A 60064-nucleotide genomic window follows, 5' to 3' on the forward strand; every position below is an offset into this window, starting at 1 on the left:
GACGGAACGCCGAACGAACTGAACGCAACGCAACGCATCGCATCGCATCTATCGGCATCGGAAGGCATCGGCCGGGCACCGCAGTTGGCATACGGCTTTTGGACGTCTTTTGAGTAGAACATTGCTTTTTTATATTCTCTGCTCGACGCACCGCACCGAGCAAAAGAAGTAACGCCAACGCCGCGTAACGATAGCTGCCGCTCCAGCGAGGAGCCGCAGAGTTGGTCCAAGTCGTCGACGGTTCGGTTCAGTTTCGGACTTGCTTATTTTCTAAAAAATCCAGCAACTAGCACACACACACGCCGTGGAGTGGAGTGAGGCCGCATTATTATATATAAAATATATATATTGCATATATATATATACGGTATAGAATATAGATATATATAAATGGGTGCAAAGTGCGCGCGCGTTTGCCGCCCCCAAGTCAAACGCCCATGCCTCCCAACCCGCTGAGGGGCTGAGGCTTCAGTTGCAGTTCGAGTGCCGTCAAATACTATTTATATACAATAAATGAAATAAAATATATACAAATATATATATATATATGTCTAAAAATATATATATCCGGTCGCGAGTGTCCTTTCGTGTGCGTTCGTGTGTGTGTGTGTGTGTGTGTGCGTCAGCGGGTGTTTGTTACAATAACAGCTTCGATTAAAAGCAAACAACGAAATTCTAATGCAATCATCTGATTTTTTTGACATATTCAATTGATTATTAAGCCCCCATAAAGACAAAAATTTAAAACGCTCCATTAAATCAAAAGGATTTGCCGACATCTTTAACCCAAAGATCCAGCCTCGATTGCAACAGTCCAGTCAACGGCGTCCACCCGTCTGCGTCGTCGTCTGCTGGCATCTAACTTCTAATTCGTTTGCCCCAAAATGATGCTAATCTTAAGAAAACTGAATCCTCCGATAAGCAAGATGCTATTGAACCATTAAGATTTTGAACGGGAAACCCGAAAAAGTCCACTGACTGACCTCTCATGTTTGCACACACTCTGATCCTGGTGCAATCCAACAGATACTTCAAGGCACTGCAACCGATTGAAAAGCCGCCAGACTTCCACTGCGATCCTCTGGAGCGGCTGTCCCAGCTTTTCCGGCTGGACTGCTCGCACCGTTCCGCGTTCCCGGCGACGGCGACGCAGACAACGATGCTAGAGTGGCCAACGAACTGCCTCACAGGACTCACCAGGATCCTTGGGATCAGCCAGGCCATAGCCGTGGACACGAGAGAAAATCTGAACACCGCCATGGATAAATAACATCAGTAAATTGTCCTGTACGTGATCAAAAATCGCACATGTCCCATGCTCAAAACCACCAATGCACTTGTCCATCATAATATAATAATATATTGCATAAATGGGATATGAACTTATATTTTCAATTAGGAGTTGAGTATTCTCAACATTTACGAAGTTTATTTTATGAAATTGATTAGGTAGGATGATAATGCATTTTATGTCATACTCATTGATGGTCAAAACATAGGACACTTGTTAAGCTTAAAATAAATTTGTTTTGCGTGAGCCTATTTAATTGAAATTAAAAAGAAATGGTACATTTTTCTTATCTTACAAATAAATATTCATATTCATTCCCTATCCATCACTAAAATTTTTATTTACTCGCCGGTTCTTTACCGCTCTGTTTTCAAAGGCTAAACTACTTGTTAGCTTCCTTTGAGTGCCTCTCAAGCTTTAGCACGTGCTTGCTCGCTAAAACATAAAAAGTCTATATGAAAATGGGGCAAATGTGTTGCAACTCGAGGTATTAAATGACACAAGCTTAGAGTCCTCTCCCCAGCGAAAGTACCGACGGCAACTCTGAGTGGTTTCTTGTCAGCAATCTCAAAGTAGGGTTCCGATTTTGGAGTATCTTGTGGAATGCATTTTGAACATTGGGGAGTCTTCAGTAGAGGAGAATGTTCTGAGAAAGTCTTTTTAACCGTGGGGGATGCTCTTTTAGTCTTTCTCCCCTAACTAACACTTCCCTAACCAGGCTCACACACACACACATACAGACACACAATATCCCATGCCCATTCTCCATTTTGTTAAGCTGCCCCAACTGGCAGCGACGTCGACGCCAGCAGCGCTGCTTCCCCTCCATGAACGAGTATTTGAAATGCGCACTAGCTCTAGCTCAAAGAGCTTATGTGTCTGTGTGGGCTCCCCTCCGATGTGGCGGTGTGTGCGTGTGGGAGAGTATCCGGTTTCGGTTGGGTGGGCGGCTCAGGAAGTCCTGGCTGCGCTGCCGCTGATTTTATTTGCAAAGCCCCACTGTGTGTGCTTTTGCCGTTGCCTTTGGCTTTGCAGTGCCTCCCTGTGAAATATCCTCCTCCCCCCGGACATTCGCGTATTTTTTCGCGGCTGCGGCGGGCAAACATTTTTTGCTGCCAATACACATACCAGCGCACTCACACCCATACACACACACACACACTGGCTGGGGCAGAGAGCCGCGGCAACGACAACGACAACGCAACGACAACGACACCGTCAGCGGTCGTCCTCGGCCTATTCGCGGCGAAATAATTTTTCGCATTTTTAGTACAAAGCTTCACATCAACGTCGTCGTACAAACAAATTTTTATTTTCGGATTTTTCAATTACGTTTTCATTTATTTTTAAGTATTAAGTTTGCGTGCACTCAAAAAAAAAACCAAAAACAAAAAGCAACTAAATCAGCAACTAAAACTCGAACAAAATCATAAGGAAATTCATACCCAGAAAACAGTTGATAGATCGTGTGTCCAAACATCGAAATCAAAAAAAAAAAAAAAAAAAACTCATTCAGACCAAAAAGAATCGAATCACATTTACCGGCTTCCAAAGAACGATTCTCAAGTGTTTTTTCGCAGTATCTCCAAAAGTCTCGACTAAACTCTCAACCGGCAGGAACTCTCGACGATTCTCAGTTTGTTATATGTTTGAACTTGTTTGCCCTCCCACAACACAATATCATCAGTCCATTTTAGTTATTTAAAATATCAAAAAAACGAATAGCAAATGATATTTGAAAAACAAAGATTACGAAAAAGTCGCGAAGAAATTGAATAAAAAACACTAGAAGAACAAAGACACAAGTTACAAAATTCAAATGTAAAATCAAAAGTACAAAGCAAAAAAGATTGTTGGCAACATTTTTATAAGTATATATACGTATTATTATGATTTGTATATATTTTTTATACGAACTCAAAAGTACAGAGTCCAAAACTCAATTTTGATACGCAGAATTGCTCATGTGATGCTCCGAATCCTCCGACGGGTAAGCAAAAAGTGTGTGTTATCTTCTACTGATTAGAAGACGCTGGCAGAGCGAAAGAGAAGGGGCGAAAGAGAGAGAGGGAGAGAGTGAGAGAGAAGAGAATGGGGTCCTGTTCTCGGACTTCTCCTTTTGAAAGTGTTTGAACCGGCATTACGAAGACTGCCAGCCGCAGGCTTCGGGTCTTCGTGCCTTCGTGCCTGATTTTCGGCTGCTTCGTGTCCTGCTGCTTTCTAATTGCGTCCTCTCTCTGCCGGCGTCTGTGTGCGTATGTCTGTGTGTGTGTGTGAGTGTGTGCGACTGTGAGTGCATTACATTATCCTGAGGCAGCGGCTACACCTACACCTACGCAGCAGCTTCGGCATCCGACTTCCGATTCCGAATCCGCTCCGATTCCGACTCGGCAAGGACCTCAGCTTGCTGCGGCCGCTGCCTGCCTGCTTCTTCTCTTCTAGTCCTTCTTAAGCTACACGCGCGTACGGTCGTACCGCCCGCCCGCCCGCCGCTCATCCCGCTCGTCCCGCTCGTGGCCGCTCGTTTTGGCCATCGGCTCCTCCTTGGAGCGCTTCTTCGTGCAGGTATGCGTGCGGTTGTGTGTGTGAGCAGGCGCACACTTACTTGCACTTACTGCGTGTAGGAAATTATCTGCTCCCTCTGTCGCTGCCGGCGTCGCCTAATACATATATAAATAATATATATTATTATATGGGATATACATATATTTAAAAGCGACGACGCTCGTGTATATAGAAAAGGCAGCTCGTTATCGCAGATGCCTGGATAAGGGATGCCAGGGAGTAGGGAGAAGGACCGTCTGCTTGCAAGAAAGTGTAGCACACTTATGTGGGCAGGCGTTGACTGAAGCAGCAGCAATAGCAGCGGCGGCAGCTGAGACGGAAACGGAAACGGAGTCCGAATCCTCGACTTCGACTTCGACTGAGGCAGCGCCTTGGTCTTCTGGCACTTTACTTTCGCAGTCTAGAATACGAAATTCAGTACGTTTCCAGTCACGCGAGCTGGCAGAAGTTTTGCTTGCGTATGTCTTCTATCGACGACGTCGACGAACGCCGCCTCGACTTGTGTAAAAATTCCAATCACTCCACATAAATTATTAAAATAAAATAATAATAAAATATTAACAAAACAAAAAAAAATAATAATAAAAAAACAAAAAAAAATGGTGTAGCGTGCATTAGCTGTGTGTCTGAGTTGAAGCCTCAATTCAAATCAGTTTCAAATCAATCAAATCTAAGAAAATATAATTATTTTAAATAAAATAAATAATAAATAATAAATTTAAATTAAATAAATAAATAAATTTCATTATCACATAAACTAGAAATAACTATTTAAAGCCTAGTTCAGCCAGTTCAATCGTCTCGCCCATCGAACCCAGTCACAGATCCTCCTCAATTAGCTCAGGTGTCGCTGTCTTGTGGTACGTGCAACTTGCGGCGCGTTTATTCGCTGCCTTCTTTCGCGATTAGCCAACCAAAGGGCCACACACACTCTCCAACAAAATCTATAAAAAATCGCAAAAAATACTAACCAAAAAAAACATAAAACACACCAACACACACGCAATCGGGCGCCACTTGCTGCTAGTGCTGCGGCATTGGTGGCTACATTGCGCATACGACACGTTAGCCCGCAATTATCCTGCCTGCGCATTGGCAGGCGTCGCGTCTTGGCTTCGATGGGGAAAAACTTGGCAGGAAATTATCTAGAGCGCCCAAGGCAGCCAGAGCCTCAGATTCGCCGCAGCCCCGCTCAACTTAGTCAGCAACTTTTCACAGACACTCGCACTCACATTCACACTCACGCACACACACCAGCAGCAGGCCATACTTATACTTATATAGTTGAGATACAGAGGGTCGTATCTAATTTTATATAAATACTCTCACACAGACCATGGCACAATCGGAGCCGAATATGAAAGCTTTGGGGCTTCGTTTCTTGAAAGACATTTGATCGTCTTGGCTGGCAGCGACTGCAGCGCAGCAGCAGCGGTCAGTTAGGAGGTTTATCCTTAGTCGGTTGGTCACTCAGCTAGGGTACAACAACAGCGCAGTCAGCATTAGTCAGTAATCAGTAATCAGATACCGGTTCAAGTCCACACTTCGATGATGGTACGTGCCAGGTTTGGGAATGATGAGAGAATCTCAGAAGGATGTTTTAAATAAATAACTTGCTGAAGCTGTGACAAAGTGAGCCCAACTTACGTTTGTGAAAAAACAACAAAAATTTACCAACTCAGAAAATAAATGTTGTGAAAACAGTGCTACAAATAATAAAATAAAACACTAAATACAAAATAAATATAAAAAAATTTGCTTTATAATTAAATAGTAATTTGTGTTATCTTTATATTCAGTTCCAAGTTGTTACTAGTAATAACAAAGAAAAATGTTTATTTCGTTACTATTACATTTAATTAAGTCTGTATGACTTTTAATATTTTAAACCTAACATTATTAATTGGGTAAAGAAATAGATGTTTCTACTCAAAATTTCTAAGAAAATTGTATATCAATTATGTTTTTTTCTCATCTTCGAACTTACATTTAAACAATTATATTATTTCTCTTCACAAACAGAATATCGAAATCTAGCTAAAAATAAAAACAAAGCCATAAAACAAACAAACGAAAAATAAGTCTTGCAAAATAAATAAGAAAGCAAACATGCTCGAAATTCTAAATTAAACTTGTAAAATCGAAAGCGCTGCGGCAACAAACCTTTGGAAAACCCTTTCGAAAGAAAATAACTAATAAATACAAAAAATAACTAAATCCATTAAACCGGAAATGCTCTGAAACAGTGAAAAGTGTGGCATAGTTTTCGGTGTGCGACGACATGAAGTGACAACAAATGTAGCAAGCCGTGCGGCGGTGCGTTAAAAATAAATGAATCCGTTAGCAACTAAAGCAAAGTTACCATAATTAGTGCCCCTGATGATCCCACTCCCGGCCCCCGTTGACCGCAGCGCTACAGTGAATTGTGTTCACCCCCCAAAGCCCCAAACCAAAAAATTGCCCCTGAAAGTAAAAAGTCTGTGCACAGCGACTCGGCCAGAGAAATGAGCCGCCGTCATCCGAATTCCAAAATGCATCACCAGCGACCGGAGCGGTCAGCGGTCCACTCCCGCCCGCTCCTGCTCCTGGCAGCGGTACAGTCCCGCTCCTTGGGAGCGACTGCCACTGCCGCCGCTCCTGCCGCCAGCTGCCAACGCTGAACACACGGCCGCCATGAAGCGGGGCGATCCTCTGAAGCGGCTCGATTCGCACTCGCCACTGGCATTGTAACTTAAATTAAGGGTAAAATATCGCAAATGGTATTGGTGCAAAAAACAAAAAGCAAAAAACCAAGCAAACAAACAATGAAAACAAACCAAAAATCTATGAACATTTCATCCCAACTCGAACTGAAAATTCAAGAAAAAATTATATGTTGTGTTAATGCAAATTTATAAAATAGGCTTAGGCAGTTGAGGGCGCAGATAAAATATAGAGAAGCTGCAAGTTTTTACATATTCTAAGTTAATTATTCATTTATTATTCTGGATAGAAACTGAAACTAAAAGAATAATGAAATCGACCAGTATAAAAATTATGTCTAATGATGTAAATTATTTGTAATATTTTTAGAGCTGAAAGTGAAATATATATTTTATTATTTTTGGATCCACAGAAATTATTTATTAATGTAGCTTCGTAGATTTCATTTAGTTATACTTATCACAAACGTTATCAGTTCTTTTCGCAATAACGAATTTATTTTATTTTCGCTTGCAGCTTGTGACTTGTAAACTCATCCAATTACTGATAAATATTAAACCTATAAAACCGCCAAATAGCTCGCACTTAAAACAATCCAGTTGAGTTAGCATTTCGATAGAAAGAGAGACAGATTCCTTAAGACATAGGCCTTGTGAACTCCCCCCATTGAATTCTCCACAACATTTTCAGCCTACCATCTGAACCAATTGACCAGATTACTAATCTCACATTTACGTTGCGCCCTGTGCCATCGTCTGCTTTTTACTTACAGGTTACACCATATCGAGAAGTTATCCAATGAGAAAGCCGCTTAAATTTTGGTAAGTCAACTCCAGTTCATCCTCCTACTTTAAGTCTGGGTCCAGTCTTGGTCTAATGAAACGCCTTTGTGCTCGAGTGGACTTCATTTTTTAATTAGAAAGTCAACACACACACACATACACAAACTCACACACTCACGGGAGTGAGGCGAAGTATCCTTAATCGAAAAGTGCTGCCATATGGAGAGGCGCCTTTGTGAGCTGCAGGACTCTGCAATCCCCGCTCCCTTGTTTGCCTTTGTTTATTTGTGTGCTACTTAAGATGAAATGGCAAAGAAAACTGACAGAGATGGTTGTTGGGCTACTAGGACTACTAGGTGGAGGGTCGGGGAAACTGAATCCTGCATCTGCCCTGTGTCCGTTTCAATTTCTCGTACCAAGTCAGCTCTTCACGCAGACATTTTCTTTGACTTTCCACCCGCCAGAGCTGCTGGGAGAAAATAAAAAGCAAAACAAACAGAGGCGTCTGGGCTAGAAGAAGAAGAAGACGGCGAGTGTAGGGAGCAGTGTGCAGTGCAACAGCGGAAACGGAAATTGCTGAAGTTGCATGTGTGTGCCGTGTCCTTACCCTCCTTCCTCTCACGTGTATATCTCTCTCCCTGTGTGTGTGTGTGTGTGTGTGTGTAATGAGGCACCGTGTTATCCTTTTGCTGACAGCAGACGCCGCTAGTTGCTGCGTTGTTGGATTTACAAGCAGGCTGCAATTATTTTCAGCTTAAGCGACAAAATAGAAGGAAGCAAGTCTTAAGCATTTACCATTTCCCAGTCTCGTTATTATCCAGCTCGATGCCGTGTAAATGAGTTTGCTGCAGTTTTTACTTGTTATTGCCAACTTCAGTGCTGCCTGCTCTGCTTTTATTTTTCTCGTTTAAATCCACTCGGAGTAGGAAGTTAGGCCCTACGGCTTGAGTTGCTCATGTGCAGCCATCGCAACCCCTTCCATCTGACTGCCTGTCTTCTTTCTTTCCAGTGCATAAGTAAGTGCACCCAAGGCTACTGGATTCCTACTCTGGCAGTCAAAGAGATCGGTTGTGTCGCGCGCATGCAAAAGTGATTTATTTTTTGCTTATCGGTGCATTCCCTTTTGTGCTCAAAATAGCACAAATCATTTATTTGGGCGCTGCTTTGAGCGGTGTCGGCAGTTTGACAAAAACAAAAAGTGCATCAGGTGAAGTGCATTCAAACGGTGCTTTCTGCCCTTCGGGCAAGTCATCTACCTCACCCCGCGCAGAACTGCACAAGAGGTAAACAAACTTTGCTTATCAGTAAAACCGAACTGTTTATGCTCTGTTCCGGACATTTGGGCCCGCAAATTATTTGCTGAATATTAAGACAATATAAAAACAATGAATGAAAACAGTTTCGATGACTCTCAGCTTATAAAGAAGCAGATTGATCATGAAAAAATGTTCTCAATAGCTGGAAAATTACCTAGTAAGATTAGAGACGAGTGCCGATCAGAAATTCAACGCATTACATGCAATAAGTCTCAAAGCAGTCCCACCACAACAACAGTGACATTTTCTAGTGCCAGTAGCAGCACCATATACACAATGGCAAATCCCACAATGAGCAGCATCTGTTCTGGTTCAAGTGTAGCAAACCAAGAATGTTCCCAATTGACCAGCCCCGACATTGCAGCAAAAAATCTAAGCGGTGCTGCCAGAAGATTACTGGATGATCAAAATCGGAAAGCAGGCAAGAGAAAAAATGCAAAGCCACTGTCCCCCATCCTTAAACCGAAAAGAGTGAGCAGTACCCAGGGCCCGCACTTGGTCCCCACAATTAACCAGAAGGCAAGCTCTAGTAACAGGTTTGCTATTCTCGACACGGACATCATTACTAATGAAGAAAACGGGGAAGACATGATGTCTGAGGATGCCGATGATGCTAGTGCCCGCATGGACGAATTTCAATCTGCAGAAAACAATACTGCCAATAAATCCCAGGAAACATCTAACGCCAACAATCAACTCAAAGATTTTAAAAAACCACCCCAAATTGTTGTTAATATTAGCAACTTAAATGACCTATTTGAGCTCATACAAGAAAAGGCAAGTCTAGATAACGTCGTAGTCAAAGCTAACCAAGGGGAAACAGTCAGAATATTTCCCAAAGACAGTGACACTTACAGAAAAATTGTTAGCTATATGGATGAAATTGGTATGCAGTTTCACACTTACCAAATGCTGACAGAAAAAGCACACAGAATTGTAGTAAGGGACTTACATCACAGCACACAAAACAAAGATATAACGGCCGATCTGAAATGTTTAGGCTATGAAGTACTTCACATTCACAACCCTAGTTCAAGGGTTAATAAAGATGAAAAACTCAATATTTTTTTCATTAACATTAAGCCCTGCCCTAATATTAATGAAATTTATCACGTGAAGACCCTTTGCCGACAGAAAATACGGATCGAAAGGATGCGAAAGTCTAGTGAAATTGCACAATGTCGACGTTGCCAGGAGTATGGCCATACAGCTAAATACTGCCGCAGACATCCAAATTGTGCCAGGTGTGGTGAAAATCACCAAACCACACAATGTACACGTCCTGTAGATGCTCTGCCCACATGCTATCACTGTTCTCACGATCACATGGCTAGTTATAAAGGTTGCCATAAGTACCAGGAGCTTCTCCGCAGATCTATGGGGCCTGCGAAGAAGGCGAATCACTTAAATAGGCAGAATCATGGGTTCAACCATAGAGATCAGCAACAGTTTCCTTCCGTGCAGATTAATCGCCGTAAGAGTACTAACCAGTCAACTGAAGATCAGCAACCAACACAACAACACCAAAATATGGTACAGCATCAACCATCTATAGGCCCTGGGGTAAATACAAAAGTATCCTATGCCACAGTAGCAAAAGAATACTCTAATACAACTCCCTCCAAGGATGGACCAGCTCAGCGACGTTTATATAACTTACAAACGCAACAGTTATCGCAGCAACAACGACTGAACACTCAGCAAAATAATTCACTTGACGTCCAAGCATTGTTACAACAGCAACAACAACAGTTCCAAGAATGGCAGCAGCAAATGCAACAACAACAACAACATCAGTTTCTTATGTGGTTGCAACAGCAGCAACAAGATCAGCAACATCACAGAAATCAAACCAATCAACGACTTGAAAAGCTCGAAAGAATGGTATTTGAAATAACCACCATGTTAAAGCAAGGAGCTGGGAATGAACATACCTACCAGCTTTCTAACAACGCTCCACACCCACAATGAATCCACTAAAGATTCTTATTTGGAATGCCAACGGCATTTCAAGAAAAGCTAAAGATATTGAGCTTTACGCGCACAATAATAGCGTGGACATTCTTCTTGTGACGGAACTTAGAATTAAAAGAGGGGATACTGTTAAGATATATGGTTATGCTTTCTATCCAGCATTTAGGCCATCGCAAAATAATAATAGCGTTGGTGGAGCAGCCGTGTTCGTTAGGACAACTCTTCGCCATTTCCCGCAAAGGGTCATAGAGACACGCAGCATACAAATGTCTACAGTAAAAGTAGCTACAGGACTGGGTGACGTGCAGTTCGGCGCCATTTACTGTCCTCCCAGTGTTAGTATCGACGAAAGACAATTTACTGACACAATACGCTCTTGCGGCCAACGGTATATGATTGGTGGCGACTGGAACGCCCGACACTGGCTTTGGGGCGACACCTACAATTCACCCCGGGGGCGTGAGCTAGCGGAAGCCATCTCTATCACTGGAGCTAAGATACTTGCAACTGGTTCGCCAACCAGGTATCCTTATGTACCCAGTCATACGCCTTCCTGCATTGACTTCGCGGTGCATCATGGTATACCAGATTCCCTAACAAGTATAACACAAAGTTGGGATCTGGACTCCGATCACTTGCCTTTGATCATCAGTATTGTGACAGATAGTACCCATGTGAATCCAAGTCCACGATTAGTCAACAAGCACACTGACCCGCTCGCTTTTAGTCAACAACTGGAGAGCATGATCCCGTTGAACATCACGCTAAATTCTGGTGAAGAAATTGAAATGGCTGTTGATCACCTTACGCAAAGTATTCACAGGGCTGCGACTGCATCTACGCCTTCTGTTCCTCGGACAGGCACCCCCTATGGAATATCCCTAACAAGAGAGGCTAGAGAGCTCCTGACACAGAAAAGGAGACTCAGAAGGCGAGCAATCCGATCTCAAGATCCCTGGGACCGCATCTTATGGAACCGTGCTGCAAAACAACTACGAAATGTGGTAAGAGACCTTCGAAGTATCTTTTTTGAGCAGAAGCTGGCTTCTATGGACTATACGGTGGATGCTGGGTATTCACTCTGGAAGTCCACCAAATCCCTCAAAAGACAACCGTTCAGACAGGTACCCATTAGATGCCCGGGAGGTGAACTTGCTAAAAACGAGGAGGAACAGGCCAATTCCTTTGCAAATCATTTGGAGACTAGGTTCACCCATTACCAATTCGCTACAATGGAGCAGAATCGAGAGACGCTTGACAGCCTAGAGATACCCCTACAAATGTCGCTACCAATTAAACCAATCAGGGTTGAGGAAATTGCCGAAGTCATTAAATCAATGCCAATAAAGAAGACTCCTGGCATCGACAATGTCTGTAATGCCACGTTAAAAGCGCTACCTCTCCGAGCCATCCTATACATGGCGAAAATATTTAATGCTATATTTAGGGTGCAGTCCTTCCCAAAGCAGTGGAAAATGGCAGCAATTCTCATGATACATAAGCCTGGGAAACCTGAAGAGGATCCGGAATCGTATCGGCCCATAAGTCTGCTGTCTTCGCTATCCAAGATATGGGAAAGGCTGATTGCCAACAGACTAGGTGACTTTATTAAGGAGCGCCGTATCCTCCCAGATCACCAGTTTGGATTTCGACAGGGACACAGCACTGTGGAGCAGGTTCACAGACTGGTTAAGCACATTATTCAGGCGTTTGACGACTTGGAATACTGCAATGCTGTATTTATTGACATGCAGCAAGCATTTGACAGAGTCTGGCATATCGGCCTACTCTGCAAAATAAAAAAGCTGCTTCCAGCACCATACTATGGAGTCCTGAAATCTTACCTGGAAGATAGGAAGTTCATGGTCAGGGTCAGAAGCACCTACTCAACCCCTTGCTACATGAGAGCTGGAGTTCCGCAGGGCAGCGTCCTCGGCCCGCTGCTCTACTCAATATTTACCGCGGATTTGCCTTGCCCAAATATGCACCATATGGAAGCTCCCAGGAAGGCCCTACTCGCCACTTACGCTGACGATATCGCACTGTTATACAGCTCCAGTTCTTGCACTGAGGCAGCACGTGGCCTCCAAGAGTATCTCAATACTTTGGCTGCATGGTGCAAAAGATGGAACTTAAAGGTAAATCCACATAAGACCATCAATCCTTGTTTCACCTTGAAGACTCTCATTAGGCGCACACCACCCATACAATTTGATGGCGTAACCCTAGAACAACCTCTGCAGGCTAAATACCTTGGGATCACCCTTGACAAACGGTTGACCTTTGGCCCACACTTAAAAGCTGCGGCACGGAGATGCGGTCAGAGAATGCAACAACTGCGATGGTTGATCAACAGAAGAAGCACCATGACACTTAGAGCCAAAAGGGCAGTATACGCCCACTGTATAGCCCCGATCTGGCTATATGGAGTGCAGATCTGGGGTATTGCTGCAAAATCGAACTATAAACGCATTGAGGTCTTGCAAAATCGTGCAATGCGTGCCATCACCAACTGCCCATACTATGTACGTAGCTCAACCCTTCATCGGGACCTTAATCTGCATACAGTGGAAGAACAGATCTCAAGGCACACAAGCAGATACAGTGATAGGCTTAAAAGACACCACAGCATGCTAGCAAGACGCCTACTCCCTGCCAGGCCTCTAAGAAGGCTTAAAAGAAAGGGCTTTGCCAAAACAATTGGACAGCTTTAAAGACCCCCTCGACGTTTGAGACTCTGTTGTTAGTCTTCCCACGATAAGTGAGAAGTTTGGTTATATTATTTATATGTTTAATTGCAATGTTATGGTACTAGTACTGCATGTACGGATTCGTCGCTTTATAATAATAAACATTTAAAAAACCCAAGGCTACTTATGAAAAATGCGAAATTAAAGTTGACTTTTAGGCGCACAATGCATACCACCAACCCATGCCCCTTATATGTATTTAGCTACCCAAGACCCGGCCAAGTTGCTTGTTTCACTTGTTTTATTCGCTGCAAAGAAAGTTTCACGGCGACCTACACAAAATGTTTAGTACATTGTACGAAGCTCGGAAACTTTGGCCAGCATCCAGGTGGAAATGTCATGTAGAAAGTTTCGGGCCTTCGAAACTTCGAAACCTTTCGCCATGCACGGCCAACTCTTCTGATGGTCGGCCGGAAATCGTTTTAAGAACGGAAGTGAAAATTTCTACCATGCAGCTGAGCGCAACCATCTAAATATACATCTATACATGGCCCTCGAATAATCTCTTATTGAGACCGAACAATATGAAAAAAAAAACACGTTGTATGTGGGGCGGGAATAGAAGGGGGCGGCATGAAACGCAAATTCATTCAATTGCGAAAAGAAAATTACCCTAAAACGCGCCACAGAATCCGAAAGAGACAGAGACAGAGCGCCGCAACAAGTCGCGATGATTATCTGGAATTAAATAAAGCACACATTCGCGGCATATAGTATAGACCGATTCCGATTCCGATTCCTATCCCGAGTCCGAGCAAAGTATCCAACTTGCGCCGGCCAATGGCAGCGTTCACTTGAGCGGCGACCAAGTTGCACGCCTCGCTGAGCAAATGTCGCGGCCCTCGCCGAAATGACCCCACAACCCGCTCCTCAAAACAACCACCTATCCACCCAACCACCCAGCCACCCACTGACCACCCCCCGCCCAGTGGCAACTACGACTACAGCAGTCTGCTCGGTTCCGTTCTATTCCGTTTCCAGCGCTGGAAATTAAGTCAGCAAATGACTTGTAGAATATCAACCCATGTCCAGGGTCCGTCCGTGCGGCTTTCTGTTAGTCTGCGATACTCTACGAAATGGTACATTGAATTCACTAAAAGGATGGTATATTAGGGAGGAAACAAAATAATTATTGAGAAATCTTGTCCTTAACTCCTGGTAGATTAGACAACTGCAGTGGCATGGAAAGTGTAGTAGACCATAAATAACATTTACATTTAATTAATCATAACTAAACAGTAGATAAGATAGGATGATAAAAGCAATTAGTGTATTATATCTGTGTGCTAGATAGCTGACGTTGGTTAGATAACATATTGAAATTCCAGATTAATAATGCAAATAGTAGTAGGTGATCAAGAATGGCCAAGCTATTTCGCTTACCCATGTAGTTTGTAATGGAGAAGATGTGAAATCAGTTTGCATATTAAAGCCGAGGGCATTCAAATAACGCATTGCTGGATAGAATAGATCTTTCTTGTTTTTGTTCGCCTATTTCGGACATGGACAAACTATTGCAACAGATCAGCGGTCGAGCAGCAGCCAGGCGAGCAACAAGATAATCAAGTGTAATTTATTTCGTATTTGCTGCGCGCCATGCATGAGTTCGAGCACCACGACAAGTGCGAGTACGAGCATCTGTGCGATGTCATCTAGTTCGAGTACCTAGTATTTAATATCTAGAGAGGAGCCCACACACACACACACACACACACACGTACATAGACTTATATAGACTTGTATAAACTAGCAGGCGAATCAAGCCTCAGCCCAACCCCCAAAACTAGACCGGATGCACGAGCACTTGGCGTGAGGCGATCTGAGTCGATTTGGATTGGTGTCACGTCTCATATGGCGAAATCATTCAAGCATCCCATCCAGTGCACTGTGCTCTGGTCAGATCTAGCTTTATTCGGCGCTATCTCGATCGCTCGAATGCAGTGCACTGGTCATGCCAAGGCTCTGAGCTACACTTGAAATATTGGGTAAATAGAAAACAATGCAATTAAATTACCATTATCATTACCGCGTGGGATATTTGCTGTATTTAGTTCATATATCTATAAATATTTACAATTCGTCAACAATTTACATTTCAAATACAACTTCTGACTACCATATTATGATTTTTGTTTTCTCCTTAAGTTAGTTTAAGTAAACTTGTTTACTGTTAATCATTTGTTGTATAATTGCCAAGCAAACATGCCACCCATTGTCCGAAATTAATAACGATATTGTCAAGTGTAAGTCCAGGCGGAAGCCCAATGCTTTCCACTTTCCCACGTGCTCCGGTCCACAACAAGTGGTCGAGACACACCCTCTGTCCACTAACCCATCCCCTTTTCCCGACCACACCACACCGCACCACTCCATTTCCACTGCGGCATCCACTACCCATTTCCCCCGCCATGCAGCACGCACCAAAGTGGCTGAAAGCAGGGGAGAGCCAGCACAAATACGTATTAAAACGTTAATAATATGCGAGGGCCAGCAACTCATGACAGCTCCAGCTTCAGCTTCAGAGCCTCAGCCCGCGAAAGTTGCCGGTTGCGATGAAAAGCCGCAGACAGCGGAGCAGCCAGCCGGCCAGGTGAAGGTGCCTGCCTGTCCAACGCAAATCTTTCAAGAGTAGTTCCGCTTTTTTGTTGTGCCCACAGTCACGGCGACACTTCCGCTGCTGGGTCATTTTAAAGGTGGTGTGGCTGTGGGTGTGTAGTTGAACGTGGATGTGGAGGTGGAGGTGGAGGTGCTGGGGCATGTGTCATCAAGAACTGGGCACCTGAGCTGCAGTCTCTCCCCTGCCACGCACTGTTTTCGGCTCTCTGATTATCTTCATATTGTTTACAATTAAAACAATGACGGGTTTCCCAAAAGGGGCGGAGGCGTGAAATGTGCGGCACAGACCAAGTTGAAGCCTCACTGGGCTCCCAACTTCCAACTACCGACTCCCGACTCCCGACTTTTGGTAATTACTTTCGGGCCGGGCGGAAGTGCTCACCATTTTGTTTGTTGTTTCCTCGACTTTATTTCTTACTGCGTATTGGCCAGTAATAATAATGCCCAAAGTTTCTGTGGGCTGGGTCCAAAGTTTCGTTCTGCCAGTTGAGCAGACTGAATGTTAGTTTGGATTGGTATAGCATGGTATGGTACGATTGTTTCGTACGAGTGGTCGGGGTAGTGTATCGGTGGGAGTATTTCTTTGCGCTTCCGTAAGCAGCAAAACGGTATTTTTCCATATTCTCCAGCCGGAGGGAGGCGGAGAATTGATTTCGCCGCGCTTCGCATTTGTTGACTTGACTCTGGACTACTTGATTTATGTAGGGGAAGAAGAGTGCCTCTATTGTATCTTATGAAAAAAGATAGACGGACGCCTATTGGTTGTCTTTTTGGGGAGAGGAAGACAGAAGAGTAACCTCTGCCAGCTAAGGGAAAGCCGGAAAGTTGAGCGGGACGTCTGCGACCACAGAAAGTTTGACCAGGCCGAGCTCTAATCAATAAATCACTTCAAGGTTTTCTTAATTAAAACTTTTCCCTTGCACCCGACCACAAAAAGACTTGTCGAAGCATACTTGTAGACCAAACTTTTTACACAATCCATGGGAAAAAAGGACATAAAAATTGATTAACTACCGGGCGACCACAAAAAACAAGGACGAGAGCAAGCAAAGTTTCGAACCCTTTCCAATAAGAAAAAGTTTCGACTTGAGCAAGAAAAGTGCAAGCCAAAGAAGACACACCAGTAAGGATCGGAGCAGGGATGCAAAACTATGGCCCATAAAAACTGAAAACTATTAAGCGCTTAAGTCAGCCGGAAAATGAGACAAAATAGTTGGCCAACTAAGCTCTGGCTGAGCACAAAGTTGAGGAATAAGCGAGCCATTAATTAAGGGTTGCGGCATAAGAAACAAAATCATTTTGGCCTGAGAACGTTCGAAATCGCATAGGACTAATTGGCAAGCGCGAAAAGAACAATGGTAAAGAAAAACCCGAGCAAAAAGTAAAAGATGAAAAGCCTGGAAAATGTTTCTTAAGCGACCGCAAAAGGCCGGCGAAAGGAAAAATGTGAAAAATCAAAGGAAGCGACGGCCCCACTTGACATTTCAGCAGGTTAAGCCCCATAGCCCGGGTCTCGGTTACAGTTTCTTGTGGCACTTCTTGGGCCGTAAAATATTTACCCAGGGTAAACAATACAAGCCGCTCTGGGGGGGAATGGAAATGGGCGAACCTTTTGTCACTACCAAATCTCGGCTGGCCCTGAAAACTTGGCTATTGACATAATTGTGGGTGGCAGTGGCCCAGGACTCAGTACTCAGGACTAAGAACTCAGTACTCCGTACCAAAGTCACACTCAAGGCGTTGCCGCCAGACACTTAAAGGCGGTGCTGCCCTTCTTCCCCCGAAGAAACGAAGACGAATCCACCCTCAATTAGATGTGAAGAGGCTTGGCTTACACTTGGCCAATTTGGCACCCAGTCCACTGGATAACTTAACTTGGGTTTAACTTGCAGTTACAGTTAAACTTCCACTTACACGCTCGTTACGAGTTGTTGCCGCAAATTAGCCAGGCTCTTTGTTCTGCGAGACGTTGCTGATTAGTCCTAGATGGCTTTCTTATTGGCACTTCCGGGCGAAACTTTTGCTGCATACTTTGCGGGGCATTACAATGGGTACTGGGCCAGAAGGATGAGAATGGAGTGCTTGGATAGTCTGTGGAGTGGCTATCTTATCGGATTCAGTCCTTGATAAACCTCAACTGTCGCCGTCTATATCTAATCGATGGCGCGCGCTTTTAGTTAAATTATTGACTCGACCTGTTTGCATAGGCACTTTTATTTGCTTCAAGTACTATTTCGATTTATCAGCACCATCTATATGCATATATCTCTATCCATATCTATAAATGCGAGTGCGGTTTACCCTTAAAGCAAACAATCGAAGCTCTGCTCCGTTCTAGTCCCATGCAAATAGACCGCGAGTAGTTTTGTTTGCATTTCGGTTTCGAGCCCAATCTTATCAGTCGGAAGGATTGCGATTGGAAGGGGGCTAATTGCTGGGCTGGCATTGTGGGAGAAGTTTTCCAGGAGTGGGCATGCACATTAATGCACTAGCTAGCTGTCTAATTTATGTGCGACCTGTTACTTCTTCTTCCGCCAGTTAACGAATTAAACGCTCTGCTTCCGCTTTCAATGGGTCCAATCAGTCGAAAACCACCCTTTTGGCCAGGTAACCCACCCCTACCGCCATTCTTTTTCCAACTCGGTTCCCACCAAAAACACATATTCGTCGGCCCTTCTGCGGAATTTCCCGTTTATTGGTTTCTTTCCGGATATTGTTATGTTCGGCTGTGAACGCCTTTTCCTTCCGCTGCTCGACGCCTTTAAATTACCACCCCCAAACCCCTTTAACTAACCTGTAGTAGCGGGTCCTACGTATTTTCTGTTCTTGCCTCGAAAAGTGCAAAATGATTGCGGTTTCGTGTTGCCCAGGGGGAACTCCCCTCCTCAAATATTTTCACTTGCAACCCCCATCCAAAACTCTCCCACCGCTCCATTTAATGTCGAAGCAACACGCAAGTTGGAATTGTTGCTGCTGCTTTGTGTGTGTGGCCCTTTTAATGTTCCAGACTGTTTCTTTCTTTCAGGTGATCATACCAAAACAATTAGAAATCATGAGTAAACCGTTTTTATTTTTAAGAGGTTCTTATACTAAAAACTAGCGAATAGAAAACAGTACCAAACTTTTTACATATGAACTAATTTAAAATGCATTTATTATATATCTATATGGTAAAATGTAAATATTAAAAAGATAAAGCGATCGTTGTAATGTATTTTAATGGCTTTGACAGTCCAGTTTCAAGATCAGTTCAGAACGATCACCTTAGCGCAAACACATGTCCATCAACATTTATTTGTAATACTAAATTTAAGTCGTTTTAATTAAAATACCATTTAGACATTAGGCCGATCGTTCATTCGGGCAGGGCTGCTATCATATCACTTGCGATTATCTATGCAGGAAGAATCCTTTTGGAATGCGCTGAACCCCTGTCTATTTAGTGAGGTTCCTGCGCTGCTCATCGATGTCCTTTTCGTCGTTGTGGACTGACTTCCGAACAAAGCGTGCGGACAGCTTTGAGAAGAAGCCCACTCGCGAGGAGCGTTTTGTGTCGTTGGTGGATGGTGGAGTCTGGAAGTTGGATGGCAATTTAATCACCTTCAGGGGAGTGCTTGTCGAGTCCACCTTTTCGAAATTAGGCGGGGCTCTTCTGGTGGATGGTGGAGCTAGACTTGGGGTCTGCGGACCGGGATTCCGAATGTGGTGTGCGGTGCTGGCCAACTTTTGGTTGACGACCAACTTTCGTTGAGCACTCAGTAGAGTTGGCTTCACATCCACTACTTTCTTGAGCAATGCTGGTTGTGGGAAACTGGACGGCTCGGAACGTCTTGGATTGGCGGCCTTGTTGGCAGTGCGGCAGATGAATTTTGAAGGCGGCGGAGTGAAGGCATTTGCCAAACGTGGAGCCATGGGACGATTGGAAGCGGCGACCGGTTTGTTCGGTGTATTCTTGTCCGGTGCAAAGGTTAGTTGGCTTATAGTTACATTGGGAGAAGTTTCAGGAACACGAATGCGACTGCTGGCTGGGGCTAGTGTGGGAGGATCCCTGAAAGCAGCCGATTTCCCGGGAACGTCCAGGAGCATATAGGTGCAGTAGATGTCGTCGAACTGCTGGCTCTTCAGCGACTGCTCTACATCACGAAGGTTGTGACCCATATTGGACAGCAAATCCAATCGATAAATATCCTGCAGATCCATAGGTTTCTCCTGAAACGGCGTCAATCCATTAGCTTCCTCGTAACCCATGTTAATCCACTGATCCGCCATCACTGCCGATAAGGTAATACGTTTCGTGGGATTCAGAACAAGGAACTTCCTAATAAGACTCTCGCACTCAATGGAGATGTAGTAGGGCACGCGGTACTTGGCACGCAGAACTCGGTCGCGTAGCTCCCTCAGATTAATGCCATCGAAGGGTAGGGAACCAGTCACCAAGGTGTAAAGCACCACTCCCAGGGACCATGAGTCCACCTCCGGTCCAGAGTATTTCTTTCCTCTGAAGAGTTCCGGAGCGGCATACGGTGGACTTCCGCAGAACGTCTTCAGTTGGGCCTTTGGCTCAAAGGTGGTGCTGAAGCCAAAATCAGCGATCTTCATTTTCATGTGCTGGTCCAACAACAAGTTCTCCGCCTTAAGATCTCGGTGCACAATGGACTTCCTATGACAGTATTCAATAGCAGACACCAACTGGCGGAAGAGCACCCTGGCATCATACTCCCGCATCCTACCGTTTTTCACCAGATGATCGAAGAGCTCTCCTCCGCTGACATACTCCATCACCAGGTAGAGGGTCCTTTCCGACTCGATAACTTGGAAGAGGCGCACAATATTCGGGTGGTTCAGCATTTTCATGATCTTCACCTCTCGATACAACTTCTGCCGTGCAATCGTATTTAACGAAGTTTTGTCGATCAGCTTGATGGCCACTTCCCGACCGGTGGGCAGATGAATCGCCAGCTTGACTTTAGCGAAGTTGCCCTTTCCGAGTGTCTTGATGATCTTGTATACTCCGTAGCCGTTGCCATTTACATAAGATTGGAACTGGTGATTCGACGTGGCTCCACTGCCCTCAACACATCCGCCCACATCCTGGGCAGCTGCAGGAGGGGGCGTGGCGGTAGAGGGTTTCGATGTATGGGGATGGGGATCGTTCTCCTTGTCGGACGTTTTGTCAGTGTTTGCTACCGTCATTTCTGGTAGGATTAGTTTTTCTAAATCTCAGCAAAGCGTTCGCCGCACACTTGTAAGGCAAACTGATTTGTCAACTTTTCCGATGGACTTAAGCTTGTTAGAATGATCGGGCAGCGCCTGCTGTATCACTTTCTCTATCACTCAATCTTTCTATCACCTTGAGATGCCCCAAACCAAACCGGGCATCTGCCTATTTGGTGAGGTTCTTGCGCTGCTCGGTGACATCCTTTTCATTCAAATGAATTACCCTCCGACCGAAGCGTGCGGTTAGCTTGGAGAAGAATCCTACCCGCGAGGCGGGCTTGGTGTCGTCCGCGGATAAGGGTGGCGTCTGGTAGCTGTCCTCCTCCCCGCCTGCGCCATTTCCCGATCCACCGCCCCGTTTGCCACTGCGAGCCTGGCCGAAATGAAAAGTGGCCCGCGCAACATTGTGTCGGGTGAAGGGTTTTTCGGAGGTCTTTTCCACGGCTCCCGCTCCTGGAATCCGTTCTAGCAATCGACCACCGATGGCCGGCGACTTGGGCACCACAAGTGGAGTAACTGCAGGTTCCGCTTTCTCGTACAAGGTCGTGGGTCGCCTGGAGGACCCCTGGGCTTGATTCGGAGTTTGGCCAACGGGGTACTGGAAGCGTGGTGGAGTGTTAGCCAGCTTTTGTGTCTGGGCCAACTGTCGCTGGGCGCTCAATAGCGTGGGCTTCACATCCACGTTGGCACTGGCTCTCTTCGACTGTGGGGTGTGCGGCAGACTGGAGGGCTCCGGACGTCCTTGGCCACTCGAATGGTTGGTGGCCTTGCGGGCTGGTGTCCTGGCTGGAGTGCGACGTGTGGGTTTGGCAGGCGGTCCCGTTGGCGGCGTCGAGGTGGGCGTATTGTGGCCATTTGCCAAACGCGGAGCGTTGGGTCTGCTCGAGACGGAGGCGGAGGAGTGGATGGGCGGATTCTTGTCCAGCGCAAGCGTGACATGAGCTATGGTAACAGTAGGCGTGGTGATATTAGGAAGCGGGCTACTGACAGATGGAGAAGTTAAATCCACTGTTGGTATAGCCTCCGGTTTCGTACTGCGGCTCGAGGAGCGCGGCTTGGCCACGCCCAGCAGCATGTATGTGCAGTAGATGTCGTCAAACAGTTGCCCTTTCACCGACTGCTCCACATCACGACGCTTGTGGCCCATGCTCATCAGTAGATCGAACCGGTTGGCATCCTGCAGCTCCATGGGCTTCTCGCGAAACGGGCGCAACCGGTCGGATTCATCGTGGCCCAGATTTATCCATTTATCGGACATCACCGCCGAAAGCGAAGTGCGCTTGGCGGGATTCAGGACCAGGAACTTTCTCATTAGGTTTTCGCAGTCCATCGAGATGTAGTAGGGCACACGGTACTTGCCCCGCAGGACTCTTTCCCGCAACTCCTTTAAGGTGCCCCCATCAAAGGGCAGCGAGCCACTGACAAGGGTGTACAGCACCACTCCCAGCGACCAGGCGTCCACCTCCGGCCCGGCGTACTTCCGGCCCATAAAAAGTTCTGGGGCAGCATATGGTGGACTTCCGCAGAACGTTTCCAGCTGGGCATTGGGATCGAAGGTGTTGCCGAAACCAAAGTCCGCGATTTTAATGTTCATGTGCTGGTCCAGCAACAGATTCTCCGCCTTCAGATCTCGATGGACCACAAACTTGCTGTGGCAGTACTGAATGGCGGATACCAACTGCCTGAAGATCACCCTGGCATCCCGCTCCCGCATCCTCCCGTTCTTTACCAGGTGGTCGAATAGCTCCCCACGACTCGCGTACTCCATCACCAGGTAGAGTGTCCTTTCCGACTCGATGACTTGGAAGAGGCGCACGATATTCGGGTGGTTCAGCAGTTTCATGATCTTCACCTCGCGGTACAGCTTCTGGCGAGCACTCGTATTGAGCTGCGTCTTGTCGATCACCTTGATGGCCACTTCACGTCCGGTGGGCACATGGATCGCCAGCTTGACCTTGGCAAAGTTTCCCTTGCCGAGTGTCTTAATGATCTTGTACACGCCATTGCCATTGCCATTTACGTACGAGTGAGACTTGACATCTGTAGTTTTGCTGCTACAGGCACCGTCGCCCAAATCCTGGCCAGCTGGTAGAGTAGGCGTGGCAGGTAGGGCGGTGGCATTTGCGGTAGTGGGCGTGGCTGGCTGGGCAGTGGCGCCAGTGGTGAAAATAGTACCCGTAAGATGGGAATCCGGATCGTTCTCCTTATCCGACGTTTTGTATATGTTTGCTGCTGTCATTTCTGTTTTCTCACCCTCCTTACCCGATGAGAAGTCTAGAATTCCCAAGCTGTTGTCCACGGACATTATAATACTGGAAATTTTGGAGCTCCTAGTCAAAGGCCAATTCTGATTGCCCAGGCGAAAGTTGCTCCTATTCAGTGGATCTCCGAGTGTGCCGAGCACGCGTCGCTGGATGGAAACTATCGCCTCCCCTCAAGCTGTAATTGCTGGGTTTCGTTAGTCATCAGTCATCGGGGCCGTTGTTTGCACATCTGCTCTATTTCGTCACCCTCCCGACAGCCAGAGCTTTAAGATAAGAACGCGTGTTTGCAACCCTTAGCCACCCCGATACCCTCGCATGGCTGATAAGCGGCTCGTCCTGCTCCTTGCGGCAGGATCACTTTGTCTCGACGCACGACCGCATGAGTCGCTTGTTCTTTCAGGAGGCGCTATTAACAACCCCCTGCTTCATATGGCACGAGCCTTTTGTGATCCTTCGGTGTGATCGTGTGCCCCTGTTGTTCTTGTTTGCGACTGGCGAGGATATATCCCAGCTGGTGGTATTCGGTTTCCTTGGTCAGAGAGGAGTAGCAGCTGCCTTCTGGTGAATAGAGAGAAGAATGATTCGATTAGATGTTGCGAGTAATCGGAATCCGGAACTTAATGGTTGCTCAGTATAGAGAATCTGTATTAGGGTAATTTCATTTCACATGAATGAAACTAATAACTATATTCATATTTTATTTCGTACAAGGAACTTATTTTCAGTAAAATTATGTCAGGATATCTTGTTGTTTTGCTCAGATAAAATTTTAAAATATTAAATATTTTTTTTAGTTTCTTTTATATATTTTTTTTTAAAGGGAAAGTAAAAAGCAAGCTATCAAAATTATGACAATTATTATTCATACGAATGTTACGAATATGTATATATATGTATGTATATATATTATATTTTTATATATTTTTTATACATAATTCTCTAATCGCTTAAACATGTTTTAAACATAAACACTTTTACATTCCGCAGAGCCATTCTTGGTCTTATCAAATAGAAAACAAGCAGCACAAAGATTTAAAAAATGTGTACATTTTATGTGGCTTGATTCATATTGTACTGACGATCTATCAACTTATTTTTATGGACCTTGCACCACTGTGCACTAAGTGATTTGCTCTCTCCCCTAACAACAGATTTTCAATCGACCTGAAAAACTAATCTTTCCCTTTGTGACAAAGTATTTTCTTCGGCTCTCTGTTCTTTCAATTTCATTTTTTGCATGTCCTGCCGATCCCTAGCCACACTCACACACACGCACGTCATTACCTATGAGGAAACTACCCTAATGGGTTTTACCTAGCTATGGATGTATTGTAAAAAATTAAGTACTACAAAGGAACGGGTCCTTAATCTGCCTTTTCTTTTGGCCGGCTCGTTCGCTTGCATTTCTCTCTTTTGCTTTGCGTTTGTGTAACGATTTCAGGTTTTCTCTGCTTGCTTCTTTGCGCGTGTGTATGTTTGGTGCCTGCGTGTCCTTGATCCTGCTGACTTGTTTTGCTTGCAACCTTTTCTCATCATCCCTGCTTTGCCTGTTGTCTGGTCTCCTTTTCCTCCGGCTCTTCGCTTCCTTTTTCAGCTCCTTCGTGTGTGTATTCCTCTCTCTCTCTCTCACTTACGGCATATGCATATGTGTGTGTTTTTGAGTTTTTGTGAAGCCTCGAAATTTTGAAATTGCAGCTGCTACTTTTGGGTCTTTGTATTTATTATTTTTGCCTGCTCTTCTTGTTTAACCTTCCCCCTATCATCTTCTTTTCTCTTTTTCGCAATAACAACAGCACAGATCTGTGGAAATTTGCCAAAACAACAACAGTAAGAACAAGTACATGGCATGGCTTGGTTTTAATTCTGGGAACTGGCGATCTGTGATCTCTTGGTGGGCCAGTGATCGCTCCCCTTTTGCCACCAAGTTCAATGCACCCCACCTAGGGTTACCCCCACTTTTCCTGCCCCACACCAGTCCCCTCCATCTCTCTCTCTCTCTCTCGATTTTTCCAAGATACCAACACATGTCAACATGTGCGGGTCTCGGTCCCCCATCTCGTTTTCCCCTTTTTCGCCTTTGTTTTTCTGCCTTCCCATGGGATCTTTGGCTTGTTTTTTCCGAACGCCTCTCCGCTCCTTTCCTTCTGGTTTCTTCTATTTTGATTCTGGTTCTCTGGCCGTTCTTTGTTTTTTCCTTAACCGATTTTTATCCGCGCCAACACTGAGTCATCGACGACTTTGGGGATCTTCAGGCGCCTCATTCTGTCTGGCACTCATTCGTTAACACACTTACTCTGCACAAAGCGATCAGATACATACAGTTGATCCATTAGCTGACCTTAATAAAACGCCTCTTGTATTGAGAACCAAGGAACGCCCCCTTAAAGACACACACAACGGACGCAAGATAAGGCATTTCGGTACCCAAGGGATACGATCTGGCTTATCTGACAATGGATGCGAAACTCTGAAAACTCTCAGTGACCACCGCATGCTTGCTTAATTACACTCTTTACTTACGCATCGGTCCATTGGCGATCCCCCCTGGCGGCAATCAAAAACGAATTAGCGGTAATCCAGTCCACAAGTGTACCATATCGCTCCGTATCCGTATCGTTGAGCGAGAGCGAACTTTCAGATACAAGGCGCGCCGTAGTACTGAAACGCATTGAGCGGAATATCTGAAGACAGGTCTTGAACGTCTGAGACGGGCTGCTGAGCGGAGAGCGAAGAGCGAAGAGCGTCTTCTTGCGCTCTTCTTATGCTCGAACTCGCTCACTGCTCTTCCTCCATTACCTGCTCTTCCATCGCTCGCTTCGCATTCCCACTCATTCGCTGCGGGCCGCTCTGAAGGTCGTTTCCTTGAGCGTTTCTTGAGGCGTGACGTCACGGCTGCGAAGGGGAGGCACTTCGGGTGTCTCGTGCTTCGTCTTTGTTCGTCTTTGCGGCGAATTTGCTCATTGTCGTGGTATTCGTCTTCGTCTTCGTTTGAGTTTCTTCATTGGTATGGGTTTTCTTGTGGTGGTGCTGTCGATAGTTGTGTGTGTTTCCTTGTGTGTGTTTCATTGTGTGTGTGTATGTGTGCCATCGAGACTTCCCCATTCGTCGTCAACAGCTGTATCGTCATCGTGCCATCGGTGTGGGAGTAGCCGATGGCCATATCTGTCTGAGCTGTCCGAGTGGTATTGGTGCACCAATAAGAATCGGCCAGTGGTTCCAGTGCTTCTTGAACAACAGCCCCATCCCCTTGTCCCCCGTCACCATCTCAACCCAATCCGTTGGAGCGCTCTGTTTTGGTAGGGAATGATTAAAAAGTCACCACAACAAATAATAATAATAATAAAATGCATTTCTTTTGGCCCGCAAAAATTTCTTTCATTTGGCATCGCTTTGGCCGGCTGAAAGGAAAAATTATAATGACAAAGTAGGCGACAAGAAGGGGTGGATGGGTGGGTGTTGGTCCGATTGTAGACGTAGACGATGATTATAATAACAGTTTTCTGTGATTTCTCCTCGATTCCCGATTCGTAGTCCCCTCCTTGAAGGCAGGGCTTAATTAAAAAGCTTTTGGCCATTCACTTGGAACAAAAATTAACCCTAACTTCAAGAATATTTCCATTCAAAGTGCATATCGTTTGGGGGCAAGAAAATTTGAAATTCATCGTCATATTAAAGTACTTTATAATATTTATATAAATGAAAAACCTATTTTAAAGAAATTTTTGTCTCAGTGCACTCTTAGCTTGGCAGTTGAAAACTAACAATATTCTCTTGGCTTTGAGATTCGGAATTGAAGGTGTTTTTGGAATTTTGGTGGGGGAATTTGCATTTAGATGAACCAAAGAAGCCAAGACAAGTAGGCCACAGTGAAATGTTAATGAGGAAGCGGGTAATTCAGCATGCAGTCGATAAGGCGGCTGCCTTTGGCAAAAGTATCTGCAAGATACACGTGGCACGCACACCAGCTGACGCCCCAAAAATAGGTGAACATAATGCGATTCCGATTCCGACCGACAAATCACAGTTGGCCACCAGAGGACACGCGCCACCTGATCAGGATGCGATATCTATAAGGAGAGCTCTTTCTTCGGCAATATTTGATCGTGCTGAATGCGGAAAAAGCAGATTGCAACTGCAGCTGACTTCGGATGTGGACAAAAGGACCTCCGGCAAACAAAGCAGCCACAGGATATGCGATACAGCCACTTTTGCACATTGCCCCGATGAGTTATGGACTCCAGATTGCGGACCAGAAAAGGCCAGCTTCTTGACAGACAAATGCGGGTGCATATCGATTTCGACTTGGGATCGGCAGGAGCGATGACTCCTTGGACCGTGATCTGCATTTTTGCGTCCTTCTTGCCGCATCGCGAAAGGTGCAAAATGAAGGACGAACGTGCCGCAAAATCTGTGCGGCGACTTAGGTCTTTAATTGGGTTTTGCGTTTCACTGTCGATATTCAATAACAGCTGGCTCTCGGCTAAATACACAAATTAACCCATTCAAACAATGCCTTCTTGGAAAGTGTCAAATTCAACCTCCGATCAAGGACCAAACAATAGCCAACCAAATGAGGGAAACCGAAATGCATGCATATATATATATCTGTATCCCTGACAATAAACGAAGAATCACATTTTTCAGCTGTCAAAGGAGGGGGTAAAATCTCCCGATGTTCACCAAGAAAACGGCTGATTTTCTCACAGTTTTCCCGGGGCATTTTCGTCAATCATTTGTCGGCCACTTCAGCCCTTTGGTCGTGGCAAATCCTTTGCACTTACTTTGCATCGCAGTACTCTGTGCAGTTAGATCGTTCATTCATCCATTCATTCATCGGTCCATCATCCCCTGCCCTTAGAGGCTCTACCTGCCATTGTCAAAGAGTTTTCCTTTCGATTTGGTCGCAGTTCCACTGCTTTCTAGCTTTTTGTTATATTTTTGCATAGTTTTGCCGGCTTTGTTCCTTCCCGGGAACGGGGCGAAGACTGCTTAGGGATAAACAATATTAGCTGACTGAAGGATTTGCATTCGGCATCCCATTGTCCTGACGGCGACCCGAAGAATTGTCAATAAAAAAAATATTTTGCCCATGCGGCACTTTGCCCCCATCTCCGTCAACTGCAACACTTCTGCCTCTGCCCACATGCGGACTAGATAATGATGGAACTAATCCTTTGCCTCTCACCAGAATCGCGATGGCTTTGCTTGCCTTGGATTGGCCTAATTGAAAAGCGGCGGCAATAACAGGGGCAGGCTCAGAATAAGAGGCAGCCGCATAATGCATTTCGGCATAGCAATTCGGAAAACTGAAATCTGCATAATGCAAGTGCATCATCTCATATGTGCCGTGTGTGGGTGGGTGCACAGAGAAAAATCTTTTGCAATTGACTAATTATTACAAGCAGAATGAGAAAGTATAAGCAAATTATAATGTGGTAAATTTAATTTTTATTTTTGGGATTGTCTATGCCTTTTATTAAATAAGTTAAACTACTAAACTACGAAGAAAATATATAATATTGAGGCTAGTTGTTCCTTGATAGTTGTCTCTAAGTGTAGTTGTGCCCTATGTTGGAGGCGCCTGGGGGCCAGCTTATTAGCAAAGATTGTCAGTCAGCCGCCGAACAACAACGGCAGCAACAACAGAAATTGATTACCAAATGTGCACGGCTTTCGAGTGGTTTTAGGCTGAAATGGGATGGCGATGGCGGGAGGGGGGTTCAGTGAAGGGCGGATAGGCAGGCTAATAAGCACAAAAATCCACATAGAGCAGCAATTCCTTTTAATTGAAAATCTCGCTCTCGCGAGCTTCCCTTTTCCCAATTTCCCACATTTTGTTGTTTTCATTTTCGCAATTTCTTTGCGGCTGCAGTGCGTTTAGTTGATAGGAGGGCGGGCAAAAAGGGGGCGTGGCTGCAGCTCCAAATGCATTCGATATTGCATTTTTTTCTCCGGCAACATGCAAGGATAATAAGGACTTTAGCCAGCTTGGGACTTTTTTGTTTTCGAGCTGTTTCATTTTACTCTCTTTTTTTTGGACTGATTGACTTGCGAAGCGTCCGCTTAACCATCGCCTGCTGCTGCCTCATATCTCACACCATTTGGCGTTATCCTGGCGAAGTTGATTGCAGCAAGGACTTGCGTCTACATTGCGGCCCGAAAAATTGCATTGGATGCATTTGCTGGGCAAACAAACTGCCGAAACAAGAGTCATGAAAAAAGTTTAAGGGCCCCAAACTCGTGCCACTCCCGCTCCGCGTAAGACTCGCTGCATGTGCAATGCATATTAGCCGAGTTGTGCCCTGAGTCCTGCGACCTGCGTCCTGCCTCCTGAGTCCTGAGTCCTCAATCCTGGATCCGGTGCCATCCTCGGCCTGTGCATTGTCCTTTTGGTCGAGCGCCTTTCCCGTCTCCTCCCACGGCGTTGGGTTTTTTCTGCGGCTGCCTTTTGTTTGATTTGCGAAATTGCAATATGCTGGCTGTCTGGCTGAACTCGTCTCGTCCTGGCCCTTCGGAGACCCCACCCCGCTTACCCCCTCCACATACGCAGGATAACTGCAGTTAGACTGCAGTGGAAGTGCAACCGGCTTTTGCCAGGACATTCCTATTTTGGGGTTAAAATCTATAGGCTCTGCTTACTCCCCTCTTCATGCTTATTAATTAATTGGCATTGTGTATACAATTTGTGTGAATTATTTATAAATGCTTTTTAATCTGTTCACTTATTTTTAAATGGCTCTTGCTTTGTTGTTATCTCTATATACTTTAAGTACTTAATTTATCTTAATATTACTAAGCAAGTAATTGATTTATTGTTTGACCTATTCCGACATGAAGTAACTACTGCACTGCAAATGATTCCTTCACCTATAATATATTTACCCCTTCGCCAACTCTACTGCCTACTGGCATGTCGAAAATTCACTTGTTCAAATGACAGATTATCCCCATAAATATTTTAATTTGATTCATTTGCAACCACTCGTAGTTCAACCCCCCAAAGCGCTGCAGCTCCTTCCCCGATCAGGTTGATGTCCGGTCCCCGTTTCCAGAAAAACCTTTTAATTCGAGTGCGTTTTTCATCATCAACAGCGGTGGCCACCCCATTCCACTCCGCCCCTCCGCTCCTCAGTTCCCTGTCCCCTTGGCCAGATTTCCGTTTAGGTCGTGGCGCACTGAAAGTCTTGAGGCTACGCCGGAGACCCTTCAACCGACTGCGCCAAAATGCACTGGACGTTGGTCACGACGCGGAGCAGAAATCAAACAATCAAACAAAATGAAATCGCCGGTCTGCCCCTTTTCGCTCCTCGCCTCTTGTATTTTACTCCCCCCTTCCCTGTTTTTTTTTCTTTTCTTTTTTTGATTCTGCTGCTGCTCGCGAGTTTTTGTTGGCTTTGTTCTGCTGCTGCTTTTGTGCACACGCCCCCTCAAAGTCCAGTTTTGCAGTCATCAAGTTTGCCCCCCCCACGCCTTCTCCTCGCGGGGTGGCAGAGTATAATACCCCTCTGCTGGCGGGCTTCCGGCTGCCCATGCTTCTTTGGCATGTCTTCGCTTCCGTTGCATCCGTCCATCTTGCCCGTCGCCGCAGTGCTCCACTCCGCTGCAGTGGCTGCCAGACGAAGGAGCCACCCTTCGAGGACTTTTCCAACCCCCCCGCAGCAGAAGCAGCACAAGCAGCACCGAAAACTCCAACTCGCCCTCTATATATTTTATTTTTAATTAATTAATGCGAATGCAAAGTACAATTTCTACAAGGAAAACTTGTTTTGCAACTCGCTGGCAACCCTTTTGGGCTCGGGATCCACCCAGCCGCCCTTAGCCACCCATAGCCACCCATAGCCACCCATAGCCACCCATAGCCACCCATAGCCACCCAAAGCCACCCTTTGCCACCCCACCACTCAGACCACCTGGCTGTGGCGCCTCCAAATATGCGGCGAAACAGCCGAGCAGCCGTGTGGCAGGCTGTGAAGAAATGCAGTTAATTTACTCAGAAGTAGCAGGGAATTGCAGTGGGAAAAGCGGCTCAAGTGGGCGGAGGGCTGAAGAAAATTGCTGCTGCAGAAAGTTGCTGCTGCAGTTTCTTTTGTTTTTGTGTGCACGCCGTAATGTATGCAACATAATTTTTGCGCTCTTAGCTGCCGCTGGATGAATTTTTGTTAGTACTCAGGTGGGGGAAAAATCCTGGGAAATGGAAGGAAATGCGAGGAGTTGCCTGGCTGGATATGCAGTCACCTCCTTTCAGGCATAGCGCGATATGTGTGTTCGTGTGCGTGTGTATCTGTATATGGAATTTTCTGAGGTAGTTGGCGCAGTTGAAAAACTTTGCTCCGCAAGGTGAGTGGGGTTCGTAAAAACCCTTACAGCACTCGTTCTGTAGGCCTCCTCAGTTTTTCCAGGTTTTTATACATATATATTTTTTTTATTTTTATTTCGGGGGCGCTGGAAAATGTTGCAAAAGTTATTTCTTCACGGGTTTGCCATGGCTCTTAATGAAATATCTGCATGGATGCGAGTGGGTGCAGTTGGCAGCAAAGTGGTCTCCACGGGTTACTTAATAGGCAACAGCCAGCTCACATGGCCGGGCAATAGACTCCATACGTAGCTGCACAGAAAAAATATTTAAAACATTTATTTTTCTAAAAATGGTTGACCTATTTAGGAAGCCGCGAATGGTTTGGCAAAACGGGAGTTCAATATTGAGTGCATCTTAGACAATTAAATGCCAATTAAATTCCCATCGATTATATGAGGTTGAAAAATACGTTTTTTTTTTTTAATTTTTTTGCGGTGTGGGCTTTAAGCCCGAATCAACTGTGGGGAATCGGGCTGAAAGAATCCGGCAGTTTGGGCGACAGTTCAGCGACACGCTCAAAGCCTCAAAAGGAGTGCGGGCACGTCTTTCAATCTGTGACTTTTGCGCCAGCACCAGCGCCACCCTATGCAAATAGACAGCCCTCCACCTTGAGCAAAGTAGGATAAAAAGAAAATGCAGCAAAAATGCAGCTGCAGGGCCGAAAGGGGGGAATAGCGGTGGGCCGTTGCCGCTGCAGACACATTTTAATGATGCATGCAACAGTAAACTGCAATCAGATATGCGCACATCGTTAGTCTTCAGCATCAGCCGCCGTTTGTTGATTATCTTAGAATGGAGAGCACGGCAAGAAAGATAACCCATACGCCCCGTTGGCCGCACAACCTGTGCACTTTCCGCATTGCATGGAAATTTATTTGCCGAGCAAATAAACTGCAGCCTCCTGTTTGCAAGAAGTCGGTCCCCGGATTCTTGGCCCCCACTTCCTTTCATCCCACTGCAAACGATGGCGGGAGGAGCAGAAGGAGCGAGGGCGGTGCAAAGGAAACCCCTAACGGAGGCACTTTTTTATGCAACTTCTTCAGCACGAGTGGTTTCCCAAGTTGACGTTTCAAATGTCAATTGTGTGCTTAACTGCATTCTTTTGACGACTCCGTCGTCGTCGTCATCGTCGTCGCCGTCGTTGGTTTTCCTTATTTGCCCCGTGTGTGTTTGTGCGCTCGCGTTTGAGTTCCTCGGAGTAGGGCAACCCGTCTCGGATCCAGATTCCTTCCCATTCCCGTTCCCAAGGCCCCTGTCTTTGTCTAATTTTGGTTTCTTTTTGTTGCAAATTGCGGCCTAAGCGGCAACGGGTGGTTAGGATGGGGCAAGGAGCGGAAAGGTGAGTGAAGGGCAGAGGTCTCCTCCTGGATATCGCCTTCGCTGCTAGTTGCCAGCTGGCAGGCACTTGCAGGGAGCACAGGACTACCACAACTGATCGACTATATTATACTGTATTTTAATGTTCTACTATCAGTAGCTCCAGCATAAGGAACTTTTCTAAAATTAATTGCAAAATCAATTTACTCCCAAGTTTACTGGATGTAATTTCATTTATCTTTCTATAACATACTGGGGATTTCAGTTTAACAAACTTAAAATTAACTTGAAAAATTCCCAAGATGTACCAGGTCGCATATACCCCACTTGAAGCATCTGGGACTGGGCACGCATAATTTCTTTTCTTCGGCTTTCACTTTGTTTGAGCAACGTTGCAGCGACTTTTGCCAAGTCGCTGGGAAAATATGCCGCATTCACACACACAGGGCCACTCGCACACACTCTCGAAAGGAACAGTGGCCCAGAGTCAGCGAGTCAGACTGCAATCTTGCCTTCAATTAAGCTTTGACAAGTGCATTGCACACAGGAGCAGGGGGCGGAGTCTGGATTGGGGACTGAGGCATGGGGGCTGAGACAAGGAGAAGAAGTTGCAGGAGCTGCCAGCTGCCTTCCACAAAGCGCATAAATATGAATGAAGGCAGGACGATGGACTCCTTGCCGTGAACTGGCCAAAAAACAAAAAAAGAACCAAGAAGAGGGGAAAAAAGAAGGCTGAGCGCACTGAAACCGGCCAAAGAGCCCGGAGTGAAGAACTGTAGAAGGAAACGCAAATAAATGAATTGCACTTTTCCTTTGCACGAATTTTCTTCTGGCGCCCCGTTTCAATGGGCGCGCCTCAATGGCAGTGGAAAAACTTTGCATATTGTGTTTATTCTATGCCCGCGGAGATAAAGAGCTTCAAGCTCCAAGCCAGGTGGAAGTCACAGGCGGAGGCAGAGGCAGCCTTTAATTAAGCGGGTCCAAGTCGCAGTCCGTTGGCATTATGCCGAGATAATGGCAAGGCCGAGCTGTAAAAAAGGGGCCAACTAGGGGGCCAACTAGGGGGCGTGGGTGGGGGAAGACAGATATGAAATGCAAATTATGCGGCGAATTGTGTGCTCATTAATTAAAATTGAACCAAACTGAGGCAAGAACTCAGCCTGAGAAAGAATGAGAATGCTCAGCCATCAAAGCGCCAGCAGCATCATTAGAGCTCGTCCAGCTTAACCAGCCAAATCCTCAGTCCTCAGTCCATCCTTCATCCGTCATCCTGAATACTCAATCCTCCATCCTCCATCCTAAATCCCCAATCCTCCTGCTTCCCAAGGTTTTCTCTCACTGTCCACGCCACTGCACTTTGAGGTGAACACTCAAAAGTTTTTTCCCGCCACGGATGGGGGCGAAAAATTTGAGAGAAATATTATACATATATTACTTATGGTCGGGGGCCTGAGTCAAAATGCAAATCTTGCAGATTTTTAATTTCTTTTCAACGAAAATTTTATTTTCTGTTTGCATTTCTTGTTGTTCGCCCAGGACGTTGGCAGGACCAACCCTTTTTTATTTGCCATCCTGCCAAGGATCCTGATGGCCCCTTTCTCCGTTCCTCTCGAGATGGCATGCTGCTTTTAAGCTTTATTATTATGTATTATAGATTCATATTATGCACTTTTTAATTTTTTTGTCTGCCGTCTCAGGGCTTGAGACTCTCCAGCCCGACAGCCCAAAATGAAATGCGTTTTGCTTTACCGGATGATAAGAAGGGAGTTCCTAAGCTATTCAGAAGTCATGTATACACTTTTGATATCATTTTTTATGATAAACTGAAACCTACCTACTAAGGTTTATATAATGGGAATAATAAATTAGTTACAAGTTAATCTAGTATATTCAAATTATTTTACTAAACAATTACATTATTTCGGTAGTAAACTAAAATAATTGATTCATAATTTTACAACATACGATGCTTAGTAAGACCTCGTCACCAGTTAGGGTATGGAATAAAGTACTTCTTGGACTGGGCAATGCTGCTGCAGTCAGACCTCGAATGTCCTTGGCAGAGCCACCCTTCTGTTCGAGAAGCCCCGCAGTATGAGTTGTCTTCTGGTTGCATTGCCACAAGTTGCTGCTCGTGATAACCACCCAGAAATAAGCAAGGCTCCTTGCGATGCCGCCTCCTTGTTCTTGTGCAGTGCCTTTCAAGACTTTTTGCCAGCCTTTCTTGGCAACATTTGGGGGCGGCTTTTGGGGTTGCATCTGTGAGATACATTCGCGTAATGAATTCGGCCCGAGGGTGGCGACAATGAACTTGCCTGCATTCGGCGCACCAGCGGCCCCACCCCATCGAAAACATGTTAGGGCGTTGACATGTCAGGGCAAAGTATTCCGAAAATTACTTGCAAGGCTCGCTGGCAAAAGGAAACCCTGAGCCGAAAAACGTAGTATTTCGGCGAGGAGAACTTCACGCATTGCTTGTCAGGAGGCCAGGAAGCCAGGACATCGCGAGGGGGAGGAAAGCGGGTTTATTGTCGGCCAGCTGGGAACCAAAACTGCCGATTCATGTAAAGCTATGCCGGAAAGCGCCTTGAAGCAGAACCAAAGGAAAGGAAACAATTTCTATGCATTTGCATGGCGATCGCAGAGCGCAGATCGCAGAGATCACGGAAACCGGAGGAAAAGGCGAGGGTGCGCTTTTCACACGGTTCGCGCGGAGGAAAAGACCCAAGGGTCGGCCATAATTTTTAATAATTTCCTTTGTTTAAATAGTTTTTCCTTTGGCATAACAAATTCCCACCGCCACCGCCACCGCAGCAGTGGACAATTGAAGTGTTAGATGCAAAGATCCAATTGCCAGCAAGTGGCTGTAGAACAACACAGATACGCACAAGATAACTTGATTGCACTAATTTGACTGCTGCACCCAAAGAGCACTCTATACTCGTATCTGCATTGTTCCCATGGCGGACTAGTTTCATAGTTCCGCATCGGACAGTTCCCAGTTCCTTCTTCGAGGTCTCAACTGGTCTGCTGGGGGTTGCTTCAATCAACTTCTGACAAGAAGTGTTAAATCTGCACTCGCTGCAATTGCGGCTGGAGGCCGCTTTATTAGAATATCCGGCAGCTTAGGCCGCAGACAGCCTGTCTGCAGCAGCAGCAGCAGCAGCACCATTACGATTATCACTATCTGCCCTGGTCCACATTGTCATAATTCATAAATCAACTAATTCTGAAGTCGTTGGACCAGCACAACGACAAAAACAAATAGCTTCCCCCCGAAAAAAAAAACAAAGTACACAAATCTGTGACGAAGACAGTTGGTTTGACTGGAAAAGTTCTCAGGCCTGGCGAAGTCAGGAAGACGAAACAATTAAAGGGTTTCGAGTTGCCTTAATGAACCGCAGCCAGACAAAAGGTCAAAGACAAGACCATCATCGTCAGCGTAAACAAAAGGCCTAGAAGGCCCAAAACCAAAGGCAAACAAAGGTGAGCCCCCACACCCAAACAAAAACGAGAAGACGTCACGGCGGTTGCCTGCACTTCCTGGCAAGGAACAGAAGGCAATGGCTACAAGACGCCGCTGGGTTTCAATTACCAGGTCCCAAGTCCCAAGATTTCTCCCCGCTCCAAGATGAGTGACCTCCCTTAATTGAGCGTGAAGCGCTGCAATACTTTGACACCTTTATGACACGGACATGGACTTCGACAGCGCCATCAGCATCAACATTGCATTGACATCGAAATGGATATATGGACAGTAGATATGGACAGCGGACAGCGGACAGTGGACAGTGGCAACCCCCTAAGACAGACGGAACCGAACTGGCCGGTGGACGACACTAATGAACATTAATGTTCGTATTGTGTAATGTCGCGACTTTAATGTAAAGTGCAATGAAGCAATGCAAGGCCAGGGGGTAGTGCATCCACCGGATGCACTCATTAAGTGCTGCAGCCTTTGACTTGCGGACCCGAAAGAACTGGACGCAAATGCGAGCTGAGTTATGATGCCAGCTGACGAGCTGTCAGAAGAGTCATCCACCGCGGAGGAGGTGTATTCAGTGGGTTGGGCTGCGATGGATTGCTGGTATGGGGTTACTGCCGACTGGCCGGCAAGTGGTTGTTAAGTCTGATTCACGGCTCAATTCGAAAATCAGCGGGCAGCACGTGTTCCCCTGCTCTCTGCACCCTGCTCTTACCCTTTGATCTGACCAGGGGCCATTCGGTGTGGTAGGGGCTCCTCAGACCCCGCCACTTGATTTTCCTTCGCACTGCGAAAACCATTTTCCACAAATTTAATTCCATTAATATCGCAGCAGGAGCACCAGGAGCAGCAGTGTCGTTAGCTCATCCTTTGGCCCTCCTTTCGCTGCTCGCGCTCCTCCAGCGCTCCTCCAGCGGCCCTTCAGAGGTTCTTCAAATGTCAAGCGGAGGCAGGCCAGGATTCTCCAGCAACTAAATTATCATAATGAATCTCGCAACTACTTGAGTTTTGTTTGCCCAAGCGGCAACTCAACTCGGTCCGCGGAGGGTTAGGCAATGGCTCTACTCCTAACGATTTTTTAATTGAAACTGTCACTTGTCGAGGAGCCAAGGATGGCCTCCTGGCCATCTCTCCTGAGAACCGGAGTGGGTGGACAGCCGCAAGAACGCTGCCTCCTATGCTCTCCCCCTGAAGTAGTTTCCATTGCAATTACGAAGGAATTAAATGCTGTTGCAGGAAGATGAGAAGCACAAATCGCTTCAAAAGTTTTCCAAGAATTTCATCTCCGATGCATAAATCAACAATTGTCTCTGCGCCAGAGACATGGCCATTGTTTGATTAAGAAAATCTTTTCCATTTAATCCAAACACAACGAACTGGTTGAGAAGGAGGAGCCAGCTGGAACAATGGGAATTGAATTTTATGCTTTACAAGATTTTATTGCGACTTTTCGACTCGACGCCTCAGCTCGATTCCCAGCCCCCCAATTCTGCAGTTCGTTGTGAAAACGAAAGCGAAAGCGAAAACGAATCGCAGTCCGCCTTTATTAGCAGCAAATTTCATTATTCAAGTCAATTTGCCTCGGAGATGCCTCGAAAACTTGCTCGATAGTGACCCCCCACTTGGCTGGGCTCTTTGCATGGGTTCAATTGAATTAAATGCAATCAATTTGTTGATACGCAGATGAATTTAAACAAATTTAGCCCGAGAGTGTGCGGCGAGCGAGGCCAGCTGGATGACTCAGCCGCTTTGGTGTCCGGAGCCCAGGGTCCCATTTCCCCGGTTAGTCACTCCGGTGGGGCAAACGACACCCAAGTGCCGTCCAAGGCTCTGGACATGCAATCAGAGTCACCCCAACCCGCTTTCTGCTCCGTCGGATCCTCTGGTTAAAAGCACAAAAAAAAAAAACTACGAAGTAAAAGATAGACTAAAAGGGAGTCCTGTGTACAACCTCTAATTATCTCAAGCCATGACATGAAGTCATTTCTCCCATGTATCCTATTAATGCCAGCGCTCACGCTGAAATTGAAACTTCAAATATTTGTACGCGGCTCAAGGACTCGCCGGACTTGTCGGCAGGACTCGGACATGTGTGGGTAATTTCCTTAATAACCGCCAGCCTATCGCATTAACATATCTCGCATTTGTCATAAAAATAAGTCAACCACCGGCACCACCCACCCACCTACGTTTACCTACTCACAAAATGGCCCAGCTGGTCTCCGCGGAGGAGGCGTTTTGTCAAGGAAAACTATACCCCCATTTCAGGTGGGTGGCGGAAGGTGGAATGCGAAGGAAGGAAGTGTTTATGCCTGCTCATGTGCGTCTCCTAATGACTCCGGCTAAATGGACACATTACGCGCCGGACACACGAAAAATTGAATTATTTAAGTAAGTTTCGGAGGCGTCGCATTTCGAGCCAAACGGCGTTGCGTGTCAAAGCTTATACCTTATCCTATAGTAATTCCAAAACTCAACTCCACACCCACTCCTTGAACTTATTTCGAAAACGGGGCTAAGAAAAACGTTACAAAAGCCAGTGGCAGCCGGCCCAGAAAATAAGTTGGAAAAACATACATGGTGTGAGTGCAGCGAGTGCCTTAAAGTTCCACTTGGTGACTTTGAGACGCCGTTTACGCTCTATGCTCATACAGCACACGCCAGACCCAGGACACAGCCCATACCCCCATCGTAGTCACTATAAACCCTGAACCCCAGGGAAATGTAACGGCCGACAATCCACGATCGACGACAGTTGGTTTCCCAGAGCGTCTTCAAGACGTTCGAGGGGGTGACTTATGCGGAAAAGGCACCCGACATCTGCCAGCTGCACGGGTCTACGGATCTACCTCTGATTGCAACGTTAATAATGCACCGACGGAGGGTTACTGCCACGCACCAAAGCGGATGTTTAGGGGGAAATCACTGGGACTTCAGAGTGGGAAGTACTGCTAGAACCTAGAACTTTCATCGCTTGGCGGGACTGTACTCAAATTAGTTTGGAGCGAGTGCAAAAAGCACTTACGATTAAGAGCCGGAGGAGCAGGAGCTGTGGGCGGGGAGAGATGGGGGCAAGTATCATTTGGCTAACGCTTGAAATTGGCTTCGTGACGCTTATCGCGATCAATAAATAATATACGAGCAGCTCTAGACAGAGACGGGTAGCAGCGGATAGATAGATACACGAACGACATCGAGGCGGAAAACAAAAAGTATCTGCCAGATACATTTGAGTAATTTGCGTCGTTAGTGCCGGAAAGAGAGGCAAAATAATAATAATAAAAGAAAGTACGCTTGATTACAATGAAAATGTTTTTAATGCCCAAGCTCCTCTCTCTGCTCCCCCCTATACACCCACACAGAGGCAGAGAAAGATATCTGCATAGATAGGCGAAGCAAAAGGACACACGTTAGGCATGCATTTTCCCCCCATTTTCCTTTCTTTTTTTGATATCAAAAGCGCGATAAGCACTAGACACGAATGTGGGGAAGTGGGTTGGAGTGGGTGGTGGGTGTTGCGTGGCAGTGCAGGTGCAGGCTTGCAGATTGGACAAAAGCCCGTCGTCGGGCGGCAGAAGGAGGTGGAAAAGCCTCAAAGTCGAACGCGACCAGCGACAACGACCACTGTCCAAACAAAAGTCGGAAAATGAGCAGTGGGAGCCGACTTGGCCACATATGGCCATTTTCTGGCCATTTCCATTGCGTGCCTGGTCGGAACACTAGTACGTATCCGTAGCTCGTATCTCGCCGTGCTCGTGTCTATATCCGTAGTATCCCAGGCTGCAATGTACGGCAGTGTGTGCTATCTAATCAAGCGCCGAAAGACAATAAAAGCCAACAACGCAGCCACGACAAACAGCGACCACAAAATGTGCTTATGTCTGAAAACAACAGCAGGACAAGACCATCGAGTTACGTGAAGACCGAAAGGATACCCCGGAGTTCCTGAAGTTATCAGTGAATTACCATAACTTTTGGCAATTATGTATCTTATGATAGAGCCTATTTTGAAATATTTTATGTTTTAGTTTTTAAGAATACAATTACTCAATTTTAATTATAATTTCAATATTTTTTGTTGTGACAAACCCACGTACCCCGTAAAGTACCCCGTTTAACGAAAAAATCACAGAGAATTCCGGGCAACCTACTTCTGAGCGGCTAAGTGCAGCGGGAAAAACTTGCCGGGCACCACTCGAAAGTATCGCACGGATGTCGTATCTATGGACCGCCATATGGCGAGTAAACGACGATATCTGTGAGAGTGTTTCCATGTACGAGTATCTGTATCTTATCTGGCAGTTGGGGTATTAGCCAAGAAGCGTGCACCCCATCCTCCAGCTCAGGGCTCCGAAATCCAGCAGTTGCCATAACAATAACTGAGACTGGGCTGACATCATAATAATTCGAGTTTACTGCATCGCAATCCCGACAGAGAGACCTTTTGGCAAGTTCGGTGGAAAGTTTTCGCATAAAATCCCTGTTTGAGACAGCGACTGGAGAAGGCAGAGAAGGACATTTTCTTTTAGCACAATTCGCATCACAAAGTTGCTGCCAATTCTGGTGGAAACTACTGCCAACAAACTTTGCAGCAACATAATTTTAATGGGTTTGTGGCAGGATTAGCAAGCTAGCAAGCTGCATCTGCATTGCCAATGAATGCCAAAACAAGTTGAAAGGTGTTTCTGAACTTTATTGATGTCGTCGACTTCGGGCGACTTCCGCACCACCCGTTAGGCAAATAGGGAATGCTATCAGGTAAAAATCGGTTCCCGACTGGATGGATGTCAAATGCCACCACCAAGCACGCCCTTCGGTTCCGTCTGCCTGGGCTCGCCACTTTGCCTCCTCGATTCCTTCTGCTTCTGCCCCTGCTCCTCATCCTCGTCCTCCACCTTCACCTCCACCTCCTCCTCCCTCCAGCGATCCGCAGCTTGTGCGCACGCGCATTGAGGCATAGTCGAGCGAGTCCAGGTGTGCTCTGATCACCGTTCGCCGCTCGTGGCTTCAAGTACGTGCCATAAATATAGCCCGCTCACTCGAAAAAAAAACCGAGAAGTTAGAAGTGGCATCTTTATGAGGAACTGTCAACGCCGTTTAAAAAAATCAAAATATTCTATGTAAACACTTTTTAAAACATGAAAAACCCTTATTTTAGACTTCTAAACATACTTAAAACATAATAAAATTAATTGTTGTGAAGACAAGCTTAGTTATTATTCCTTTTAACTGTTCCTGTAACTTTATATTATTATTTAAAACAAAATGAACCCCCCTTTATCCTCAGTGTACCGAATCTCCCCTTGCTCTCAAGCAATAGTTTGCGATCATCAGCTGTTGGCTGTGGCGATCGTTTCCTTCCGCATCCGTATTGGCATAGGGGCTGCAGATTTTGTGCCGGTTTCGCGTTGCTCTTAGTGATTTTCCCCCACCAATTGCCCATTTTTCCTTTTCCAGCGAATCTCAGCGCGCCAGATTGCTTTTTAATCTGGCAGAATGGATCTTTGAAGCGGAATCGTAATGCCTAATTGCCACTAGTTCGTTATTGGGACAGTTTTTTGTTTTAACGGATTTTGGGGTCACTTGACCGTAACACAACACCAAACTACCCCACCCCCTGCAACTCACCCAGTAGGCTCTTTATGAGCCAAAGCATATTTTAATGATGACACCCGACCACGAGAAGGATAGGATGTACGGAACACATGGCCGTGCCACACTTCGGTCGTTGTGCGATGAGTACATTACCGTGTGCCGCGATCTGTGAAGGCACATTCCAAAGCACACTTTGAGATATATGTATGTATGTATATTCATACCCCGACAGTGCCCCTCCATAAAACCCAGGCGCCTCCCTCATTTCCAGCGCATGCAAAGTATCCGAAGCTAGCGTTTTCCATCGGAACATGCACGGAAAATGTGTTAAGGTCGTAATTATCTGCGCTGTCGTTTGTAGGTGGAAGTTCGCCTCAGCTGGCAACTTTCTTTGCTCCTCGTTCTCCTTTCTTCTCCTCGGCCAGCACCATATGGTGGCCCTGCATTTACTCCTTGCGGGGTTGAAGCTAGAAGGAAAGGCCCATTGATAACGCTCCTAGAACGAAGGAAACCCAAGCCAAGGTGCATTGAACTTGGGAATGCCAACTGTCTATTGCAGCAATTGAAAAGTATCTTAGGAAAGCGTTCCTCCAGGAAAGGTGGTTAACATAACGAGACAATTACATAGTTTTCTTCGACTTAAGTATGCGGGCGCGTGGGCTCAATCTACCTATCAGATTGTACAGCAAGGCACAGAGCATGTATCTTGAACTATTTTAATAAGCCTTATAAATTGATTTTTAACTTAAATATTATAAAAGATATGCGACAAAGTACTTTAAAGAGAAGTTAGGTATATCAAATTAGAAAGTACTTAAGTAAGTTTTTTTCCATGTAACTAACGAACTAACTTTATTGCATTTTCTCTTACAGGAGGATCTATGATGGACGACAGAGAAAAATAACGCTTTGTTTGTGGTAAATTTCTGCTATTTCCAATACCTCGATCTGCTGTGCATAGGAATGGCCCTGCCCTCCTCTAGGCCAAGCCCAACTTAATAAGTCCTGCATAGGGGTGGCTGTTTACTGATCCTGTCCCCTTGCCCCTTGCACGTTGCCTCTTTACCCTCTTTGCGTCCGTTCTTGTCCCTCCGGGTTGTCCTTGCAAGCTGCAGACTGGAGGAAGTACAGTTGCCCAAAAAAGGGATCGAAGAACGGAGGGGTGGCATCCGTTGACATTGACTTGGACCTACGGGCTGCATTCCATTGCACTCGCAATTGAAATCGAAGGGCCCGAAAGTCGAAAATGCTGCCTGCCAAAGGGGAGGATTCTGTTTGGTGGTTCTTGGAAAATGCACATGGCCCCTAGACACTGACGACTCGTATACGAGGCGTTTAAGATACACACACTAAGTGTGATCGATAGTCGATGCTTTGACGCATTTGGCGAGTTCCAAAGTCCCCATATTGATTATTTCGAGTGCTTACGCATTCGACCCATGGCCATATGCAAAGTATCTACGTGTCTGTATCTGTATCTGTGGCAGAGAAAAGTAAGTCAAACTTGTTTATCAGCGAAAACGAAGTGACTTATCTTTATTTTGTACAAAAACAGAAAGGGGCGGGTAGACTCACTGACTCACACTCATCCTCACACTCACACTCCCACCCCCACTCACACAAACCCACACACCCACATATACAGATACGGACAGAGAATAAGCTCAAGTGGAGAAATTAGATAAAAACCTGTCTGGGGCGGGAGGGTTGGTGAGTTGTGCTGAATTAAGGACACCACCCGGAGTAACCCACCCGCCACAGGCTCACAGGATCTAACAGCCATCCCCTGGACAGCCCCAAACCGAGCACCAATCAAGTGGCCACCCAAACCAGAAGCTTTTGGCCAGCCACTTTTACTTTCCATTTAAACACTCAGACCCATTTTCCACAGCAGCTATGCCAACTTACGCCTTCCATTAATTTTACAGAAAGATTTTTTGAGCGCAAGCAAGGATTATTAAAACGAAAACCAAGCCAAACCAACTAAATACCCAAAACGACAAAAATCGACAAAAAAAAAAAACGACGAAAAACGAACATAAAATCCTAAAATCCATTCGCAAGTTTTTCGGGCAAAGCATCGAAAACACACTTTTGAGATTCAAAAAATCAAAGCGAAACAAACAAAAACAAACTGGAAAGGAGCAGAAAAGACCTGGAGGACGAGAACGGGTGTAAAACGAAGGGAAATACAAATCACATTTAAATAAAATTAAATGCAAAGGACATTCGCATGTGTGTGGTGGTGGAAAGAAAATTCAAAACAAAATTCACAATTAGAAAACGCAGGAAAAAACGTAGAAAACGCAGACACAAAATCAAGAGTGCCAGCAGCAACCAACTGTCAACAGCGGGAAGAATTTTGAACTGGAACATTTCGACCAAAAAGTTGGGCGACAGCAAAATTTCAACGTTTGGCGCACTACAACACAGCAGCAAACAGCAGCGAGGACATCGCGGCCAGGCAGCCAGGATTGCAGGAGCGAGCGGTTTTGAAAGCGCAGCACACATCGACAAACCCTTCTCACACGGACTTGTACTCACAATCGGACCAGGATACCTTTTGGCTTAGAAAGCGGCCCAAGGAAAAGCCGCTGCCAGAACTCAAGCTTGAAATCACGCATACGCCGCGGCGAACTCACGCTCTCTTTGCCGGAACGAAGGGGAATAGCCAGAGAAAAACCGAACAGCCAATCCGAGGAAGCGGAGAGGGTGCCAGAGGGTTGCTGAGGGGAAAGAAGGCAGCGAAAGCAGGAAAAGCAGGAAAAGCAGGGAAAGCAGGGAAATCATCGAGAGCTGAGAAGCGCGAGGCGAGAGAGCTGCTGCTGCTGGTGGGCATCATCTTATGATGTCATCAGAGGAGTACGAGGCGGACTGTTTTGGTTTGTACAGCGATGAGAACAACGTGCTGCTGAAGGCAACCGAGCCGGAGACAATTTCCGCCAAGCAGCAACATCAGCCGCAGTTACAACAGCAACAGCAGCACCATCAGCAACACCAGCAACCACCGCCGAGCAGCAACGGTCACACGTCACCAATACCCTTACAAGTCAACGGCGACGGCAGCGCGGCGAATTGCGGCGAGAGCGCCAAGACTAATACAAATACAGGCAGCCACAGTCACAGCAACAGCAACAGCAACACCAACACAGACGCAGACAAGGAGCACGAGCGAGAGAAGGCGAAGGAGAAAGCAAACGAAGAGGAGGCCGAGTCCGACGATTCCGACGACGACGTCGTGGTTGTGCTCGAAGGCTGCGAAGGCAACGCCAGCAGCAGCAGCAGCAGCAGCAACAGCAGCAGCAACAGCAACGCCAGCAGCAACAACCAAAAGGCCGCGGCCACGACGACGACGACGGCGACGACGGCGAACCTTTGTAATCGCAGTGGCGGCAGCAGCAGTCGCAGTCATCGCAGCGCCCGCAGTAGTCGGCAAATCAGTCAGTCAGCGGCCGTCGGCAAGACAACAACGTGCGCGGCTAAAAAACCAACAGCAGCAGCACAGGCGCCCACGACAACAGCCAAGAACTCGAACGTTAACTCGCACTCGAACTCGAACGTGAACGTGAATTCGAACGGTAGCGGAAACGGAAACGCGAACAGTAAAGTGAATCGTCGTTCGCGTCAAAGATCCTTGAGCAAAGACATTAACAACCAGCAAGCGAACAGTAATAGCAACAGCAACAGCAATAGCAACAGTAGTAACAACAGCAGCAACAGCAACGGCGGAGCAACGGCAACCGCTGCTGGCTTCATGAGTAGCGCTGCCGCGGCTGCTGCGGGTGCCGCTGGTGGAGGAGCCCTGTTCCAACCACAATCGGTCAGCACGGCCAACAACAGTAGTAGTAACAATAACATAAACAATTCAAGCACACCGGCTACTATTGCCACCCACTCGCCCACGAGCAACTCACCAGTTTCGGGCGCCAGTTCGGCATCGTCCTTGTTGACGGCCGCCTTTGGCAACCTGTTTGGTGGCTCCTCGGCCAAGATGCTGAACGAGCTCTTTGGCCGCCAGATGAAGCAGGCCCAGGACGCAACGAGTGGCCTGCCCCAGAGTTTGGACAACGCCATGCTGGCCGCCGCCATGGAGACGGCCACCAGTGCCGAGCTGCTGATCGGCAGCCTCAATTCCACGTCCAAGTTGCTGCAGCAGCAGCACAACAACAACAGCATTGCTCCCGCGAACAGCACGCCCATGAGCAATGGCACAAACGCATCGATCTCGCCAGGATCGGCCCACAGTTCCACTCACTCCCATCAGGGAGTCTCGCCCAAAGGTAGTCGCAGGGTATCGGCCTGTAGTGATCGCTCCTTGGAGGCGGCAGCTGCTGATGTTGCTGGTGGCTCGCCGCCACGAGCGGCATCGGTTAGCTCGCTTAACGGTGGTGCCAGCAGTGGGGAGCAGCACCAGTCGCAGTTGCAACACGACCTGGTGGCTCATCACATGCTGCGCAATATATTGCAGGGCAAGAAGGAGCTGATGCAACTGGATCAGGAGCTGCGCACCGCCATGCAGCAGCAGCAACAACAGCAGCTGCAGGATAAGGAGCAACTGCACTCCAAGCTCAACAATAATAATAACAACAATATTGCTGCCACCGCCAACAACAATAACAACAACACCATGGAGAGCATCAATCTGATCGACGATTCGGAAATGGCTGACATTAAGATCAAGAGTGAGCCCCAGACGGCTCCGCAGCCACAGCAATCGCCGCACGGAAGCAGCCACAGCAGCCGGAGTGGGAGTGGCAGTGGGAGCCACAGCAGCATGGCCAGCGATGGCAGCCTGCGACGCAAGTCCTCCGACTCCCTGGACAGCCACGGGGCACAGGACGAGGCTCAGGACGATGAAGATGCTGCGCCCAATGGCCAGAGATCCGAGAGCAGGGCTCCGGAGGAGCCACAGCTGCCCACCAAAAAGGAGTCCGTGGACGATATGCTAGACGAGGTGGAGCTCCTGGGCCTGCACTCCCGCGGATCCGATATGGAGAGCCTCGCCTCGCCCAGTCACTCGGACATGATGCTGCTGGACAAGGACGATGTCCTCGACGAGGACGACGACGATGATTGCGTGGAGCAGAAAACATCCGGCAGCGGATGCCTCAAGAAACCCGGCATGGACTTGAAAAGAGCTCGCGTCGAGAACATCGTGTCGGGAATGCGATGCAGTCCATCCTCAGGATTAGTGCAGGCAGGACAACTGCAGGTAAATGGTTGCAAGAAACGCAAGCTCTACCAGCCCCAGCAACACGCCATGGAGCGTTATGTGGCCGCCGCAGCTGGTCTGAATTTCGGCCTAAATCTGCAGAGCATGATGCTCGACCAGGAGGACAGTGAGTCCAATGAGCTGGAGTCCCCGCAAATCCAACAGAAGCGTGTGGAGAAAAATGCCCTCAAGTCCCAGCTGCGATCCATGCAGGAACAACTCGCGGAGATGCAGCAGAAATATGTGCAGCTGTGCTCGCGCATGGAACAGGAATCCGAGTGCCAGGAACTTGACCAGGATCAGGATGTGGAACAAGAACAAGAGCCGGACAATGGCAGCAGTGATCACATCGAGCTATCGCCCTCGCCCACTTTGACCGGAGATGGTGACGTTAGTCCCAACCACAAGGAGGAAACTGGACAGGAACGACCTGGTTCCAGCTCGCCCTCACCATCGCCCCTAAAGCCCAAGACATCGCTGGGCGAGAGCAGCGACTCGGGCGCCAACATGCTGTCCCAGATGATGAGCAAGATGATGTCCGGCAAGATGCACAATCCGTTGGTGGGTGTCGGTCATCCCGCCCTGCCCCAAGGATTCCCTCCACTGCTGCAGCACATGGGCGACATGTCGCATGCGGCAGCCATGTACCAGCAGTTCTTCTTCGAGCAGGAGGCGCGCATGGCCAAGGAAGCCGCCGAGCAGCAGCAACAGCAGCAGCAGCAACAGCAACAACAGCAGCAGCAGCAACAGCAGCAGGAGCAACAGCGACGCTTCGAGCAGGAGCAACAAGAGCAGCAGCGCCGCAAGGAGGAGCAGCAACAGCAGATCCAGCGCCAGCAGCAGCACCTGCAACAGCTGCAGCAACAGCAGATGGAGCAGCAGCATGTGGCCACTGCCGCCCCCAGGCCGCAGATGCACCACCCAGCGCCCGCCCGTCTGCCCACACGAATGGGCGGGGCTGCGGCCCACACGGCGCTCAAGTCCGAGCTGTCTGAGAAGTTCCAAATGCTGCGCGCCAACAACAACAGCTCCATGATGCGCATGTCGGGGACGGACCTCGAAGGACTGGCCGATGTGCTCAAGTCCGAGATCACCACCTCGCTGTCCGCTCTGGTGGACACCATTGTGACCCGCTTCGTCCACCAACGGCGGCTGTTCAGCAAGCAGGCGGACTCCGTGACCGCGGCTGCCGAGCAGCTGAACAAGGACCTGCTGCTGGCTTCCCAGATCCTCGACCGGAAATCACCGCGCACCAAGGTGGCGGACAGGCCCCAGAACGGACCCACGCCCGCAACACAATCAGGTAATAATGGTTCACTACTCCTAGCTAATAGTCAAATGCCCTCCCAAACGCCCGCGAGCGGTTCGAGTGCGCAGCAACAACAGCAACAGAATGCCCAGCAGCAGCATCAGGCCTCGCAGCAGCAGCAGCAACAGAATGTGGTGCAGCAGCAGAATGTAGCACAGCAGCAGCACATGCAGCAGCAGCAACAACAGCAGCAATCGCATCCTTTGCTGCCGCCCAACTGCCAACAGTTGATCTCCGCCCCCCGCCTAAATGGCAGTCAGTTATCATTCGCTTCGCCCGCCGCTGCTGCAGCCGCTGCAATGGGTCTGCAGATGCACCATGCCGCCGCAGCAGCAGCAATGTCCGCCCAGCAGCAGCAGCAGCAACAGTCGGGGGATCCCGGCGCGAATACTAACCCAAACAACGGGCCAGCAAACCCCACTAACAATAGCTTAAGTACCCTTAATATACCGCCACCTCACATTCGTCCTTCGCCCACAGCGGCTGCCATGTTCCAGGCGCCAAAAACGCCACAGGGCATGAATCCGGTGGCCGCCGCCGCGCTGTACAACTCGATGACCGGACCATTCTGCCTGCCGCCCGATCAGCAGCAGCAGCAACAGACCGCCCAGCAGCAACAGTCCGCCCAGCAGCAGCAGCAGAGCTCGCAGCAGACGCAGCAGCAGCTGGAGCAGAACGAGGCCCTCAGCCTGGTGGTGACCCCCAAGAAGAAGCGCCACAAGGTGACCGACACGCGCATCACGCCGCGCACCGTCAGCCGCATCCTTGCCCAGGATGGCGTGGTGCCGCCCACCGGAGGCCCGCCGTCTACCCCCCAGCAGCAGCAACAGCAACAGCAACAGCAGCAGCAACAACAGCAACAGCAGCAGCAACAGGCGTCGAATGGCGGCAACAGCAATGCCACGCCCGCCCAGAGTCCGACGAGGAGCAGCGGAGGAGCCGCATACCACCCGCAACCGCCGCCACCACCACCACCCATGATGCCCGTGTCCTTGCCCACCTCCGTGGCCATACCAAATCCCTCGCTGCACGAGTCCAAGGTCTTTTCGCCGTACTCGCCGTTCTTCAATCCGCACGCAGCCGCTGGCCAGCCAACGGCGGCCCAGCTCCATCAGCACCACCAGCAGCACCACCCGCACCACCAGTCCATGCAGCTGTCCTCGAGTCCGCCGGGCAGCTTGGGCGCTCTGATGGACTCGCGCGACTCGCCGCCGCTGCCCCACCCGCCGTCGATGCTCCATCCCGCCCTCCTGGCCGCCGCCCACCACGGCGGATCGCCGGACTACAAGACCTGCCTGCGGGCCGTCATGGACGCCCAGGATCGCCAGTCCGAGTGCAACTCGGCCGACATGCAGTTCGATGGCATGGCTCCTACTATATCCTTTTACAAACAAATGCAACTTAAAACAGAACACCAGGAATCGCTGATGGCCAAGTGAGTTTCCACGTAGTCCACCGTGTGCAGCAGAAACAAAAAATAGAGAGAGAGGGAGGGGAAAAGAAAAGTAGTAGTTGTGGCAGAAAGGAAGGTGGAAAGGGGCCAGGTACTTAACCCGACCCCGGACCTCGCTTACAAAACGAAACCAATCAAGTGTCTTCTTCAGTTTATTTATTTCCCAACTAAATTCTTTTATAAAATGTAATCAAAACCTTATTTATTGCCCCGCCGCACACTTAAGCCCCCAAAGACCCTCAAGTCATCATCATCATCGACTTGGCCTGGCTTGAGTTGCATTTCGCAACAGCCACAGAAATGGAAAAAATCAATGACGAGCAGCCAATCGAAAGAGCTGCACTCGTTGGCCTCTTACTAGACCCCCATCCCACACCCATACCCATTCTCAATCCCAATCCCAATCCCCTTCCGATTCCGATTCCGATTCTGATTCTGATTCACAGTCGAGCTCAGCTTTTTCAATCAGTGGGCTGAAGGAGGAGAAAGCGGGGGCTTGTGCGGTGGCACCCTTAGACATTCATTATTGGCACTCGAAAGTGCAGCCACGTTAGACACTGGCAATCCAATCGAATATATACATATATCTACATCTCTCTCTATCTCTCTCTGTGTTGCTCTGCCCCACACGAACATGGAAATTTGGAAAGACAATCGACCATCCGACACACATATCTCATTCATATACCCTATATCTATAACGCCACCAGACATTGCGAATCCTTGACTTCTTTGCACTCTTCTACATTGACACCGATGCACCTGCGCAAGGCCAAGCTGATGTTCTTCTGGGTGCGGTATCCCAGCTCCGCGGTGCTCAAGATGTACTTCCCGGACATCAAGTTCAACAAGAACAACACAGCACAATTGGTGAAATGGTTCTCGAACTTCCGGTAAGTTGTGCAATTAACAATTATAGACATAGACCTAGAGCTAAGCCAATATGTATTAACCACTCAGCAGCATTCATATTTATGATTTCGTTACGTCGCTTGAGTTTTTGGACTTTTACGTTTTCGAGGGGAGTTAGGCGGGGGCTTTCGTTACACAAATTGATTGCCCAAAATTTGAGACTGCCACCTGTCGAAACCCTCGACTTGCACTCAAGAAGTAGTCGCAGGACATGCAACACCATTCGGCTGTCATTCCGCGACTCCAACTGTCAGTCCGTGAAATTGCGCAAGAAGTTGCCAAAAAGAGCAGAAAGAGCAGGCGACTACGGAAAAACGACAGCTGCCAGATAGTCCGGGGTATGGGTAATTCGTATATTCGGATACTCGGATTCGTATATTCGGTTATTCCGTGGAAGGAGTGGGCTGTTCTCAATGGAACAGAGCCAAAGTGAAGTGAGGTAGGCCCGCATGCAGTCGCCGTGATTTGCGCGCCAAATCCGGGCCGCATCTGTCCGCCCCGAAAGAAAACAGAAAACCGAACACAGAGCGTGGCACAAGGTCTCACCTGGATTTATACCTTGCAACCCTCTTTCATCGCCGGTTTAGCAGCTGCCCGTCTTCGATTTGTCTAAGACATGCGCAACGTCTTAAGGAATTGTCCGCCAGGCACCCTAAGAAATTCCCCTACCTGCGCACAAGCAAACAGCACACAAAAGACAACAAATCAAGACGCGGCACGCTCGGGGTTTGTTCGCAATTCTCGTGGTCGGGGATTTCTTATGGGGGTTGCTACCCTTGCGATGTGTGCCCTAACCCTATTTTGCATGGGAATCGGGGAGTTGGCATCTTGTCTTTGCCTTCGACTTCGACGACTTCTTTGGCGAGAGGTTAAAATGGGTGGGAATATTTTTTGATTTCCTAACTGGTACTCGATTGTTTGTTTTCCTTTTTTTTGGACCTTCGGGGTAGTTGGAATGTAACGGTTTTCTTTGCGTTCCTTTCTCATGCTGAGTTTCTTAGTTTGATTTTAGTTTTCTTCGTTCTCGGGAAAATGCTTTCCCTCTTAATCGTTTTCCCCCTAAATTAACCTAGGAAATTAATACTTGTAACCGCTTTCTGCTCTCTCTTAGCCACTAGTTAATATTATGAGTTTCCCACACTCACAGACACTTTGCGAACACAGAACCACATACACAGACACTGGGGCTGAGTGCTCTAATAACATGTTGCCTAAAGTGGCCACTTAAGAAAAATGCAAGGGGTTAGGTCCCCCGTTTAGGATGCCGGTGAATATGAGCTGGAGAGTCCGGAGGATGAGTGCCACGATGATGAGCTGCCACTCGAGCTGGAGAGCCAAGTGTGAAAATAGCGGAGAGCGAGGCCAAGAAACTTGTGGCGCTGGCATATTAAAAAGTGTTGCCTACTTAAGTGGGCCCCACCCACGCACACACACCAAACACCCATTTACTCCGGCCCCTCTGAAACATATATATGTGTGTGTGTGTGTGTGTTGGCTAATTAACAAAAGTGCTTTTTGTTCGAGGTCCTCAAGCAGGCCACTTATATAATTGCATTAGCTGCAGTAACTTCTTTTTGTGCTCGCCAAAATGCAAATAATGAAAAGAAAGCGGCAAAGGACATGCATTCACACACACACACACACACATACACATGCGACCACAGCCCCACTGACACTCAGACTCCTGGCGGGCTAATTAGTTTGTTTGCCAGGATACATTCAGTGAGTTTCTTTGGCCGCTTTTCATGGCGGCAGCTACTTGAGAGTCTCGAGCACAATGGCCAGGGCCCTACTGGCAAAAGGCGCTCAAGGATACGCCCACACACACATACGCTCACACACTCGCACATCTCCCGCTGTTCTTTTTCTGTGTTTTGTTTCTCATCGAGCCGCTTTCCGTTTTTTTGAGGTTAAGTGTCCTTTTGGCGCTTAGCAAAGCTTCCCAGCTTTTTCCCACCGCCCTCCACCTTCGACGCGTGAAAAGATCTTGCTGACAACAACAACAAGTACAACAGCAACAGCAACAACAAGAACAACAGCAGCAGTTACAATTATATAAATACACACACTCACACATGCTACATACCACATTCAGACACTCAGATACGATACACGCTCCATTCTGTATATGTATATAGACGTATATGACTTGTACAGATGCTTATATATAGATACAATGCAAAAGTGTTGCCAATTACTTCATTAATGTATGAGGTAGAGATGTCTGCATATGTGTGGGTGAGTATGTGTGAGCTTATTAATAACATTCTACTCGTTCGTATTCGTAACCGTAATCCGTGATACGTGATTTATTGCGGAGGAAGTGAAGAAGAAGAAGGTGCAGCGAAGAAGGAGACACACGCACACACGAACAAAAACACACCCACACAGAAAACACACACAAACTGGCACGCACACATTCAAGCGAAGTGAGAGTGAGCTAGAGGGGTGCGGCGTGGGTGAGAGATGAATGCACTTGACAAAGCAACGCCTGCCTGCCTTTCAACAAGTGTTTTAGTGGTTCTCCCTTTCCCTCTGCCTCTCCCTCTTCCTCTGCCACGCTCTCGCCTCACTCTCTCTTCGTGCGTGTGTGTGGGTGAAGGCCCAAATAAATAGGCTACGAAATATTATATGCAAACTAATTAGCACTTCCGTCGCGCCCCAACGCCATTGCATCTGCACATCTGCAGTTCCACTTGCACGGCTTATTATCTAAATTAAGTGGCGCATTTGAAACCGCCAAGCCAAGCTTCCTTTTCCTGCCACATGTGGTCGCTTGCATAAGGATCGCCTCAAGCTCCTTTTCACGCCAGCCACAAAGCTAATTGCAATTCAAACCAAACCGAGCAACCAACCAACCAACCAAAACGGGGCGGGGTTGAGATCCTGGCAATCCCTAATAACTATGGACACCCGGCACAATGAACTGTCACACAAAACTGTCACACAGCGATTCCTTTCTTTCGGCCAGGCCAAGCCATCAGCCTCATTACGAAGCCATCCCAAAACCACCCACCGGATCCACATCCCCATCGCAGCACCTCCCTCCTGCTCTTCAAGTGCCAGCGCCTCCGGGGAGCCGCAAGGGGGGCGCGCCTATGGGCTGGGGGCCAGAAGGAAAAGATTTTCTATTTGCGCATTCTGCGCTTATTGTTTGGAAAATCAACACGAGCGCCGTGGCACAACATGAGAAATGCATTTGGCGCTGCTACTGGGAAATCTTGAAATTAGCGCGATTATCGGAGCGTTGACAGGAGGGGTCGATGCGGGGGGCTTGGGGCAAGGGACTCCAAAGGATTCCCGGCAAAAAGACAACAATTAGTGCGCGCCAGACAATGCAGGATCGACGAGAAGAGAGGAGAAACAGGGGGTTGGAGGAGGAGGAAGAGGAGCAGCAGCAGCAGAGGCAGTCAGGCCGGAAGACAAGCAATCACTTACAGTTGCCAAGTAAAGCATATACCCCCAGTCCTATCCCCCTGCCACATTCACGCCATATCCCCTTGCGAATGGCAGCTCACACACAAATCACTTGACTAAACAAGGCGACGCAGCAGCAGCAGCAGCAGCAGCAGCAACAGCGCGCTGCACTTGCTAATTAAATCCCCAACCCCCAAGGCAGTCCTGGGATAAAAAATAGGAAAGAAGGAATAAACCGCAGCTAGAAGATGCCGCCCGACTTGCAATTGTTATTGCACCACCACGAGCTGCTGCTGCACATTTGAGATTTATTAAAAATTCTTTACACACCCACACATACCCCCAACTACACTCACACCGACACATACACGGCGCGCCTAAGAGTATGCAGCGAATTATTAATAATGTCATACTCAAACAGCTATCCAATATAATGCATTAAGGGACCCCTAGGCACAGAGTGAGCGAGATAGCGTGACTGAGCGAGTGGGTGAGAGAGAGAAAGCGAGCGAGCAAGCGAAGCATTAGCGATTTCCTTTGAATTTGGTTTACCACTTTACGACTTTCCTCCTTTCTTTTACCCACCTCTCGCCTTTGTTCGAACCTTGATTATTCTTTTATTTGCGTTGCGATTTTGTAAATTTGAATGCTGAACTGAAAAATATAAATAGAATAGAATAAAAAAAAACAAACAGAATACTGACCAAACCAAACATTCCTCATCTACGCATCTGCAGAGAATTCTACTACATACAAATGGAGAAATATGCACGACAAGCTGTCACCGAAGGCATCAAGACACCCGATGATCTGTTGATTGCTGGAGATAGTGAATTGTATCGCGTGCTCAATTTGCACTACAACCGCAATAACCACATTGAGGTATGCCAATAACCACACCCACACCCACTAAAACCAGCACTAGCCCACTAACACTGACCACAAACTCCCAGAACCCCGACTCTACATGCACACACACTCCCAATATCCAAAAAAAAAAAGTATTCAAAATGAATAACTAAAGTGTGTGTGGATGCGAGCGTTAGAACCACTAACCAGATGACCAGTGAAACCCCTTTCGGAGTCAGTCGCTAATCGAGAAAATCGGTCCACAGGTACCTCAGAATTTCCGCTTCGTGGTCGAATCGACTCTGCGGGAGTTCTTCCGTGCAATACAGGGTGGCAAAGACACCGAGCAGTCGTGGAAGAAGTCCATATACAAGATCATCTCGCGCATGGACGATCCCGTGCCCGAGTACTTCAAGTCGCCCAATTTTTTAGAGCAGCTGGAATAAGTGGAGGAGTTGGCGCTGCCGACGCTGCCATTGCCGCACCCACTGGGAATGCCACCGCCCATCAGTCCGGCCTCCACCTCCACCACCTGCAGCACCGCTACAACCACCAACTCCAGGCCCGGCAGCAGCCATTCGAAGGCGAAGCGCAGGCCAAAGCTAAAAGGCTAAACCTGCGCAGGAAACACGACTGGATATGACCAGTTACCCAGCAATAAAATCGAGGATAACCAATTCGACAAACAGTATCCACACACAGGGCAGAAACTTAGACATAGCTGAGAGATATGCAAAAGCACACGAGTCGAAAACGCGTTTAGAAAACACATTGAGCAAAATATTTTTTCAAAAATTTCCAAAACCACACAACTAAACACACACATACAATTACAACACACATGAACCTCAGCAAAAAAGCGACAAGAACATGAAGCATGTGGGCCACGGATATCCAAATCCAGTGGGCCAATTGAGCAAAACCAAAACTTAACATAGAGCAGCAAGTCTTAATCTAATAATGTGAAATAGTGCAAATTGAAAGAAAACCTGAGCCACACACCTGAGAACACCCACACACCGAGCGTAATTTACAGGCAGTGTAAACTGTTCTCGCCGTTGGTTTGTTAGTTGAAATTTTTTTGAAAATATTTACAGCAGATTACGTATACGAATACGAATATTTAACAATTAGTTGAGCCGTCTAATGATCTACCGAAAGTTGACACACATTCCACAAGGAAATACCTACACAATAACCACACGCATTCCACGCACACACACACACGCTCGCATCGGTACAAAGTGTGTGTTCATTTGAGAGAGAGAGAAAATTGCTCGGCCAAACAGGAAGTGGTTTTAATCGCACTGCTTGGCCGACCGACTTTCCGGTAAGCAGTTTCCCCGCCCAGTTGTGCACTGCTTTACAAAAGTAGGCGCAGCTCTGACGGCCGGAAATCGGGAATTAATCTTAAAAGTCACCCGAACACTAAGGTTGCTACTTCCCTATATCCCCCCTTTAAGCGCTAAGCATATATTTGATGTCTATTAAGCGAAACTAAAAGCAAAAAACTACAAAAAAAGTTAAGAACAATTTGCGAAAACTATTTAGATTTGTAATGAGAGAGCCAGAGTTATTTGTACGAACAGCGGGCGTTAGGGTAGTTAAATTTACCATCTTATCTTTTACAATACGTTATGCGAACCTTCGACCAAAGTTAATTGTTAACATGAATCCCTTGAATACGGTTTATTTTTAATCAATTCTTTTTCTTTAGTGCCCCACTTTTGAGCACGAATCTTAATTTTATAGAATAATCGACATACACACTAAAACACACCACAAACACAAACACACACACACTAGTCTGTTATTTATGTAAATAATTTATACGTTTAGTTAAGTTAACGTTTAGTTTAATTAATTTACTTTACTTGGCCTTGAGTTGCAACAAAACAAAATATACACAAAACACCAAAAATACCAATTAAAAATATGGTTTTTTCTTACTCCTCATTTTAAGAACATATGCCTATCTTAATGGCAACGATTTCTGGCTGGCTGAGATCGATCATGCACTTCTCACTCATCAGCACAGCAGACACAGCATGGAAAGTGGGCGGGTTTAGAGGGATATGTTTGCCTGCTCTCCGTCCGGCGACTTTTGGGGCTGGGGCGGGCAAACCCTGTTGTTCCTGCAGCTGCAATACTCATCTCCGATTGCAACTGCAAAGCGACAACAGCAACAACATCATTAACTGCATGCAATACATTTGAATATTTGGCACAGACAAAATCATATTCCTCGAACAAAACGAACGCAGCGAAATCGACAATTTCGGCCCAACAATTGCTCCGAGGAGCTCCATCAGCCAGCCAGCCAGTCAGTCAGTCTGTCAGTTACTAAGTCAGTTACTAAGTTAGCCAGCCCCGCACCCTAGCGCCCTCTGGTGGGAGTTTAGATTAGATTGGATGGGAACACCGCTACAAGAAGCAGACGAGATCGCACCCCAGCAAACCTTTCGGCCACAACAATGATCACGAAATTATTGAACAATAGTTGAATTTTAGCTAAAACTAAATTGAACGAACTAAGCGAGTTTTTTAGGCTTAACCAGAGTTCCCATGGGGAATGTGAGCTAAATTTGATTGCACTTTGGCGTAACTATGACAAAATTAGTCGCGTTTAAGACGGTGAGTTTCCTAATCCGAGAAGCGAGATCGAGTGGAAGAAGCTGAGGTTCTTCAAATCGAAATTGAAAGTGAAATTCAAGTTTGGATAATTGAAAATTGAATTGAAAAAAATGCATTTGCGAAATTAGTATTTAGGGAATCGTACAAAGCAGATGAGGCATGCAGAGGCATTCGCTAATCGAACTGAAGTTTAAGTTTATCACCAAGTTTATTACCAAGTTGAGTTATCTTACCCCTGAGTTTCACCCACCTTCACATCAGACAGAAGTCGAAATTCAAGCCCGATTTTGGGGCCCCAGGAGTGACGCGTTGATTGTTAATGCCTTTACAAAATTTACGAAGGAAGTGGCTTTTGGCAATGGAGTTGAAATTTAAAAATGAAATTTGACAAAAAAATTTGGAAATGAAATTGAAATTGATCTAAATACAATTGTAACTGATTTTGTGATAGAAAAATAACTAACAACAAACTAAAAATCGAACTAACTTCATAATTGTTTCGGATAAAACCAATATGGAGGCTTCGCGCAGAAGCCTTCATACGAAATTATTGATTGATGTAAAAATAGTTAATTGACAATTGCGAGGCGAGAAAATTATGAGACGAAACCATTTAGGCAATTTAAGGCGTATTAACAATAAACGTTTGGCTAACAAAACTTTAGGCGAAATTTTATCTTTAAGCAAAATTCGAAAATAGCGTGAAGCATCCGTATCTAAGCCGTCGAAATTCAGAAAGTTAACAGAAATACGAAGCAAAAAAAGAATCTACGAAAAATGAAGCACTCAAACCTTTCTGTTCTGTTTAGTTTGAATCAGTTTTAATCAGCGCTTTCTTTCTTTACCTTAAGAAAGTCGAATGAACCGATATACTTGCGTACCAACAAATGACACAGGAGCACACTTACACTTGCGTATATTTAATGCAACATACATATTTCATACATTTATACTTACATAAACATACATACTTAAACTTAAGTCAACAAATCAAAGGGGCGGACCACCAAAGGGTCCGTCTCGAACGATAATTGGTTAATAAAAGCGAAATTAATTGAAAAAACAGAAAACACAAATGACGGCGCTTGGATTTTTCTTTACCAAAATTTAACCCCCACCTTTTGGCCGCTTATAAACTACCCACATTTTTGGTTCAATTCTCCCCAAACCAACCAAACGACCAACCTCCGTCAGAAGAATTTTTGGCATTTGTCACCGCAAAATTGGAACTGATTGGCAAGCACAACACCACCACCATCACACACCTCACTAACCCACAGCCACGAAAACAATTTCAACTAATCGGTGGAGCGCAGAGGCGAGAAGGGTAAGCTAAATTCATTATAATTCATCTTATTCGAGAGTCGCAAACCAAGCGAAAGAGACACCTGGCGGACGCGGATAGCAGTTGCGCCAGCCTTCAGCCACAACCACCAAACTTCGGAATGCCCTTTCGAGAACCACTAGGAAAGCGAGTTTATTTCCTCCAGATCAATCTTTCGGTGTTGGAAAAATTCCAAAATGAACTACAGATCAGCCATAGGCCAAAGCAAAGTTCCTTTCTCGTTTTTTTGGCCAAGCTGCTGCCGCTGTTCGCCAGGTACAGTTTACACAAGGAACTAAGTTAGCATAAGCATTTAGATTAAGAATAGCAGCAGTTGAAAACCAGACGATCACCGGAAATGGACATCCGGACAAAGCAACCAGTCAGCGACCCGTGTGACCAGTGCTGGTCAGCAGACCAAAATCGAGTTCACAGCACAGCCAATCCAAACGTAAACCATTAATGAACACTGCACGCAAACCGATAACGAAAACAAATCGATCAAATGATCGAGGCAGACGATAGAAAGCGAGATCGAGATGGAAGGCGAGATAAGTATATACCTACTACACGTAAACCAATTACCAAGTATAAAAGCAGACGCAGCCATATGCAATTTTAACTAGATTTTAAAAGCATTAATACCGCAGAATACCAAGCAAACCAAAAGAAAATTACCCAAAGCATACCGATTACTGATTACTGAATGAAAAACAAAACCGAT

General features: G+C 46.8%; 3 protein-coding genes and 1 long non-coding RNA gene across 6 annotated transcripts; 2 read left to right on the plus strand and 2 right to left on the minus strand.

Annotated features, from left to right (window-relative positions):
- Positions 1-19197: 19197 nt before the first annotated feature.
- Positions 19198-26117, minus strand: LOC6551805 (MAP/microtubule affinity-regulating kinase 4). Its single transcript, XM_001980538.3, has 2 exons — positions 25999-26117; positions 19198-24036 (listed from the first exon to the last, which is right to left on the minus strand). Exon 2 carries the CDS (start codon positions 23517-23519, stop codon positions 21381-21383), a length of 2139 nt encoding a protein of 712 aa, XP_001980574.1. The 5' UTR covers positions 23520-24036; positions 25999-26117; the 3' UTR covers positions 19198-21380.
- On the minus strand, positions 19198-26117 carry LOC6551806 (MAP/microtubule affinity-regulating kinase 3). The gene is made up of 2 exons (XM_001980539.3): positions 25999-26117; positions 19198-24036 (listed from the first exon to the last, which is right to left on the minus strand). Exon 2 carries the CDS (start codon positions 21188-21190, stop codon positions 19433-19435), a length of 1758 nt encoding a protein of 585 aa, XP_001980575.1. The 5' UTR covers positions 21191-24036; positions 25999-26117; the 3' UTR covers positions 19198-19432.
- A 16632-nt stretch (positions 26118-42749) lies between these two features.
- On the plus strand, positions 42750-44262 carry LOC26526219. Its single transcript, XR_003407606.1, has 3 exons — positions 42750-42829; positions 43104-43148; positions 44159-44262. It is a non-coding gene; the product is annotated as an uncharacterized LOC26526219 (long non-coding RNA).
- A 269-nt stretch (positions 44263-44531) lies between these two features.
- On the plus strand, positions 44532-56620 carry LOC6551804 (homeobox protein prospero). 3 transcript variants are annotated; one of them, XM_026976004.1, is made up of 5 exons: positions 44534-48745; positions 49232-50186; positions 50915-51097; positions 55271-55415; positions 55649-56620. In XM_026976004.1, exons 1-5 carry the CDS (start codon positions 45076-45078, stop codon positions 55826-55828), a joined length of 5133 nt encoding a protein of 1710 aa, XP_026831805.1. In that variant the 5' UTR covers positions 44534-45075; the 3' UTR covers positions 55829-56620. The 3 variants fall into 3 exon arrangements, with proteins under 3 accessions (XP_026831800.1, XP_026831805.1, XP_026831811.1); XM_026976010.1 differs by having other exon boundaries at positions 49232-50127; positions 50943-51097; XM_026975999.1 differs by having other exon boundaries at positions 44532-50127; positions 50943-51097.
- The last annotated feature ends 3444 nt before the right edge of the window (positions 56621-60064 follow it).

The sequence above is a fragment of the Drosophila erecta genome, unplaced genomic scaffold (assembly GCF_003286155.1).
Source record: "Drosophila erecta strain 14021-0224.00,06,07 unplaced genomic scaffold, DereRS2 tig00000000-arrow-pilon, whole genome shotgun sequence".
Lineage (NCBI taxonomy): Eukaryota > Metazoa > Arthropoda > Insecta > Diptera > Drosophilidae > Drosophila > Drosophila erecta.

What these genes read in the sequence shown, in the direction of transcription:
- LOC6551805 (XM_001980538.3), bottom strand. Translation starts at nt 23,519, where the DNA reads ATGTCCGTGGACAACAGCTTGGGAATTCTAGACTTCTCATCGGGTAAG.
- LOC6551804 (XM_026975999.1), top strand. Translation starts at nt 45,076, where the DNA reads ATGATGTCATCAGAGGAGTACGAGGCGGACTGTTTTGGTTTGTACAGC. An exon ending in AAATGGTTCTCGAACTTCCG is followed by an intron (nt 51,098 to 55,270) that starts GTAAGTTGTGCA and finishes ACGCATCTGCAG; the next exon opens with AGAATTCTACTACATACAAA. An exon ending in ACCGCAATAACCACATTGAG is followed by an intron (nt 55,416 to 55,648) that starts GTATGCCAATAA and finishes ATCGGTCCACAG; the next exon opens with GTACCTCAGAATTTCCGCTT.
- LOC6551806 (XM_001980539.3), bottom strand. Translation starts at nt 21,190, where the DNA reads ATGACGGTAGCAAACACTGACAAAACGTCCGACAAGGAGAACGATCCC.